General features: G+C 44.2%; 1 protein-coding gene across 1 annotated transcript; it reads right to left on the reverse strand.

Annotated features, from left to right (window-relative positions):
- Window positions 1-351: 351 nt before the first annotated feature.
- On the reverse strand, window positions 352-35,860 carry LOC138771777 (G protein-activated inward rectifier potassium channel 1-like). Its single transcript, XM_069951768.1, has 3 exons — window positions 34,990-35,860; window positions 7,412-7,628; window positions 352-1,084 (listed from the first exon to the last, which is right to left on the reverse strand). Exons 1-3 carry the CDS (start codon window positions 35,653-35,655, stop codon window positions 483-485), a joined length of 1,485 nt encoding a protein of 494 aa, XP_069807869.1. The 5' UTR covers window positions 35,656-35,860; the 3' UTR covers window positions 352-482.
- Between the last annotated feature and the right edge of the window lie 30,583 nt (window positions 35,861-66,443).

Here is a 66,443-nt window from a genome sequence, read left to right on the forward strand (position 1 = left end):
AACATACCTACCTCCTCTGCGTCTCCTGTGCAGTAGGGACATATCAGCAGGTTAGATTTGTCCAACCTGCTGATAGTTCCCCATTAAATATCAGAAAAATTGCTAAATGTACATGTTATACATGCAATACAGATAAATCTTATAAATGCAAACACCAAAGTGCCGGGAAGACTCGTGTTCACTTCCATTCAGTAAATATTAATTCACGGTGATGAGAAAAACTGTTTTTATTATTTTTTAGCAATTTTTTTTTTTTTTTTTTCCTGGAACAATAGGTTCCAAAACATATTGTATATTCTATGGGTCACTTCTCATGCATCAATGAAAAGACGAGACTTTTTCAATGCATGTTTTAATGTTGAAAACGATGTTTTATGACAAAAAAATGTAGAACAGTGAAAGTCTCTTCTTGTCACAAAGTTTAAGGCCATTTTTTTTTTCCCACTTAGGAACCAGCAAGTTCCCGGTCGGTTCCTATAGATTTAGCTGATGCAGCCAGAATTCATTTTCCTCAGCTTTGCGGGTAGGTTACTATCCAGCATTGTCCCCAAGGTTAGCATTCCCTGTGTCTTCTTCTGGAGCTGGAGGTTTCCGGTAGATTGCGTCATACACTCGGGTTTCACTTTGAAATATTTCAGTGGCGTGTTCTCCTCACTGTCTTCACACGTAGAGACTGTGATCCGCTGTATTTTTAATGGAAGATCCCCGGTGCTGCATGCTCTCTCTACACTATTGCTGCACATTCTTAGTAGTTTCCTCTGGGCATTGTCGCTGCCCCGACTAAGTTTTTGAAGCTTGGATGGAAGTAAACTGCTCCCGACTTCAAACACGTTGAGGTAGTCTAAAGAACAGACCCTCTCTCGGTGATATTTATCACTGCAGAGAGAGTTTAGAGGAGAACTGGGGGCTTGTTTCTCCTCCAGTTCCTTCACACTATAGTATGGGGTTGGGACTTCGAAGGTGGCATGGAACTGGGAGTAGTCCACTCGAAAGAAGCCTTCTTCTAGAGACATGACCGGAAGAAATCTATGACCCCAGAGCACTTCATCCTCTGTGTAAGATGTCCTTGCTTGGCAGGTCATTCCTGTAAGATAATCAATACCATGTTAGATCCATGGAATTGTATAAAGAGGGTACACGTACATACTGGCATACACAGAAGAAGGTAGATATGTGTTCATGTCATATCATGCGGAGAATATGCGAATGAATGGAAAGTAGAGACTGATCAAACAGGTGCCTGTAGGGCTCAGGTGTTAAAGAGGAAGTCATGGCAGGCAGGCAAGCGGGGGTGAGAGAAGAACAAACAAGGGAACCTGTCCCTGTGCTTCTGTTGCACCACTCTGGAGTCCTGTCAACCGCTCCCCCCCCCCCCCCCCCCCGCCTGTCAATTTTAGTGTTCATAGGACTTCTCCTTTAATTGAAAAAAACACAGCATGCAGAGGTCAAGTCCAGGCTGAGCACAACCGTGGCCGCTGTCCTCCCTTCTCCTGCGTGAGCGGTGCAAATGGCAAAAACTCGAACACTTTTCGACTACCAAACCCCATTAAAAAGACTTAAAGTGATACTGTCATCCCCCTTACTCTGACTTTATTTCATTGGTGGACAGTGTCATCTGGACGGGGCTTCATCTGGAAAGGGCCAAACTACTGTGGTGCCCCGCCTAGGTGACACCCATAAAATAAAGCAATTTTAGAGCAGAAATAAGACACAGATGCGCTTTATAGAGGTATGTATCGAATGTGCAGCATCTAAGCTTGTGTCTGGTGCTGCTAAAACAGCTAAAAACCTTTGCCTGTTCTTTCAGCTGTTTTTGCATTTTTTTTTTTTGCAAAGGTTCCAAATAGTGATAGATAAAAAATGGGATCTCCACTTAATTTAATGGCCGTAAACATCTGTATATGTTAGCCGTTGGAACAAAGGGACGTTAAATTACCATATTTTCCGGCGGATAAGGCGACTGGGCGTATAAGACGACCCCTGACTTTTAAGAAGTTTGTCAGGGTTTCGCCTTATACGCCAGAACATGTTAACCCCTGCCTGACCGCAGCCCTTCTAAATTAAAAAACAAACCGTTAACTCACCTGGGGCGCATTTCCGACCTCCGCGCCTCTCCTGTCCCGTTCCCGGCGCAGGCAGTGTGACTTACACTGCTTGCGCGGGGGTCCAGGGCCGGAGATTGAGATCTATCTAGGAAGCTCGGAGACGCTCGGCGGTCGGGAGAGCTTCGGGAGAATGACAGAGGCTTTGGGGACTTCCGGCGCCTCTGTCATTATCCCGGCAGCCAAGCATCTCCGAGCTTCTCCGATGAGACGCTCGGCTGCTTGGGAGAGCTTCGGGGATCTCCGGCGCAGGCACTGTACTTCACACTGCATGCGTCAGGATCAGGACAGGAGACGCACAGATGCCGGGAATGGGCCCCAGGTGAGTTAACTGTTTATTTTTTTTATAGTGGTTGCCCCACACAGTGGGGATGCCGCCATTTTTGAGCACCCCCACCATATGGGACGACCATAACCGACGCTGGAAAATACGGTACTCTTTTTGCCCATTTTGTGAGCTGTATACTTGCCATTGTATTGACATTTTACATCCCAAAAAAAAAACAGGCAAAGAGAACAATCCGGTATTGTAACTTACTTTGTTTCACCAGAATAGAGATAAGCTGCAATAACAGAGTCCATACAAAAAGAGTGATGATGTTTTGGGGAAAAACAAAAGCTAAACCCCTTTTTGTAATTCTTTTAATATTCAGATGGTACTGTAACCTATCTAGACTTCCAATGGTACACTTGTATAGAGCTGAATGGCTTATAATGTCTTCATAATGTCTCCTACTGTACAGACTTCAAAGTAGAATGGCAAATTATGTTGTCTGTACTAAATTATAAGAGAATGGGCTATCGGTGCGGCCTTTTAGAAAGATTACGGGGGAAGAATATTGAAGAATTGAAGAGTCAAATCACCTAGAATTAGTTCTATTACAATACGCTGCCCTATTTATCCATTCAGAGCAGCATAAGGGATGAGCGCAATTGGAACATGCTTAAAAATTTGCGAAAATTTTATTAAAGTATTGTATTGTCCCCCAAAATTTATACAAATCCCCAATATACACTTATTACGGGAAATGCTTATAAAGAGCTTTTTTCCCTGCACTTACTACTGCATCAAGGCTTCACTTCCTGGATAACATGGTGGTGTCACTTCCTGGATAACATGGTGACGTCACTTCCTGGATAACATGGTGACGTCACTTCCTGGATAACATGGTGACGTCACTTCCTGGATAACATGGTGACGTCACTTCCTGGATAACATGGTGACGTCACTTCCTGGATAACATGGTGACGTCACTTCCTGGATAACATGGTGACGTCACTTCCTGGATAACATGGTGATGTCCCTTCCTGGATGACATGGTGATGTCACTTCCTGGATATCATGGTGATGTCACTTCCTGGATAACATGGTGATGTCATGACCCGATTCCCAAAGCTGTGCGGGCTGTGGCTGCTAGAGAGGATGATGGCAGAGGGACACTGAGGGACACAGGGCACTGGAGGGACACTGAGCATCCCCCTGCCATCATCCTCTCCAGCAGCCACAGCCCGCACAGCTTTGGGAATCGGGTCATGACATCACAATGTTATCCAGGAAGTGACATCACCATGTTATCCAGGAAGTGACATCACCATGTTATCCAGGAAGTGACATCACCATGTTATCCAGGAAGTGACATCACCATGTTATCCAGGAAGTGAAGCCTTGATGCAGTAGTAAGTGCAGGAAAAAAAAGTACATTATAAGCATTTCCCGTAATAAGTGTATATTGGGGATTTGTATAACTTTTGGGGGACAATACAATACTTTAATAAAATATTAAGTCCGATAGTTCGGCATTTGAATACCGGTGGCTGAAGAAGTTGGATGCAGCCCTAGTGAGTTCAGGAAAACATGGATACAGCTGTATCCATAATTTCTTACGCTCCCAAGGGCTGCATCCAACTTCTTCAGTCACCGATAATGAAATCCTGAACAATCGGACTTGCGTATGCCCAATTTGTACTAATCTATAGGTGGCACTATAATTGAACATTATATGTACAGTATATGGCACTCTGTCGAGCTTAAAGGGGTTGTTCACAAAAAAAAATCTTTCAAATCAATGGTGCCAGAAAGTGCCAGAGATTTGTAATGTAGTTCTATTAAAAAATCTCAAGTCTTCCTGTACTTATCAGCTGCTGTATGTCTTGCAGAAAGTGGTGTATTCTTTCCAGTCTGACAGAGTGCTCTCTGCTGCCACCTCTGATCATGTCATGAACTGTCCAGAGCTGTAGCAAATCCCCATAGAAAACCTTTCCTGCTCTCCAGACTGGAAAAACTACACCACTGCCTGCAGGACATACAGCAGCTGATGGCTTGAGATTTTTTTTAAGAGAAGCAGTACTGGGAGGTTTAAGAGTTTTTTTTTTTAATAGAAGTAAATTACAAATCTCTGGCATTTTCTGGCATGCTGCAAATGTTAAGACATGTGGTTAGTACAGATATTAAAAATTTTAAACTACCCATAGAAAATAAATAGAAAAAAATAGGTTCTTCTGATATACAAGCTCTTGTCCACCAGACATATTACCATTTGATAAGCGTAGATCATCCGCAGAAGGGGCCAGTAATTAAGTATAAAAATGTATTAAAAAGTAAAAAAAAAGAAGACAACAAAGAGTTTCCAGGCCAGCCCAGCCTCTTCCTCAGGTGCATCCCTTTGAAGTTTGTTTTATGTTTTCAGTAAATTTTTATATTTACTTACTGGCCCCTTCTGCGGATGATCTGCGCCTATAAACCTGTGGTATGTCTGGTGGACGGGAGGTTGTATATCGCTGTATCTGACCCCGGTGTGGGTTGACAGGAAGGCTGCGGTCCGTTCATTCCCAATCACACTGTCAGAAATTTAGGCCTCAGTCTTACACAACATCGTCAGGCGAGGGAGTAATCGCTTTACATCCCTGTGTCATTGATTTCCCTGCACCATGGAGCGCTGTCTACATCTTTTTACCTTATCATGGCGGGATGGTACACACTATACTTTTTATTTTTTGTTTTCTTTAGCAGTTTTGCAATTCTAAATATGCCTATTAACCATATGTTTTAGTATTTTCTGTTGCACTTGTCTGTTTTTGTGTCTTTATTTCAGCCATGGCAGCATGCACTTGCATAGGGGAAATAGTTGTATTGCATCTGCTTGTCTGTGAGCGGTCTAAACTGTCCATAAAGCGCAAAATCTAAATCAGCAGGGTATGTGACATTATGTGATTTTTTTTTGTTGTTATTTAAAACAAATCTATACTTATTTGTATCCAGGTCCAGTCTCTTGAAGGAGGCTTTTTAGTCTTGTACTAGTTTAAAGGGGAACTATCAGTAGGATAGAGCAATTTAACCTTCTGATATGTCACTATTGCACAGGAGACGCCGAGGATGAAGGTGTGTCTCTTCCCTCGGCCGGCCTGCCTCTTCTAATAATAATCAATGGAGCGGGCCAGCCGGAGGTAAGAGACCGGGGGAGGATTGCCGCTATGGGGGTGGGGCAGTGCTCCAGTCTTACTGGGCCGAGGAGTATAAGACTAATTGCGCGTGAACGGCACCAAGGATGAAGGTAGGAGACATAGCTTCATGCTCAGGTTCTGATCTAAATCAACAACATACGAATAATTTTTTGATCGTTGCCTGCAATTACACAGAACGAGTATTGTTTAAATTTGAACGATATAACGATTTTCTTATAGGGCCCTATAGCCGTCTCTCTGATGCTGAATCTCCTAATTCTAGGCTAAGCTATCTCTGCTTCTCTCAGGCTTCCTCAGCACACCACAGCACAGTTTCTCTCAATGTATTGTCCCACTACATGTGGTTCTTCAGTCCTTACACACCCAGGTAAAACTAGTTCACTCAGGTGTCACAGCTAGTGCAGTAAGTTGCTGTACCCTAATCCAGCCACTAGGTGTCTCACTCTCTATGGGCACAATTTATGTAGAAAGGTTTAGCCTGTCTTACTGTCTCTCTCTCACATTTCCTAGTCAGTTAGTTGGAGTCCTAACTTCAGGACAGTCACCCCGTAGGAAAGAAAGGCAGAGGGACTGATCCGCAGTAGAGTACAGAATGCGAGTAAGCTGCTCTGGAGGATCTCTTCAAGATACACTTCGCAGGTAGAGGGGGGCAACTAGTCATCTGGGCAGGAAGCCGCCCGTGACTAGTCACAGCTCTCTGCCTATCAGCATGCAGTGCAAGGATGATTGACAGGCAGAGAGACCCTATATTGGCCTCTCTGTCTGTCAATCATCCCCGCAGAGTACGCTAACAGGCAGAGAGCCGTGACTAGTCAGATGACTAGTTGCCTCCCCAATGACAGCCTGCTTAGCCAATCACTGGCCGCAGCACTGTCCCGCTATAGTCAGAAAGACACGACAGGAGGACCCCCGGGGGAGCATGGTAGGTAAGAATAGGCTATTATTCTCTATACAACCCAAGCTATATAGTTAACAAACTGTATGTATGAATGCTCGGAGTACCCTTTTAAATAGGCAGATAAATGTTTGATATGAACATCAATTTAATTGGTGCTATTTAAAAGCGTCCTCTACGCGGTCCAATTCTTGTGACACGAGGGCCGCGCGGATGATGGCGGGATCATTTTTTCCACACTTTACTTACATCATTGTAAGCAGCGCACCTCCTGTTAGGGCCCTATTCCACAGGACGATTATCGTTAGCATAATCGTTGATGATAAACGATCTGAAACGACCACTATTGCGAACGGCCTGAAATCGTTCACCCATTTACACGTGACGATGATCGTTACTTATGATCGTTCTTGCGGTCGTCCTGTCGTCGCTACTGCGTTTGTTGCTAACGAACGACATCTTATTCCAATGCGAACGATCAACGATAAAAATAGGTTCAGGTCTTATTAAGCGATCAACAATTTCTCGTTCGTCATTTAATCGTTAACTTCTATTCAACTGAACGAGTATCGCTTCGTTCCGAACGATTTAACGATTATCCGAACGCTAATCGCATGTGGAATAGCGCCCTTACCATAGGGAGATGTCCAATCCCAATGATCAGTTGATGTTTGTCAGCTTGTCTCTGGGTCTTTTACATGGAGAAATAATTGGGGAATTCAGTCGGAAATTACCCCATCAATAAATCTAGCCCCCTTTCCTCTGCCTCACTCCCCCCTCTGACTGACACTCTGAATCCCTTCCTCTCCTCCTCTTCCCTCTCCTTATTTATATTCATATTCCTTGAATTAAATTCTAAATTATTGATCTGCGGGGTTATAATATGCTGAGCTCTTCTTTCCTCTAGAGGTGACTCCCGCTCACAGAAATATTATCATTCCCTAATTCTCACCTGTAGTTTCCACAATGCCTTCCAGAATGACGACTATCTCGAACTGCTCACTCCTCAGCGATTTCTGTGAGAGATCAAAGAACGGGCTCCGGCGATTGATCTCATGGCAGATAGTTAGAGGAGAGACGAGGAACAACTGATCAGCTCCGGTGCCGAATCCAACATCCAGCTCACGTTGGTCTAGCGGTAGGAATTCACCTTCCGGGGTCTGTCTGGACTGAGAAACAATGCAAATATTAAATACTGAATCATAGCAGAAATCCTGCATCTAATAGGGATGAAAGCAATGAGTAATGTCAATATTTGTTTCATCTTTTGCCCAATACCATTTACATTTCATTACAGTTAGAGGGAAATTTTTCTTTTACCAATTACAAAAACTTTGATTCTGTTTCTATTTTCTGACTGTAGCATTTTTATTAAAATTTTTGTATATTGTAATCTTGTTTTTAACAGCACTTAGTAACATGCTTTACGGCAATACTTATGGACATAGCCGACAATAGACAGAGTCTGTCCCCTTGAAATGAATGTAAATTACTGAGCGTGCTCTGTGACCTGGGAAAAGGTCATTCCACAGGGAGCCTCCTCTATCTACTCATGTCACATGTTGCTGCAATGCCGTACGGATCACTTGCTGTACAGCAGCCTCCTCTTATCACCACAGATACAACAGGAAGAAAGGTTGCAGTTGCCTGTACGTCTCTTCCTTAGGTCTCTCCAAGACAGCTGATGGATGAACTTATTTACACCGTTATGAGTCCAAGGGAAAGTACGCGTTACCGGCATGTGTTGTCTTGGCATTGTTTGCATGGCTGTACCAGTCACTTGTATACAGTACCCTGGCACCTCCAGGGGTGCACATTAGAGATGAGCAAACTTGCCAAAAGTACAGGTTTGAATGATTGGCCTTTGAATCCCACTGGAGTTCATTAACGGGAGACGGCCCGCACCTGCTCTTCGTGCTCCGGAACCCTGGGGAATTCAGCAGCACACACGCACTGCACCTGGTGAGCTGACTTTGCTCTAATTTGCTCAGTTTTGAATCCCATTGCCCAGAGGAGGTGGATGCAACTCGAGGACTGCCTGGAAACGTAAATCTGATTCCAATGTCAGTCGCTTTTGGCAAGTTCGCTCATCTCTAATGCACATCAATCACATCAACATATCTAAAGAGAGTGCTCCCTTTACTGCTGTCCATAGTCTCTGGGACCACCCAATCAGATGCAAGGCAATGGCCTCAACATAAAAATATACTCTCGTACAAATACATTCAGCATTATTACAAATAAAGGCACGAGGACTGCAAAGTGTTGGAACGTAATATAACTGGAGATGAAGGAATTGATATGGCAAAAGTCCACACATCTCCTACCCATCATGTCCCATCATGTGCTACTACGACTACTCTACACAGCTGAACGACAAGGTCAAGCATCATTTAAAAGGTGAAGCGGGATCGAGAGGCGTCAGTCCGACGGCGGAGAAGAACAACCCTCCCGCCTTTATTGTTATACTGGACTTTAATGCACCGTTTGTTGTTTTTGTCACAAAGTTTAACATGGGGGATGCTGGGAGGACTTAATAATGATGGTTTGTAGTATACAAATGTTATGCTTTCTTTCTGATTGGTTATTTTACTTACACAGACCCTACCTCTCCTGCCCTATCTATCATATTCCATACTCTACTACTACTACTACTACCACCACTACTACTACTACTACTACCTCTACACAGTCCCATATCTCCTGTCCTATCATATTTCATACTCTACTACCACTACTACTACTACTACTACTACTACTACCCTACACAGACCTTACATCTCCTGCCCTATCTATCATATTCCATACTCTACTACTACTACTACTACTACTACTACTACTACTACTACTACTACTACCACCACCACCACCACTACTACTACTACCACCTCTACACAGTCCCATATCTTCTTCCCTATCTATCATATTCCATACTCTACTACTACTACTACTACTACTACTACTACTACCACCACCACCAATACTACTAGAGATGAGCGAACCTGGAGCATGCTGGAGTCCATCCAAACCCGAACTTTCGGCATTTGATTAGCGGTGGCTGCTGAAGTTGGATAAAGCCCTAAGGCTATGTGGAAATCATGGATATAGTTATTGGCTGTATCCATGTTTTCCAGACAACCTTAGAGCTTTATACAACTTCAGCAGCCCCAGCTAATCAAATGCCGAAAGTTCGGGTTTGGATGGACTCGAACCTGAACCCGGTTCGCTCATCTCTAACTACTAACTCTACACAGTCCCATATCTCCTGTCCTATCATATTCTATACTTTACTACCCTACACAGTCGCACATATCCTGCCCTATCTATCATATTCCATACTCTACTACTACTACCCCTACACAGTCCTATATCTCCTGCCATATCTATCATATTCCATAGTATACTACTACTACTACTACTCAGCATAGATAGAAGGAATAATGGAGTGCACTCACCGGAATAATCTTCATGGCTTTATTTTCTCAAACTGAAAAACAGTTGTTCAGTTGTTTATACTCTCTTCTGCCCCTGTGGCAGGTTTTATATAGGTCAAACAAAAAGACGTTTATGTACCCGCGTTAGGGAACATTATTACTCTATAAGGACTGGAGTGGGGGCCCCCCGCCTTATCCAACATGTTATGGAACAGCATGGAGGTGATGCTTCCGTCCTAAGATTTGCAGGTATTGAAAGAGTGTACAACAAAAAAGGCGAAGATAAAAAACGCCTCCTGCTCAGGACGGAACTAAGTTGGATTATACGCACTGGCGCTGAGGGACCTGGAGGGTTAAATGAAAGGGTAGATCGTAGATTTTTAATCTGATGCTCCGCAGTTTGTACTGTTTTTAATACTGTATGTATTATATGTATTTGGGTTCACATTTTTTGTATTTTTGAGTTTTTACATTTCACAGGTGTTTTGCATGTCATTAAGTCTCTTGTCTATTTGTATAGCACATGACGTGTTGTAAGGGGAGGTCCGTAGAAGCGCGGTTACGCGCGAAACAGCCTGTCACCGCCCTGCTTGTCTCCTAGCGTTCACCCTGTCCGTGTATGCACTAGGTCCTATATGTTTTTCAGTTTGAGAAAATAAAGCCATGAAGATTATTCCGGTGAGTGCACTCCATTATTCCTTCTATCTATGCTGATACTATTGTGATTGCTCTATGCCTTTGGGAGTTTTCTTGCACCACCTTTTTGGAATATCGCAGCAGCAGATTGTTTCCATCTATTATATTTCCTGCAGGCCGTCTTTTCATTCAGTAAGTCTATAGTGCCGCCCGCTTCTGTTTTTGTTTCACTACTACTACTACTTCCACCCCTACACAGTCCCACACCACCACCACCACTACTACTACTACCTTTACACAGTCCCATATCTCCTGCCCTATCTATCGTATTCCATACTCTACTACTACTACCACCACCACTACTACCACTACTACTCATACCCCTACACAGTCCCACATCTCCTGCCCTATCTATCGTATTCCATACTCTACTACTACCACTACTACTACTACTACCACTACCACCACTACTACTACTACCTCTACACAGTCCCATATCTCCTGCCCTATCTATCGTATTCCATACTCTACTACTACTACTACTACTACCACCACCACCACCACCACCACCACCACCACCACCACTACTACTACTACTACTCATACCCCTACACAGTCCCACATCTCCTGGCCTATCATATTCCATACCCTACTACTACTACTATTACTACCTCTACACAGTCACACATCTCCTGCCCTATCATATTCCATACCCTACTACTACTACTACTACTACAACCACCCCTACACAGCCACACATCTCCTGCTTTATCCCTCATGTTCTATACTGTATTGCTGCTAGGAACCCTACCCTACATAGGGCAAATTGGGAACATTCAGTTCTGTGGGTCTGACTCTATGTGCTTGTAGATTACCCCCCTGACCAGTTGTTATTGAAATTTACTTGGAATGATGTATATGGCTTTATCTGTTTATATCAATTACCATTATTTTTTTTTATTTTTTTTGCATTTGGCTAATATTCCAAAAGCTTATGCTTTGGCCGCCATCTAACAATTACATTAAGGCAGGATGTGACAGTGTCATTATTTATAGGCTCTATATGCACTATAAAAGTGAAGCATTCATTTGTATAATGTTATTGATACACTAAGTGGGACTCCATTATAGCAAGCCTTTGCAATGGCCATTTATAATATCATAGTTCCCTTTGACAGGAGAGGTCTTTGGGCTGGCGCGGCCTCGGCCTTCTCTGTTACTACTATATTGTTTTTCTATAAGTCTTTCGGAGACGTACACCCCCATACTGGGGAGCGGTGGATAAAACCGGAAGGTATTAGTTAAATATTAAAGCTTTCTCCATTCTCCAAGGCTCAAATATATAAATGTTTAAATAGATAAAACATGTGATAAAGACGAACTGAAGACGGTTGTAGGATATTAAAAAAAAGGAAAAGTTTTCTTTTTTCCTACGAAAAAATGTTCACTTCAATTCTTGGGCAAAGTCTGGTATTGCAGCACAGCCACCTGAATGGGCTACGCTATAATACCAGACACTGCTTATAGGGTAGCAAGGATCTTGTCTAATCTCTGACATGGTCCGGACAGCGGTGTGTAATGAAGGTGTCTGGATGGTGGACAAGGAAGCTGTACAAGGAGACTATTCTATCCACTGGTTGTCGGTCTGGGCCACCTGTGCGGCAGACAATTGGTTGAGGCAACCGTCCTGCTTCTCTTGCTCTAATGATGCAACAAGAGGAGAATTAACCCATTCAGGACCAAGGGGTGTAACTGCACATCTGTTTTTGTAATGTGTCCCTGTTAGTAGATGTACAGTTGCATCAACGGGATGAAATGGGCAGTGCTTGTGCCACCCATGTCGGGTCCCGGCTGCCAGACAACCACCGCAACTGGCGGGACCGGAGCTGCAATCCTATCCCGACAGTTAACTCAATAGATGCTGCGGTCAGGGAGGCCTCCAATGTCCTGGCTACTGAAGCCAATCCCTGCTCTGTGTCAGTGAAAAGAGTCGAGCTCCATAGACTTTCATTGTGAGCCTGACTCATCACGTGACACAGAGTTGGGAGAGGACCACAAGCTCCAGGCTTGTTCTCACAATCGGTCAGGATCTGAACACCTGGACTGATCAAAACTTTGTCAAACATGTCAAAAAATAGCAACTGGGGAAACACTTTCAGGCCCTTTAGTTGCCAAACGTGGCTTGATCTTATGGGGGTAAGGGTGCGTTTACACAGAAAGATTTATCTGACAGATTTTGGAAGCCAAAGCCAGGAATGGATTTGAAAAGAGGAGACATTCCAGTCTTTCCTTTATGACCTGATCCCTATTTATAGTCTGTTCCTGGTTTTGGCTTCAAAGATCTGTCAGATAAATCTGTCTGCGTAAACGTACCATTAGGGCCCTATCGTTTGAATTTCAATGATAATCGTTCTGTGTAATTGCTGGCAACGATCGGAAAATCATATGTGGTTGATTGTTGATTAAGGGACCTATTATGGTGCGTTTACACAGGCAGATTTATCTGACAGATTTTCGAAGCCAAAGCCAGGACCAGACCATAAACACGGAACGGGTCATAAAGGAAAGACTGAGATTTCTCTTCTTTTCAAACCCATTCCTGGCTTTGGCTTCCAAAATCTGTCAGATAAATCTGCCTGTGTAAACGCACCATTACACGGAGCGATTTTTAACAATTAACAACTAATGCTGCTTTACACAGACAGATTTATCTGACAGATCTTTGAAGCCAAAACCAGGAACAGACTATAAACAGGGAACAGGTGGTAAAGGAAAGACTGGAATCCATCCTCTTTTTAAATCCATTCCTGGCTTTGGCTTCCAAAATCTGTCAGATAAATCTTTCTGTGTAAATGCACCCTAACGATAAATGATCACAAACGAGATTGTTTATCGTTAACCTGAAATCGTTCACCATATTACACAGAACGATGGTGGTTAGATACGTTATTGCGAGCGTTACTATGATCGTTTATTCCTTCTGATCCCAGCAAAACAATAGACAATGTGCAATTACACTGAACGATTAGTGAACAAATGCGGAACTACAGCGAACGAATGTGGAATTACAGCGAACGATTAACGATAATTTTAGGTTCAGATCTAAATCACCGATCAACGGCACACGAACGATTTTTCGATCGTTGCCTGCAATTACACAGAACGATTATCGTTTAAATTCGATCAATATAACGATTTTTAATCGTCCCGTGTAATAGGGCCCTATGTACAGAAGGGAAAAAACACAGTGCGGGGAGAGAAATTATGAGTCAGAGCTGGGTCCTTGTGAGATGGTAAAGCTGCCAATCTTATTAAAGACTAGGCTTACCATTGTTGTTCCCTGCTGCTTGTGAGATAGGTTAAAATACATAGGAGCAGCTTCATATTTGATTTACTCGACCATATATATCAAGGAATGACATAAGCAGACGTTTTTCTTATGTAAATTTGTTATTGGCATTGCTCCAATGATAAGTGGGAGGGATCCATTAATAATCTCCTCGGCCAGCAGAGAAAAACACAACACATTACCGAGAACTGGAAGACAAAATTAAAGTGTACCTGTCGTTAACATTTTTTTTATTTTTTTTTTGCAGAAATCAATAGTACAAGCGATTTTAAGAAACTTTGTAATTAGGTTTATGAGCTGAAAAATGCATTTTTATCACAAAAAAAGCAGTTTGAAGCTTTCCCCCCTGTCTTCACGGCTCTCCATGGAGAGGGGAGGGGTGAAGGGAGCTGAGGCAACGAAACAGGACAACAAAGAGGTAATTTACAGCTACATCACTCTGCTATCTCCTCTGACAGTCAGCACTGACCTCTGAATACCAGCTTTACACACTTCCACACTGTGTAATCCTTGGTTCTCTGCTCTCTGCTGGCGACTAATCTCCCCCCTCCCCTCTCCATAGGTTACACAGGGCCCGACTAATGTAAAAGAGTCGAGATTTCCTGATAATGTGCAGTGAGAGAGGAGGGAGGGGGAGGGGGAACCTGGGGAAAGTCTTTTTGAATGCAGATAATGGCATATGTGCCTAATAACCCCAATTACATCACTTTCATGCTGCCTGAACCACAAGTCTTCAGGGTGGCCCCCAGCAGCCTTGATTGATAGATCTCTCTCTGTATGGATATAAAGTAGACCAACCAAAAGATCAATACCAACAGGGCAGGCAGAGGCTAATAGGGACCACTCCTGTTGTTCAAGCAGCATGAAAGTGATGATAGGTTACCTTTAAAATGTTTCTTTTTCTGATCAACTGGTGTCAGAAAGTTATACGGATTTGATAAAAATATCAAACCTTCCAGTACTTATCAGCTGCTGTATGTCCTGCAGGAAGTGGTGTATTCTCTCCAGTCTCCAGTTCTCTCTGCTGCCACCTCTGTCCATGTCAGGAACTGTCCAGAGCAGCAGCAAATCCCCATAGAAATTGCTCCCACATTCTTCCAGCTCCCTGATGCACGAGTGATGTCACTGGGAGACGAGACAAGCTGGGAGAACACAGGAACTGCTGGGAACCGCGTTGGGCCAGGTGAGTATATGGGGTTGGGGAGGGGGGGGGGGGTAACAGGATTCAGGGGGCCCAAGAATCCTAACTATGCCACTGTAACACCACGGGTGTTGCTATTGGTTACACCCTTCGTAAAAGCCTGTGCATTAAGTGTAAAGTGGTAATGTAGCAGTACCAAAAGTTTGCCACTAGATGTCGTTGTTGTAAGTATGTATGCCTATATATTGCACAGCTGTAGGAACCAAAGGGTTATTGTTTTGTTTATGTACCACATGAGTCTGTACACTGATGAGAGTTCTTTCTTCTTACCTATCATCTCTCTCTTTACTTCTTCACACGCACTCCTCACCCACTCACAGTTCTCTTCAAGCAACCTCACGACACATTATGCAGTGTGAAGCTTCCACTAGAGAGGACAAGTCAGGGATCATCCTAACCCACGCCCTGGACCAGAGAAACACAGTGCAGAACAGTATCCACACAAAGGAAAGGAACTGATCCAGATAGAGCAAAGTTGCTAGAAGCCTATGCACTCTGTCTTGCAGCGCGGGTGTCATCAGAGAACTCTGACCACTCTGCTCATCCCAGGTAACAAGGTCTGGGGCTTGTGTCACCCTCTAAGACGAGTTACCCGACACTGGTGGGCAATAGGTGGTGTAAAGACCAAAAGAGTCAAAACACAGGCACAAGTTTTCTCTCTACTCTCAAGTATTCTACTTATTCACCTCTGAAGTTCCGGCAGAGCACAGTACTACTTGGGTTAGGACTCTCTCGACATCTTCCTCTCTACTCTTCTGATCCTCTTTTCTACCTCATCACGCAACTCAGTCAGTACAGCTGTATCATTCCTTCTACTCTCAGTACAGATCTGGACTCTAAAGTATCAAGTAACTTATCAAGTGTAAAGTATTGTATCAAGGCAAAGTTATATTATCTGCTGCCTATATCAAGTGTCTTCACAGTAAACCAGATTATATTTATGCTACAGGGACTCTGTGATTCTTCATTAAAGGGGTAGTGCGGTGCTAAAAAATTATTCACAGAGTAACACACATTACAAAGTTATACAACTTTGTAATGTATGTTATGTCTGTGAATCGCCCCCTTCCCGTGTCCCACCACCCCCACCCGTGTACCGGGAAGTGTGTGGTGCATTATACATTACCTGATCCGTGTCAAGGGCCGTCCGCCATTTTGTGCCAAACGTCATCTCCGCCGCGTTAGAAACTGTGCTCAGCCGCGATTGCCACAAAATGGCGGACGGCCCTCGACACGGATCAGGTAATGTATAATGCACCACACACTTCCGGGTACACGGGCGGGGGTGGTGGGACACGGGAAGGGGGCGTTTCACAGACATAACATACATTACAAAGTTGTATAACTTTGTAATGTGTGTTATTCTGTGAATAATTATTTAGCGTCGCACTACCCCTTTAAGCACCGACACAGCAAAACACATTCCTTGTGTCATCTCCCCTTTCTGTGCTTGGCAGTACCAATAGTCCGGGTGGGTCAATACTCCACTCTGGACCACCGTGATAATTGCCCAAGGGACCCACACGCAACCCGGCAGGTCACTGTTCACAGGGAAACAAGGTATAGCCAGCCCACTAAAACAAAAGCAGATGTGCCACCTTACCTGTGTGCCCAACTGCCAAACTACCACCGGGCAAGGCTATATCTCGGCCAACCACCACAGAACTGGAGTCATACCTCACCATCTGACAAGTGACCGTCCGCTTCTCCACACAGGGGGTCACCACATAGCCATACAATGCTTTGTTTGCCATGTGGTGGCACGGTTCCCAATAGATTTTATAAATAGACAACCCCCTTTAAAGGGATTATACAAGATTAGAAAAAACACAGCTAATTTTTTGCAAAAAAAAGGCGCCACCCCTGTCCTCAGGTTGTACTGAGGACAGGAGTGGTGCTGCTTCTGGAAGAAAGCGGACATGTTTTCTAAGCCTGGATAACCCCTTAATCCCATTCTCATATCAACAGAATATTATTTACTTTGTGAACCTTATAGTTCTAATTCGGAACCTTTTATCAGAAGGAAATGACCTTTTAATCCTGGCACCTGCGCACACATACACACATCCACCCACACACACACACCTTCAGGTTTACCATAGACTATACTGTAACCAGGAAATGAAAGTCTTCTCTCGCTTGCAGATGGTTGATACCAGGATCTAATAAAAGGAACGCTCTTTTAGATCTTAATATCAAAATATACAGGTTTGATACCGAAAAACTAATCAAAATGCTGAAATAAAATAGAAAAGCCAGAAACGCAGAGCATGTTATTAAAGTTGCTGCACTATCCCCCGGGCCCCCCTCTGGGGTGTACGTCATCCATACTGAAGAGCCTTTTTATTTTCTGTAATGTAGGTGGTTATGAATAGATGTTCATAGTTTAGCGAATGTACCACTTTGATTAGTAAAAAAACTATTTCATGTGAGTACATCCCAGTGACGCTATCCATTTTTTAAACCCCCACTCGGTTGCCGCTGTCTGCGCCAGTTTCTGATATGCAAGTTGGGCCGCTTTATGCACTGGAGGAGGGCCCAGTGTACAGATATCCCCTCCATCACAATCCAGTCTGACCACATAAAATTAGTTTAAAACAAATTAAAGTTAGTAAAAAAAAAAAAAATGTCATACCACTTTGTTGGCGCCAGCACATATATCCCCGTTGCACATTCCTTTTTTTAAACCGCCGCCCAGTTCCCTCCATCTGAGACAGTTTTTGATATGCAAATCAGGCTCCTCTATGTACTGGAGGTGGGCCAGGCGCCCCTGGTGTACGGATGTCCCCTCTGTGACACAGGATTCTGATAGAGGCGCATCACGGAGAAAAGGGGATATCAGTACACTGGGGGCACCGGGCCCTTCTCCAGTGCATACAGCCGAATTTGCATATCAGAAACTAGCGCAGATGGCGGGAACCCAACGGTGGTTTAAAAAATGGACTGTTGCGCTGGAATATATGTGCCGGCGCCAACAAGTAGTATGAAAATTACTTTTTTTTTTTTTTTTTTACTAGTCAATGTGGTATAATTGCTTTAAAAGTATATAGTGTGCAGAAGACTTTACGCTGCGACGGTCTGCAGGCCATTGCTCTGTGTAATAGGGCTCCTCCCCCCCCCCCCCCGCTCCTCCCCACTCGATGTCTGTGCGTGCAATCTACATGCATACCCCCTTACAAAAATTTTGTGTTTTTACTTTGAGTATATAGATGTGGTTTTGTCATGTTTATAACTAGATATAATATGATTATACCGTCTAGATACCTAGGTCCACCAGTGGAACTGATCCTGGGTGGCCACCAATGAAGAGCCTAAGGGTCCTATTCCATGGGCCACGGAGGGCCCGATCAACGATGTAAACTGGGCCTATTCCACGGCCCGATGATCGTTGAGCGAGGGCTGCAGGGACATCATACATTACCTGTCCAGGCTTCTTCTCCGCGCTGTCTTCATCCCCGGGTCCCGCGCTCTATCTTCAGAATGGCCGGTCAGCTGACAGGCCACACTCAGCCAATCACAGGCCGCGGCGGTCCCAGCCTGTGATTGGCTGAGCGCTCCGTCAGCTGACCGGCCATTCTGAAGATAGAGAGCGCGGGACCCGGGGATGAAGACAGCGCGGAGAAGAAGCCTGGACAGGTAATGTATGCTGCTGCTGCTTGTCAAATCGTTGGTTGCCCGCCGCGCACCGCTATTCAACCGTAGCGATGCACGGTGGGGGAACAATGATTTTAGGTCTGGCCCTAAATGAACAATCAGCCAATGACACGATCATCGGCTGATCGTTCTCTCTATTTCACCGAACGATAATTGGCCGAATCGGGCCAAATGGGGCCGATCCGGCCGATTATCGTTACTGTGGAATAGGGCCCTAAGGTTCCCCATCCCTGTAATAGGCCAAGTTAGATCAGCTATGAAAGCAGCGGACTGGGACTGGTAGACAGTGGAAGAGTATGGTGTCTTATAGTAGGGTCCACCATATGCAATGCTATTTTTGGCATCAAAACCATTGAAACTTCAACAGAATTCCAATGGGCAGAACCTTGTGATTAGGGGCAGTCCATTGATTGTATACCAAAAATCCTTTTAAAATGAACCTAATTAAATAATTCTTATGATAATGGACATTTGCTAGAGTTGAGCGTGCATAAATCCAATAGTTCGCCATTTGATTAATGATGGCTGAGGTTGGAAGCAGCCCTAAGGGTCCATTTACACAGAAAGATTATCTGACAGATTATCTGCCAATGATTTAAAGCCACAGCCAGGAACAGACTATAAACAGAGATCAGGTCATAAAGCAAAGCCTGAGATTCCTCCTCTTTTCAAATCCATTCCTGGCTTTGGCTTCAAATCTTTGGCAGATAATCTGTCAGATAATCTTTCTGTGTAAATGGGCCCTAAGGGTCCTATTCGACTAAGTGATTTTTCTTCGATTAACGATAAATGACCGTTTTGGCAAACAACCTGAAGTCATTCACCCAGTTACATGGAACGATTATTGTTACTTGTGATCATTCTTGTGGTCATCCTGTCCTCGCTGATCATTCGTTTCAGAGCTATTACACCTACAGAACCTATGGGAACGACCAAACGATGTGTTATTACACTGAACGATTTGTGAACGATCTAGTTTCAGGTCCAAACAAGCGATCAACCATTTCTCATTAGTCATTTAATTGTTGCCTACAATTACACTAAATAATTATTGTTTAAATACGAACGATTTTTTGAACGATAATTGTTCCAGTGTAATAGGACCCTAAGGCTGCCTGGAAAACATGGATACAGGCGTAGACCATAGGTTGTATCCATGTTTCCCTGATTCCCTAGGGCGGCATCCAACTTCTTCAGCCACCGGTAATCAAATGCCAAATGATCAGACTCTAATAAGTTCATCTCTAATATTAGCTTCATATCTGGCAGCCCACCAAAACCATCCATGTACCCTCCGACCAGTTTCTCTATAACCAACCTCCTTTGAGGAGTTTTATGGTTCTTACATTGGTTTAGTGGGTCGGACATATCACTTAAATATTTAACCCCTTCCCGTCAGTAATACATATATATACGTTCCTACTGCACATACCCCGTGCAGTAGGAATGTATATATACACTCCTGACTTCAGGGACTTACTGATGCGTGCGGGACCGTTGTACTGGACATCAGTGTGTCCGGGGCCGGAGGTAATGACAGGCAGCTGCGGTACCGCAGCTGCGTCTCATTAACCCCTTAATCTATATCGATCGCGGCGTGTAAGGTACTCAGTGACAGAACAAGCTTTTGTCACTAAGTGACAAAAGCTGCAGGGGTCCCAATCGCATGTACTGACGGGTGGGGGTAATCCTCTTACCTCGGTTCGGCGTTCTATGCATAGAGTCTGCTCTCAGGCAGGCTCTATGCATAGATTGACGATAACACTGATCTATGCTATACTATGGCATAGCATAAATCAGTACAATGATTGCATGTTTTACAGTGAAAAAAAGTGTGTACATTTTTTTTTTTAAAGTATTAAAAAAAACCTTATAAACCCCCTCCCAATAAAAGTTTAACATACCCATTATTAAATATTATATAAATAAAAAAAATATTAAAAATAAATAAACATATTACATATCATAGCCTACGGAATTTTCCCATGTATTAAAATATAACATCATTGTTCCCGCACGATGAAACGAAAAAAAAAAAAAAACCCACCAGGATTGCTAATTTAATTAAAATATATATTAAGAAAATAATTAATAAAAAGCAATCAATCACTAACATCACCAATATGATATTAATAAAAACTAGAGATCATGACGCAAAAAATGACATCTCATACAGCCCTGTAGGTGGAAAATAAAAGCGCTACGGCTCTTAGAAGGTGGGGAGGAACATTGCACTAATTTGACCTGGACATCCGGGCATCAAAGAGTGCTGTCTTGAAGGGGTTAACAAGCACATTCCCAAGGAAGATAAAGGAAAAATGTAGATTTGGGGGATCCGTCTCACATTCCGTCTTGTTTTCTGAATTTTTTTATAGTAGTATCCTATGGACCTCAATGTGTAATCCACACCAGCTGTTCTCTCTAGAGGCTGGAGATAAATAGGTAATGCATGGAAATAAATGATGTATATTGAGAAACATTGTGATATTTCAGGCACTATATATATGGACTCGTACGGGATGAAACATTTACAGAGCCGTCACTGGCGTTATCGCTGTATTGGAGGAGATTTGGGCTGTCAGGAGGAGCAGTGATCCTGTTGCTGCCGCTGAGAAACGATGTACAGTGAATGTAAAGTAGGGCAATATTTTTCATAAAAATAAATCAAAGCTGACAACCCAGGAGGGAAATAGATATCATACTATACTATAGCGCGGTAATAACACGTTCTTCTCAGATGCCCACGTTACCACTGCTTTACAGGGGCTGGGGATTCCAATGAAAAATTACCTAGAGACATAGAGATGAGGTTATAGGGCTTTAGGGGCAAATATAAATATATTGGTAAAATAGTAGTATGAAGCCATAGCTGGCCTTAAAAGGGTCTTTCCATCCGATTTAGTTATCTCCTGATTTGGTAGGGGTCCAACTGCTCAGACACCCACTAATCTTGAGATTACGGACAAAATAGCCCCAGGAACGAACATAGACAGCACGTCATGGGCAGGGGTGTAGCTAAAGGTCCTGAACCTCTATGGGTTCTGGTGCAAAAATTCAACCCCCCCCCCCCCCCCCCCCCTTAGGGTTAAGTTTCTGACCTGCCGCACAAACTGAATCTTTGGGGCAGGCGGAGACGACAAGTAAAATAAGTATTTGCATCTGTGAGCTATATAGATATTGAATGGACAGCAAGGCTCACACTCAATGTACCTTTATCCAATTGCCTTCTTGCTGGATCTGGGGGCTCAGAACCACTTTTCTATGGTGCCTTATGCCTCCTGTTTACTGTGCCTCTCATATACTGTGCCTCCCATGTAATATGCTTCTCATGGGATAACTAATAGCTGCATATAGCACCCATCACACCACAGCAACATCAGACCATGGAGTCTGTCCTACAGATATATGCATATGAAATTATTGTCTACATTGGAGACATGAGGCTTTCATATGTCTGCAGGACAGATCTCATAGTCTGTTTTGTGATTCTATGGGGGCTGTATGTAGCTATACGAAAGCCAATGAGAAGCACAGTATATGGGATACACAATATATGAGAGGCACAGTACATGTGAGACACAATATATGAGAGGTACAGTACATGGGAGGCACAATATATGAGAGGCACAGTACATGGGAGGCACAATATATGAGAGGCACAGTACATGGGAGGCACAATATATGAGAAGCACAATATATGAGAAGCACAGTACATGTGAGACACAACATATGAGAGGCACAGTACATGTGAGACACAGTACATGGGAGGCACAATATATGAGAGGCACAGTACATGTGAGACACAACATATGAGAGGCACAGTACATGTAAAACAATACATAAGAGGCACAGTACATGGGAGACACAATATATGAGAGGTACAGTACATGTGAGACACAATATATGAGGCACAGTACATGTGAGACACAATATATGAGAGGCACAGTACATGTGAGACACAATATATGAGAGGCACAGTACATGTGATACACAATATATGAGAGGCACAGTACATGTGAGACACAATATATGAGAGGCACAGTACATGTGAGACACAATATATGAGAGGCACAGTACATGTGAGACACAATATATGAGAGGTACAGTATATGGGAGGCACAATATATGAGAGGCACAGTACATGTGAGACACAATATATGAGAGGCACAGTACATGTGAGACAATATATGAGAGGTACAGTATATGGGAGGCACAATATATGAGAGGCACAGTATATAGGAGGCACAATATATGAGAGGCAAAGCACATGTGAGACACAATATATGAGAGGTACAGTACATGGGAGGCACAATATATGAGAGGCACAGTACATGGGAGGCACAATATATGAAAGGCACAGTACATAAGGAGGCATAACTAATATGCAGCTACAGCCACAACATGTCAGGTCTCAGGCCGGGTTGGAGCACACTGAGCTGAGGGGAGGAGAAAGAGACTGTTCTCCTCCTCTCCGTCTACAGACACAATGGGAAGTCGCTGGTTGGCGGGTAAGTATGCTGTGTATTCCCTTGCCCCTTACCTCCTGTCCTCACACTGTTTCTCCTTCTTTCCCCTGCTCCTAACAGCCAGCAGGCTGCTAGCTGGATCACTGGATCTGTGTGACAGACCCAGCTGCATGTAATAATGCGGTGATGGGGTGGGGGATGTTGCCTGTGGGCATCCCTTGCTGAGGAGCTCTTTTGATTCCTATAGCTATGCCTATGGGGCCATTACTGACCAATGTTTGGCAGTGTTTCCTAAGTTAACCTGAATGCTCTGCTTTTCATTACCCGTGGCTGAAGAAGTTGGATGCAGACCTAAAGCTGCCTGAAAAACATGGATAGAGCCATAGGCCGGGTTCACACATTGTATGACACCGGCCGTTCTGTGACCTGGCTGGTGTCAGTGAAGTTCATCCTGGCCGGTACTGCAGTACTGGCCGGATGAACTTCATTTGTGCTGAATTGAGATGCCGACGCATCTGTGTGCACCCGCAGACCAATTCACCATAGCACACAATGAAGAGCCGCACTCTACATTGAGTGATTTGACATGTCTGTGCGGTTGCTATTCAAAGAATAGTGGCCACACAAAACTGACATGTCAGTTTTCCGTGCGGCTGGTTGGCATCCTGGCCGGAGCGTATACTATGGGGGATCCTGCGCCGGACTTAAAAATGTCCCCGTAGCTCCAGCACTACAGAGATTTATGTACATAAATCTCGTGCACGCCGGTGTGCACGACAGGAAACCTACGCCAGCTGAGAGCTGGAGTAGGTTTTCTGCGTATCTTTGCGCGAAAACAATGATAAATCGCGCATTCCCGGCGGAAAGTGCCCATTTGCAAATATTTTATTTGCAAATCGCCCATTTGCAAATAAAATCCTTCGCAAATGGCCACTTTCCACCGAAAAAACGCATTTCGCCGCTTGATACATGTCCCCCTACGTTTATACGCTCCGGCCGGGATTCCATTTATTCAATAAAACAATTAATCACGGCCGTTGTTGCACATTGCAACAACGGCCCTGATTTATGCAAAAGATACTCTGTGTGAACATGGCCATAGCCTGTTTTCCAGGACTCCCCAGCGCTATATTCAACTTCTTCAGTCATCAGTAATGAAATGCAGAGGGTTTGGATGGACCTGAGCGTGCTTGAGGTTCACACATCTCTAGCGATGAGTGTTATTGATGAGAAGACTCCTTTAAGACTCCACATTCCTGTTATAACTTCTTTCATCAAAATTGGAATGGATCTCTGCAAAAATGGAGAAGCATTCCCAATGGAAATAACAATGTTCCAATTGTGGACAAACAAATATATTGTATTTACTGTCACACGGTGATAGCGGTTCTATACATCCTGCACATACAATTGTCGCTGTTCAATCAACCTTACCATTCAATTTTCTATGCATGAATAACAAAATGACAAATGTCTTAGCCAAGGTCACAAGGATATAGCAACTGGGTCTTCAGAGTCTCCGGCAAATCCCTGTCTGGAAGCACAGATACAATTAAGATATTCTCAGGAATGAATGTTTTACCATAATTCTCTCCTCTCTTGTTAGGCTGTATTTAGCCAAGGGGAAGATATATGACTGTATATTTTATATACATCATACTGTTGATCATTATTGTTTAAACCTGCTTAAAAATCATCGTCTGATGGTCGAGAATCGCAACGTGTAATCGTGAGTGACCGGCAGCTAAGGACACTGTAGAAATAATAAATTGTATACTTACCTATTCTCCCCCGTTGTCCTGCAACCTTTCGCCCCATGTTCCCTGCTCACCTCTGTTGCTTCTGCCTTAATCTCTTCAATGACAGGCTGCTCAGCCAATCACTGCCTGCGGCGCAGTCCCGTCTCGGTCAGTGATTGGCTGAGCCGCCTCTCAAAGAAGATACTGGGCCAGAAACATCAGAGGTGAGAGGAGAACAGTGGAGAAAGGCTGCAGGACAACAGGGGAGAATAGGTAAGTATACAGTTTATTATTTTTCATGTAAAAAGCAATGGAGCTTTTTGTAGACTCGATAAGGGAGCGCCTATATAGCAGATCGCAGTTCACTTACATTGGCAGCCAAAAAGTGGCAGCCATTTTAATGAGCCAACCCTGTACCACACCTTAAAACGATACCATAATAGTTCCCCGTGGAGCTCATATAGTATAGTATAGTATGTTACATCATGGTGATCACATATTTATTTCCACTGTGTCCTCAATGACGGTAAGAGCATACGTTTATGCGCATGAGACCTAAAACTGATCAGGTAATATTTTCATGTACAGTAGCTGGGGTAGGCCCAATTCCACTGGTGGGCCCTTGGCACCCCTACTCAGATCCTGCACATATCTTTTATATTAGGCAAAAATATGAATATTTTACTTACAGGCTATATTATTCTTTTACTAGCATGCACTGACACCTTAGAATCAGCTGACTGAGACTGAGCTTAAAGGACAACTCCCACAAAAATTTTTTTTTGCTCATTTAACACACATTACAAAGTTATATAACTTTGTAATGTGGTTAAATACCCGGCCTGGCCCCCTTCCCCCACTTTCGGACCCCCGACCCCCCACCCCGGAAGTTAAGGAATGTATACATTACCTATTACGATCGTCACGGTCCTCTTCTCCGGGGCGGCATCTGGTGACGACGACGTCAGAGCCGAGGGGCGGTCCGGGTCTTCTTCCTCCTCGGCGTCTTCATGCAAAGTGAATGGGAATGAAAAGGCTGCTGGTGCACATGCGCACCAGCAGCCTTTTCATTGGCTGGAGCGCATCACATGGCTTCCAGCTTGCTCAGCCCTGATTGGCTGAGCTTGCTGGAAGCCATGTGATGCGCTCCAGCCAATGAAAAGGCTGCCGGTGCGCAAGCGCACTGGCAGCCTTTTCCATCCCCTGGACCCGGAAGTTGGAGACATCGCTGGATGGCGGACGGCGGCGACGGAGAGGCGGACGGCGGGCGAATCGAGTGGCGATCGTCACCGGAGAGATGGTGAGTATGGTGTCTGTGTGTGTCTGTGTTTTTTTTTTTTGGGGTCCCGCGGGAGTTGTCCTTTAAAGGGGCACTCCAGCGAAAATCTTTTTCTTTCAAATCAACTGGTTTCAGAAAGTTATATAGATGTGTAAAATACTTCTATTTAAAAACCTTAAATATTTCAGTACTTATCCTCTGCTGTATGTCCTGCAGGAATGTCCTGGTGTTATGTCCTGCAGGTATGTCCTGGTGTTTTCTTTCCAGTCTGACACAGTGCTCTCTGCTGCCACCTCTGTCCATGTCAGGAACTGTCCAGAGCAGGAGAGGTTTTCTATGGGGATTTGCTCCAGTTCCTGACATGGACAGAGGTGGCAGCAGAGAGCACTGTGTCAGACTGAAACTAAAACACCACTTCCTGCAGGACATACAACAGCTGATAAGTATGGGAAGACTTAAGATTTTTAAATAGAAGTAAATTACAAATGTATATAACTTTCGGAAACCAAAATATTTTCCGGGGAGGGGTTTGAAAATGAAATAACATGCACTCACCTCCCTCGCTCCTATGCTGCCACTGGTATAATTTAACTCCATTCCCTATGTGCACTTGCTTCTGGGTTGAGAGTTGTGACATGGCAGTCCTGCTCAGCCAATCAGTGGATAAAGGGGGACACTGCTGCAAACCCTAATTGGCTGACAGGGGCTGCAACGCCTGACTTCAAAACACGGACACACTCACACAGCTGGGGATACAGCACAAGAGTCAGAGAGGTGAGTACTTGTTATTGTTTATCACCTCCTCCATTATATCTACCCTAAAATAATGATATAGAAATTAACATGGACCAGGTGGTCTCCCTCCGACAATCTGTCTGGACAACCCCTTTAACCTCAGACTTGGAAGGTCTCGTCATTAAAGACTAGTAAACCTTGAGCACTCTCGGGGTCGGTCTGAACCCGATTGTGCAGCATTTGATTACCGGTAGCCAAAGAAGTTGGATGTAGCCCTAGTATGTCCGGGAAAACAGGGATACTATTACACGGGCCCTATTACACGGGACGATTATCATGCGAAAAATCGTTATATCGTTCAAATTTAAACTATTATTCTTCTGTGTAATTGCAGGCAACGGTCGAAAAATCGTTCGTATGTCGTTGATCGTTGATTTAGATCTGAACCTAAAACCATCGTTAATCATTCGCTGTAATTCCACGTTCGTTCTCTTAAGTTCCCCATTTGTTCACTAATCGTTCAGTGTAATTGCGCATTGTTCATTGTCTTGCTGGAATCAGAAGGAATAAACGATCATAGTAACGATCGCAAAAACGATCATAACTAACGACCATCGTTCTGTGTAATATGGTGAACGGTTTCAGGTTAACGATAAACAATCCCGTTTGCGGTCGTTTATCGCTAGTCGCTCATCGTTAAAAATCGCTCCGTGTAATAGGATCCTAAGAATCTCCCCGACATATTTCTAAGACACTGTTCTCTTCTTCATCATGACTTCAACCTCATGGATCACATTAACTCATAATGATGTTATTCTATTGAGGCTTCCATCTTAGTGCTGCTATATACTTGACGTTCCAAAGCGAAGAAAACCTTGAAAGAATCTGTGAACGCTATCGTAAACGTAACCTGACATTTGTCAGGACAGGTTGCTAAATATTTGCCTCCTCCTAAGCCCATATCGATACACATCACCTAGGAATATTTGGGTGAAGTGCAAAGTCAAAATCCTCCTGTCAGGAGCCTGCTCCCGGCCCCGATGTGACCGCATCTCTAATCATCTTACACATTGGGAGGTTGTCTGGGAGCATCTCAAGCTGAGCGCAGACAGTCTCTGCACCGGAGGAATCAACCGGCGACAGGAAATGAATAGCTGAGTGAACACAAGACAAGACTGACAGATATACACATCCCTAACTCCGGCTGATGTGATGGGGAGCGATTGGAAGAACTCTACTCTCAGGTCTGCGGTGCTGCTGGATTAACCCAAAAAAAAAAGCAAGATTTGTGCTTTATTGGTCTGCACATATTCTTATATAATGGCGCGTTCCCATTTTATCCCAGATTGCAGACAATCTGGGGAACTCAGGCAATGCACTATGCTTGTAAAAAAAAAAAAGCAAATGTGACAAGAGAATATATTGCATATTTAATCTGGTGCTGCATTAAAAATCTGTGAAGTTCTAACACATTTCCTTCCCTGTATCCGGCTCTATTCCTGCTCGCGATATAGTCGGGTTTATGTAAACATCGAGTGTAGGTTATTGTCGAAATGGATGGGTCTGTTGCATTGTGGGTGAAGATTCATTTTGGACTTGGACTCTTGTATAGGCTAAATGATCAAATACATGTAAGGAAAATAAAAAATAAAAAAATTCCATGGGGGGGATTTATATGTGCTGGAAATCAAGGACTCTATAAGTGGGATGGATTGTTGATGCTATGAGTTATACTTATTGTAGTACAGGTTACATTGTGAAACATTTGTGAGAGAAGAAAGAATCTGTATTGGAGCATAATATATCCATGGAGTCCAATATCACAATATGGAATAGAGCCTCACACCATCTCCATCTTTAGAATATGGAAAGCTCAAAGGTATTTTGGTCTTCAGTCCTATGCCTGTGTGTTATCCTAATGTATACACATAGGGATGCCACAATACACTGACAATGCATACAGCTAATTCTCAGTATGCAGGTAATGCACATAGTCATGTCAAAGCATAAAGATAGTGTACACAGTCAAGGGATAATTAAGTTACAGTACTTAAATTAGTCATAAGGTATCATAGTATTGGGATAATGCACACAGTAATGTCACAGTACAGGGATAATACACAGTGATGTCACAGTAGTGGAATAATGCACACAGTGATGTCACAGTACAGGGATAATACACAGTGATGTCACAGTAGTGGAATAATGCACACAGTGATGTCACAGTACAGGGATAATACACAGTGATGTCACAGTAGTGGAATAATGTACACAGTGATGTCACAGTACAGGGATAATACACAGTGATGTCACAGTAGTGGAATAATGCACACAGTGATGTCACAGTAGATATATAATGCACCCAGTGATGTCACAGTAGTGGAATAATGCACACAGTGATGTCACAGTACAGGGATAATACACAGCGATGTCACAATAGTGGAATAATGCACACAGTGATGTCACAGTAGATAGATAATGTACACAGTGATGTCACAGTAGTGGAATAATGCACACAGCGATGTCACAGTAGATAGATAATGCACCCAGTGATGTCACAGTAGTGGAATAATGCACACAGTGATGTCACAGTAGATATATAATGCACACAGTGATGTCACAGTAGATAGATAATGCACCCTGTGATTTCACAGTAGATATATAATGCACCCTGTGATGTTACAGTAGATAGATAATGCACACAGTGATATCACAGTAGATAGATAATGTACATAGTGATGTCACAGTAGATAGATAATGCACCCAGTGATGTCACAGTAGTGGAATAATGCACACAGTGATGTCACAGTAGATATATAATGCACACAGTGATGTCACAGTAGATAGATAATGCACCCTGTGATTTCACAGTAGATATATAATGCACCCTGTGATGTCACAGTAGATAGATAATGCACACAATGATGTCACAGTAGATAGATAATGCACCCAGTGATGTCACAGAAGTGGAATAATACACACAGTGATGTCACAGAAGTGGAATAATACACACAGTGATGTCACAGTAGATATATAATGCACACAGTGATATCACAGTAGATAGATAATGCACACAATGATGTCACAGTAGATATATAATGCACACAGTGATATCACAGTAGATAGATAATGCACACAATGATGTCACAGTAGATATATAATGCACACAGTGATGTCACAGTAGATAGATAATGCACCCTGTGATGTCACAGTAGATAGATAATGCACACAGTGGTGTCACAGTACAAGGATAATACATACTGATGTCACAGTAGTGGAATAATTCACACAGTGATGTGACAGTACAGCCATAATGATAGCATGAGCACTGGAGTAAGATATATAAACTGCCTTTATGTAGGTGGTTGTAATAGAGGAAAGCCATAAAAAATATGCCAAATTATAGATATACAAAATTATGTTAAAGTACATGGATGATGCACACGGTGATGTCACATTACAGGGAGAATGATGATACGTATGAGTGTAGGACATACACTATGCAGATGGTGTATTAGAGGAAAGAGAAAAAAAATGTAGGCAAGGATATACACAATGATGTCAGAATGCACACAGCAATGTCACATTACATGGATTACAGACAAGATCATACCGGCCGAATCATCTTCATTTCCTCTAAGTCTGGATGCGAGCGCATCCGTGTGCGCCCACATCCGAATTTGCCACTGCACACAATGGAGCGTGCGGCCGGAGTCGCACGCTCCATTGTGTGAACTGACAGGTTTTCTGCGTCCGCTGTTCACTGGATAGTGGCCACAAAAAACTGACATGTCAGTTTCTCGCGGCGCCACTAGGGATCCCAATCGGAGTATATACTATGTATATACACTCCGGACAGAATTCCATAGACGGCAGCACTACGTAAGTTGTAAATCGTCAACAACGGCTGTGATTACTACGGAACTTACGTAGTGTGAATATAGCCTGATAATGCACACAGCAATGTCAGATTACAGGGACAATGCCTAGAGTAATATCATGGAGGGTATTTGTCAAAGTCTAAGAAAAATAGACCAAAACGGTTTGACTGTATCTTTATGTAAATGAGTAAAGCGGTAAGTGCAGAATGGGCATCTTGGGAACGGATGAATGGTGAAAGCCCAGACAACTGGGGGGATTTCTACTCCTCTCATAAACCCTTTATGAAGTAGTGTTTGGGGGCTTTTCACTCGAGAACTCCCCTGCTGTTTTCTGACCCATTTTGGTCTTTTGAGTCGACGCGCTATTTAAATTTACTGTCAAAAATGCCGGTATATTACTGATTCTGCTAGAAGTAGCAGCGTTCTCTATGCAGGTGCAACTTTATATGAGCAATCTAAATGAATGTAATGTTTTTCCATTAAAGCATGTGTACTGGAGGGAACTTTTTTAAAGGGAACTAGTTAAAGGGAACCCGTCACCATGAAACTGCTACCTAAGCTATTGGCATCATGTTATAGAGCAGAAGGAGCTGAGCGGATTGATATATATATATATATATTTATGGGAAAAGATTCATTATAACTTATAATTGAGTCCATTGAGTGACACCGCCCACTGGACTCCTTAGCACAGTCCATTTCAATTAACATTTTACAAGTTATACTGAATCTTTTCCCATAAAGATATATATGTATCTGCTCAGCTCCTTCTGCTCTATAACATGATGGCCATAGATAAGATAGAATTGTCTTGGTGACAGGCTCCCTTTAAATGGAGATGACATCCGTAAAGGGTTTGAGGCTATGTGACCCTTAGGGTGGTATTACACAGAACCATTATCGTTCGAAAAATTGTTAAATCGTTCTGATTTGAATAATAATCGTTTAGTGTAATAGCAGACGACAATTAAATGACCAAGGAGAAGTCGTTGGTCGTTTAATAGAATTTGGACCTATTTTTATCGTTGATCTTTGCAAATCATTTGCATGTAATAAGACGCCGTTTGGTCGTTCGCAGAAGTGATGACAGGACGACTGCAAAGGTAACGATCATCGCTCCGTGTAATTGGGTGAACGATTTCAGGTCGTTCGCCATAGCGGTCGTTTAAGATTGTTTATCTTTAATTGTTGGTCATTTCAGAATGTGATACTGGTTGCTGAAGAAGTTGGATGCAGCCCTAGGGAGTCCTGGAAAACATGGATACAGCCATAGGCCATAGACTGTATCCATGGTTACCAGGACTCCCTAGGGCTGCATCCAACTTCTCCAGCCACCGGTAATCAAATGCCGATTGGTCGGATGCGAGCACGCTGGAGTTATGCTCATCTCTAGTGGTTTGTAACCAATATAGAACAAGGTACTGTAGGAAGAAATCTTGGTAACATGAACCTTACTACTATGGTTTAAAGTGTCACTGTCGTGAATTTTTTTTTTGCAGAAATCAATAGTCCAGGCGATTTTAAGAAACTTTGTAATTGGGTTTATTATCCGAAAAATGCATTTTTATCATGAAAAAGCAGTTTGAAGCTCTCCCCCCTGTCTTCATGGTTCTCTATGGAGAGAGCTAAAGAAAAGACCAAAACAGGACAACAAAGAGTTAATCTACAAATCCCTCACCTGATATCTCTTGGGACCATCACCAGTGACCTGTCTGACCTCGGATTACAGCTGTCACCCAGCTCCCTGCCTGTAATCCTCTGTTATCTGCTTTCTGCTGCCGGCTAACTCCCTCCTTCCTCCTCCCCCCTCCCCTCTCCCTAGAGCAGACAGGGGACGTCTCCTGCAACAAGTCACAGTTTTCAGATTTTTCAGAGTGGATGAAAAAGAGGAAGGAGGGGGGGACCTGGGAAAAGGCTTTTTACATGCAGATAATGGCAGATTTGGCTAATAAACCCAATTACAAAGTTTCTTAAAATCGCCTGGACTATTGATTTCTGCAAAAAAAAAAAAAATACGACAGTGACTCTTTAAGGTTGTCTGCTAAGCATATGTTTCTGTAAGTGATGCTCCACAGTCTAGAGCATGAACTTCATGATACTGCTCCTCAAAAACTTTGAGAACAAGTAATAGGGGGAGATTTATCAAACATGGTGTAAAGTGAAACTGGCTCAGTTGCCCCTAGCAACCAATCAGATTCCACCTTTCATTCCTCACAGACTCTTTGGAAAATGAAAGGTGGAATCTGATTGGTTGCTAGGGGCAACTGAGCCAGTTTCACTTTACACCATGTTGGATAAATCTCCCTCTAAATATCTGGTATTTATACTTACAGTGAAGTCCTGCAAAACCCTTTTAAAAGGGGTTGTTTTACAGCAGATGAGTCGAAGTCGCAGCCCTCCAGCTGTTGCAAAACTACAATTCCCATCATGCCTGAACAGCCAAAGTCAAACCACAATTCCCACCAAAGCTTTAGTTTTGCAACAGCTGGAGGGCTGGAAGTTATTAGAGTCAGGTCTTTTAGAGCTCTGCACCCACCTGGCACTATAAGTCCCTGTTCACACAGAGCAGTCCTACCCTTACACCTGACTAAATGTTTGGATGGCCCATCTTCCAGCTAAATGGTATATTGGTTTGAGTTATGGTGCGTTTACACGGGCAGATTTATCTGACAGCTTTTTGAAGCCAAAGCCAGGAACAGACCATAAACAGGGAATGGGTCATAAAGGAAGGATTGAGATTTCTCCTCTTTTCAAATCCATTCCTGGTTTTTGCTTCCAAAATCTGTCAGATAAATCTGCCAGTGTAAACGCACCATGACACTGCAACATGTATAATCAAGCCTGGGGGCTAATGTATACCTCCTATTCTGTAAACAATATCAGGTTGTGATATACAATCATGTAGAATATATATATATATATATATATATATATATATATATATATATATATGTATATATAATATGTATGTAGTTTATGTTTATATATATATATATATATATATATATATATATATATATATAGTTATATAATATGCATGTAGTGTATATATATATATATATATATATATATATTTTAATTGTATATGTTATTTAACATATAATATACAATATCCATATTATATGCGATGCATAATACAATATATCTATATACATAGGGGCTTCATTGATAAGACTTTATATTCAAGATGGTTCCACTGGAGGAGCAGATCATAATATATATATATATATATATATATATATATATATATATATATATAAATAATGGGTATGTGATAGCTGTATGTATGATGCAGATGGGACAGAAGAAGGATAGATAAGTTATATACTACTTTGCACTATACCTGCATTTAATTCCTTCATTTATATAGCACCAGCTTATTCATTGGGTCCCTGTCCCCATTAGGACTCACAACCTGAATCCACCTATCTGTATGTTATAGGAGTAAAGCCCAGACAAACATAGGGGGGAGAACATACAAACTCTTTGCAGATTTTGCCCTTGGTGGGATGTAACACTCAGGACGCCATCGCTGCAAGGTAACAGTTCTAACCACTGAGCCGCCGTGCTGATACGACATCAGGGAACTGCATTGCTAGCAATTCTATTAGTAATGGTAATGCAACCATGGAGGAGGGCATTTTTCCGTCCGCAGGCTGCTCCCCCTGTTTCGCTTTAGTCTTGATCCTTTTGTAGGTTGCCAACTACTTTCTCATATATAGTAGTAGTAGATACTTGGAACAGACTTCCAGCAGATGTGGTAGTTAACTCTACAATAACTGAATTGCAGGGTCCTGAGACTCATCCACTCTTGGGCTAGGTTCACACTATGTAACAATGACGGACGTTATTTGCACAATGACGTCCATCGTTATGAAAGATGGCCGTCATTTTTACCTAGACCTGTACTATAGTCCATGTTGGTGGCATGATATAGCTTCTACTATAGCTCGGACACCTTTTTCTGTGCACTACAATGCAATCTCATAAACTTTTATTAAAGTTAGTAAAAACTATGACGCAACGTAACAATGGCGGCACTTTATCACCTGAATGAGTTACCTGCTGGATAGCATAGAAGCAGATGATATGTATGGAGGAAGCTACGTAGCCTGTCTATATAGGAGTCCTATAGTGACAATACATGGGCTCTTACCTTGATAAGCTTGCATCTTATCTGAGCAGAGACCATATGGCTATTCCTTAAGTTGCCCACTCTGAACATCAAACACAGTTTGCCGTCACGTTGGGAAATGACAGCGTTCTGGCTGAACATCAGAGTCTCGGCTCTCTTCTTTGGCTGTGACATCTTTATAAACATACAGCCTATAAGGAAAGCATCCACGATAGATCCCAGCAAAGACTGAAACAAAAAGAGGATGATCCCTTCGGGGCATTTCTCGGTGATGTACCTAAAACCGTACCCAATGGTAGCTTCTGTCTCTATAAAGAAGAGGAAGGCTGAGGGGAAGTTGTAGACATTGGCCACACATGGAGTATAGTTGTCATCGTGCGGTCTATTAATGTCCCCTCGGATATAGGCGATAATCCACCACATGGAAGCCATGACCAACCAAGCCACCGTGTACGTCAAAATGAATATGAGCAGGTTCCATCTCCATTTCAGGTCCACCAAGGTGGTGAAGAGGTCCGACAGGTAGCGACTGGTCTCGCCGCCCAGGTTCCCGTGTTGAACGTTGCATCGTCCATTCTTGTCCACAAACCTCTGTCTTTTTCTTTTGACAGAAGGAAAGAATCCCCCTCCCACCGTGGTCGTTACCACATGGTATTCTTCACCAAATTTCCTCCTCAGCGCTGACATCTTTTATTACGAACCGATAGTAACGTCCGCCGAAAAAAGTTTCTTTTTTTTTTTCCTTTCGTCAACCCTGGAGGCAATTCCTACTCGTCTTCATCTCTAGAACTGGTGGTGCAGTAGTGGGTTACCGGGCATAGACTTTGGGAGCAATCTGTCGATGAATCGCCCCGTTTAGTCTGGCTGGTTGCTTATCCCTTTAGCTGAATGCTCTGACTGTGTGCATGGAATAGAAAGATACCGTTCACAGCCTGTTCAAGAGAGCGCAATGTGGACGTGTTCTGTGTGCTCGCCTGAAGCCAATCATTGGAATCCTATTACAAAAAGTAATCATTCGCTGTGGCAGCTGCTGGCCACTAGGTGGTGCTCTAGATAAAGCTATCTTCAAGGGACTGCGCTCACAAAGAAAGCAATGGCTAAAGCCTTTAAAAAAATCATACTAAACAATGGAGACGTAAAGAATCTATCGGAGCCTTGCACAAGTTTAATTTTTTTTTAACATAAAAAAATTCCAATAGTATGCACATACATTAGATAAGGGATAGGGAACCTTGGCTTTCCAGCTTTTGCAAAACTACAACCCCCATCATGCTTTACCCCTGCAATAGATGAACGTTGGCTAAGCCCCCAATTTCAAGAACAGTCTATGTAGAGGCAGCCTGACAGTATCAAAAAGTATCATGCATGTTAGAGTTCAGCCTACCCAATGCTTCATACCCCAGAGGAGAGAGGAGTCCTGCAGCTGCTTACCCCCACTCCCTGCTGGAATAAGCGTGTACTGTATGCTCATGCTATCCAGTCGTGCATGTTCGGGGGAGATGTCTGACACCTATCTCGTGTATACGGTTAGCATTAGTTATCCACATAATACATGATCAAATGAGTTCGCATTTTGTTTGTTTACAAAGATTTGTTACATATTGTATCAAAATGCCGCTTTTCCCTGAAAATATATTACTATATCAATATATATTTTTGCTCCCAAATATGCGCTAGGTCTTATTTTCAGGGGATGTCTTATTTTTCCATTTAGAAGAATTCACGTCACATGCACAGCAGGGAAAGAGTACGGTATGGCAGCTTCCGGCCACCAGAGGGAGCTCACCACAGCACACTTGTACAGCACAGCATGGACAGAGTACAGTATGGTGGTTTCCAACCACCAGGGGGACCTCACCAGAGCACACTTCTACAGCACAGCAGGGACAGTGTATGGTATGGAGGCTTCCGGCCACCTAGGGGAGCTCACCACAGCACTGTTGTACAGTACAGCAGGGACAGCGTACAGTACGACAGCTTCTGACCACCAGGGGGACCTCACCAGAGCACACTTCTACAGCACAGCAGGGACAGCGTATGGTATGGAGGCTTCCGGCCACTAGGGGGAGCTCACCACAGCACACTTGTTCAGCACAGCAAGGACACAGTGTACGGTATGGTAGCTTCTGACCACCAGAGGGAGCTCACCACAGCACATTCATACAGCACAGCAGGGACAGTATACGGTATGGTGACTGTGTGCAGCTCTACATCTGGCGGTAGGGGACATCAGGGTTGGTGGCAGGAGACGGGAATCTTGTTGCCTTCCCTGCACATTTACAAGTGAAGGAAACATCGGGGTTGTAGACAGGTGACATTCTTCATATCCTGCATGCAGCTGCTCTGCAACAGCTAGAAAGAATCACAGCTGCATGCCCTGGTGTTCCGTTCGGCGGGAATGCTTCCCAACAAAAGCTTTGCTAGGTCTTCGTTTCGGGGGAGGCCTTATATTTAACAATTAGCAAAACATCTACTAGGTCTTATTTTTGAGGAAACTGGGTATTATGGCCAAGGAAGAGCCCCCCTTCATCTACACACTTGTGCCTGGATTCATAGGGTTAGGCGAGGTTCACAACAGCATTTTACCCTCCGCTACAATTCAGTTTTGATAACAGAAACCAGCGGATACGTCCAACTCCTCCTTCATTTCAATGGGTTTTTATTGCAATAATAATGCTTTTATTTGTATGGCGCCAACTCGATGTTTGTCCCAATGTAAATTTTTCTATCTTTTCTTTATGTTTTGAGTGTGGGAGCAAACCAACACAACCAGAGAGAGGACAGACAACCTCTTTATAGACACTATTCTATGCACGGGCGGATTCCGCATTCCACCGAAAGAATTGACATGTCCGGGTGCAAGCGACGGAACCCGCTGCGGGTCATGCGCAGGAATTCCATAGTGTGCACACACCCTTACATGGAAGGATAATCGTCCTGTGTAATAGAAGGCAACGGACAGCCGACATGAATGATGTCGGCTGATCGTTGCAGTCGTTTTTCTTTCAACACGTTGAAAGACAAACGACTGTGATAGCAGCGATCTGCTGCCGTAGCTCTGTGGAATAGGAGTGGCGGCTGCAGACCACCACTATCCTCTATGGGCTGCCGATCTAGGGATCACTAGGGATCCGTTTTTTTTTCTATAAAACGTATGGGGGGAAAACGCATTCTGAACCCAGCCTTGTCTGTCATCATCAGTTATTGTCACTGAGCATATGAAGAAGAAGTGAGAAACCAGGAAGGAATATAAACTGATATGCAAACAGTTGCCAACTGAAGCAGAAAACTTTTTTAAAAGCCACAATGCAAATGGACCATTAAAAAAAATCCAACGACTAGAAATGATATTGACTCTACCAACAGTATCTGATTGCAGGAGTCTGAATGTCCGATACCTGCTGGAATATCCCAAAAGTTTCAGTGTTGCGACCACGAGTGATCAATAGAAGCTTCTCTACCTGAGGTCTAGGTGGCCATACAGACTTACAGTCAGAGCCTATTTAGGTCACATGACACAGAGCAGGGCTAAGCACCTGGGGTCCAATTAGACGGCCCGATCAATAAAGTAAACGAGCGCCAATCTGCTAAATCGGCGCTTGTTTACTGAGCCTATTACACAGCCCAGTAATCGTTTAGCAAGGGCTGTATATATGTTGCAGTGAAATGATAGAATCAAAGATTTGATCAAATCCCGGGAAATGATGAAATGGCCGAGCCCTTCCATCATTTCTCTAAAGAAAGTCAGGGATTTGATAGAATCCCTGACCCCCTTCAGGGAAATGATAGAATCGAATTCTATCATCACCTTCCCCGCCCTGCAACCAGGGCCACTTTAACCAGAGGGCACATCGTGCACGTGCACCAGGCCCACTGGTTAAAGGGGCCCCCGAGCAGGCCGGCCGTTGCTATGTGCGACCAGTGCGGTCGCACAGGGCTCCGGCCACCAGCCTGTCAGGGGGGAGCGCCATGGATGGTGCGGCCACAAGAGGGAAGAGAAGAGGAACGCGAGGACCTAGGTGAGTAAAAGTGTTTGTTTTTTCAATGTTATATGGGAGGGGGAGCTATATACTATTGGGGAGCACAGGGGAGCTATATACTATTGGGGAGCACAGGGGAGCTATATACTATGGAGGAGCACAGGGGAGCTATATACTATTGGGGAGCACAGGGGAGCTATATACTATTGGGGAGCATAGGGGAGCTATATACTATGGGGGAGCACAGGGGAGCTATATACTATGGGGGAGCACAGGGGAGCTATATACTATTGGGGAGCACAGGGGGCTATATACTATTGGGGAGCACAGGGGGCTATATACTATGGGGGAGCACAGGGGGCTATATACTATTGGAGAGCACAGGGGAGCTATATACTATTGGGGAACACAGGGGAGCTATATACTATTGGGGAGCACAGGGGAGCTATATACTAAGGGGGAGCACAGGGGAGCTATATACTAAGGGGGAGCACATTGAAGCTATATACTATTGGGGAGCACAGGGGAGCTATATACTATTGGGGAGCACAGGGGTCTATATACCATTGGGGAGCACAGGGGTCTATATACTATTGGGGAGAGCACAGGGGGGCTATATACTATTGGGGAGAGCACAGGGGGGCTATATACTATTGGGGGAGAGCACAGGGGGGCTATATACTATTGTGGGAGAGCATAGGAGGGCTATATACTATTGGAGAGCACAGGGGGCTATATACTATTGGAGAGCACAGGGGGGCTATATACTATTGGGGAGAGCACATGGGGGGCTGTAGACTATTGGGGGAGAGCACAGGGGGGCTATATACTACTGGGGGAACGCACAGGAGGGCTGTATATAACTGGAGGAGCACATGAGGGTCTATATACTACAGGGACACCTTAAAACTATGGAGGCACAGAGGGGTGTAACTATGTAGGGGTACAGAGGGGTGTAACTACTGTATAGGGGTACAAGGGACCTAACTACTGTATGTGTTGGAGCCTAAAATATTTGTCTGGCAGATTCTGGAGAGAAGATTCACAGCCAGGAGAAGACTTCAAGGTGGCCCAGGCTGGATGGAGAGAAAAAGAAAAGGTGACAGACTCTGATCAGAGAAGACGTCCCCGGTGAGTCACTGGATGTAACTGCACTCTGTTATAGGGTTGTAGTGTTAGGGGTCATGCTGTGGCGGTATTATGTAATGGTATCATTGGTGATATCTTTCTGTTTTGTTTAGTGTAGTTTTTATGTAATCACTGTATGGTGCAAATAGTGATATAAGGTAACTACTGTATGTATTGGGGCTCTTGATACAGTGTGGGGGCAAATTCAGTACATTATACAATGTGCCGAAAGGGAAGGGGGGGGGGGTCCACTCTTGAGGGCTGTGCACTGGGCCCACCAATGTATTAAAACGGCCCTGCCTGCAACATGCAAGTTCCTTAGGGTATGTGCACACTGAGTAATTTAGACGGAAAGTCCATCGCATAATCCGTCGCTCGCGCCCGCTGGTGGACTGCGGCGGGTGCGCGGCTCTCCGTCCGTGTCATAGACTCCATTCTATGCATGAGCAGATACAATCCTCCGTCCAAAAAATTAACTTGATCATTCTTTGGACAGAGGAAGGAATCCGCCCGTGCATAGAATGGAGTCTATGACACGGGCGGAGAGCCGTGCACCCACCGCTGTCTGCCAGCGGATATGAGCGATGGGTTGTGCGACGGACTTTCCGTCTTAGGCTATGTTCACACAATCGGCCGGGTGATCTTTCCGGCCGCGGAGCTCTGATGCGGACGCAGCAGCGCGCACCCGCATCAGAGCTTCCCATAGCCTACAGTGAAGCAAGCGCCCGGAGCCGCTCGCTTCACTGTGTGAACTGACGTGGCTTTCTGTGGCCGGAATTCACTTAATTACGGCCGCAAAAAACTGACATATCAGTTTTTTCCGGCGCCGCATGAAATCCCGGCCGGAGCGTATACGATGTGTGTACGCTCCAGCCGGGATCCCATTGAAAAAAAGGTTATGTTCCACCCCTCAAAACTACGGCCGTAGTTCTACGGTGGGAACTATGGCCGTAGTTTTACGTAGTGTGAACATAGCCTAAATTACTCAGTGTGCACATACCCTCACTGCCTGTCAGGAGGTCCTGTGCAGAAGGTCCTGGACGTGGAGCAGAGAGGTGGCAGCGGAGGCAGACGGGCGGACAGGGAGCAGAGTGGCGGCTTACATGCACGGCAGTGAGCGGCACTGGAAGGCAGAAGGTCATTCCTGGATCTCCCGGCAGGGCATATAGACGGGGAGCAGAGAGAAGGCGGACGGGCGGATAGGGAGCAGAGCGGCGGCTTGCAGGCAAGGCAGTTCACGACCTCCCTGGACCTCCCGGCAGGCAGAGCGGCACGCACCAGACCTCCCTTTTATCCTCTTTAAGTCTCTACTTATGCAAAGGCCAATAAGTTATTTTAGCCAAGTTAAAACATGGCTTATTATTGTTATTAATAATTATTATTTGTACCAGGAAAAAAAAGTAAAAGAGGAGTAGAGAGAAGGAGGGGAGGAGTGAGGAGAAATATCCTTTTCTCACGCTCCTCAAACTAACAAATCGAGAGTTCCATGTAGAAGTACAACTTGTACTCAAAGAAAAAACACCCAGTTTTTCCATGTATTAAAGGGTTACTGGTGTCAGAAAGTTATATAGATTTCTAAATTATTTCTAGTTAAAAATCACAAGTCTTCCAGTACTTATCAGTTGCTGTATGTCCTGCAGTAAGGGGTGTATTCTCTCCAATCTGACACAGTGCTCTCTGCTGCCACCTCTGTCCATGTCAGCAAATCCTTATAGAAAACCTTTCCTGCTCTGGACAGTTCCCCTTTAATACTAAAAAGAAAAATAAATAAATTAAAAAAAAAAAAAAGCCATAGTACATGGATGGGCATGGTGTGTGTTCCACCCTGGTAGTGATGCTATATTCTTTTTATGGTAGTATAAGCTGATGTTCTGTATACCTGATGGGATGTATCTGATCTGTACCTGTAGAAATGCAAGCTGTATCTTCTGAGAAAAAAATGATAAAGGCAACTGAGGCAGAGGATAAAAATATAAAACAAAGAGAGCGAGAGAACAGCAAAAGACAAGTAGCGAGTGCTTGACAGATGGATGTGCATGAATCAAATGCTCGGGTAAACAGATGAATGCTAAGTCTGCTATTTTGTAAGTATTTCCAGTGAGGAGCCTCTCGGACTGTAGAGAAGAGGAAGACGCAGAGGATGCCGGAGAGCAAAGGCTTCGCTACCAATGAAAGAACTCATTTTAATTGCAGGGATCATTTATATTTCATGAGCGATGTATCTAGTAACACTGCTGCGGAGTTACATACTGTGCAGTCTTAGTAAATCTCAGTGGTAAATATTTGGATTAGGTCAAATGCAAATACAGGAGTTCATAAAACTTACATAGTATTGCAGGATGTTCTCTTATGTTGGTTGTGTGGACTAGACTTTTTTTCAGAATGTTTTGCTGCTCTGTGTTCAACTATATCAGTCAGACGTATCACACTGATCGGCATGGATTGAGGAAGTCACTATGGGGGGGGCTGATTTTTATTTGAGGTGCTATTGAGGGGGGATGACTACTATATGGGACACCATTGAGGGGGGCTGACTACTATATGGGGCACTATTGAGGGGGATGGCTACTATATGGGGCACTATTGGGGGATGGCTACTATATGGGACACTATTAAAGGGACAACTACTATATGGGGCACTATTGAAAGGGGCTGACAACTATATGGGGCACTATTGAAGAGGGCTGACTATTATATGGGGCACTATTGAGGGGGATGACTACTATATGGGGCACTATTGGGGGGGCTGGCTACTATATGGGGCACTACTGAGGAGGGCTGACAACTATATGGGGCACTTTTGGGAGGCTGGCTACTATATGGGGCACTACTGAGGAGGGCTGACAACTATATGAGGCACTATTGTGGGGTAATTATTACTATATGGGGCACTATTGATGGAGGCTGACTACAATATGGGCCCCAATTGAGGGGGATTGACTACCATACAGGGTACTTTTGAGGGGCGCTGACTACAATATGGGGCAGTATTGGAGGATAATGATTATTATATGGGGTACTATTGAGGGAGGATAACTTCTATATGGGGCACTATTGGGAGGGGCTGGCTACTATATGGGGCACTATTGAAGGGGCTGGCTACTATATGGGGCACTATTGAGGGGGGCTGACAACGATATGGGGCACTATTGAGGGGGGCTGAAAACTATATGGGGCACTATTGAGGAGGATGACTACTATATGGGGCACTATTTAGGGGGCTGGCTACTATATTGGACACTATTGAAGAGGGCTGACAACTATATGGGGAACTATTGGGGGCAATGATTACTAAATGGAGCACTATTAAGGGGGGGGGGTGAGCACTGTATGTGCCCCAATTGAAGGGGGCTGACTACTATATGAGGCATTATTGGGGGGTAATGATTACTATATGGGGTACTATTGATGGAGGCTGACTGCAATATGGGCCCCATTTGAGGGGGGCTGACTACTAAACAGGGTACTATTGAGGGGGACTGACTACAATACGGGGCAGTATTGGAGGATAAAGATTATTATATGGGGTACTATTGAGGGAGGCTAACTACTATATGGTGCACTATTGAGGGAGGCTAACTACTATATGGTGCACTATTGAGGGAGGCTAACTACTATATGGTGCACTATTGAGGGGGCTAACTACTATATGTTGCACTATTGAGGGGGCTAACTACTATATGTTGCACTATTGAGAGGGCTAACTACTATATGGTGCACTATTGAGGGGGCTAACTACTATATGGTGCACTATTGAGGGGGCTAACTACTATATGGGGCACTATTATGGGATTATGTATTGCATGTGAGAAATAATGGGGTAGCTACTGTGTAAGGGAAACTACTTTATGGGGCAGTATTAGGGGGTACTATTAACTGAGCTAATACCGCATGGACTATGGAAGGGGACATTTTTAAAAGTGTGGTCCTTCTGAATGGGGAGCTGGTATATACAGTAGGTGGGTAGGAGGTGTTATAAAAAAATTTTTTGATTATTTTTGACTCCCAGTCATGTTCCAAGCTGTGGCTATACATCTACCTTGCCATTGGCTAATACTATCAATACTATTAATTGAAGTCTATCCTGGGGTTGCTACCTGTGGAGCACCTTAAAGCAAAGTCTGTGAAAGCCAAGGGTGAAGTAAATGGCTCCCTTAATCTACACCCCAGGATAAGCTGCACTAAACTAATCGTAGTATAAAGGATTCACTACCGGTCTTTATAGTAATATGGATGATTCAGCAAATCTTAGTTAAAGGGGTGCTCCTTTAAAAAAAAAAGTTCTCAAATCAACTTGTTGTCAGAAAGTTCTATAGATTTGTAAATTACCTCTATTTAAAAATCTCAAGTCTTCCAGTACTTATCAGCTGCTGTATGTCCTGCAGGAAGTGGTGTATTCTTTCCAGTCTGACACAGTGCTCTCTGCTGCCACCTCTGTCCATGTCAGGAACTGTCCAGAGCAGTAGCAAATCCCTATAGAAAATCTCTTCTGCTCTAGACAGTTCCTGACATGGACAGAGGTGGCAGCAGAGAGCACTGTGTCAGACTGAAAAGAATACATCACTTCCTGCAGGACATACAGCAGCTGATAAGTACTGAAAGACTTGAGATTTTAAACAGAAGTAATTTATAACTTTTGGACATCAATTGATATGAAAACATTTTTTTCCTCCGGAGTGTCTCTTTAAGGTCCTAATAAGAGCCTTCCTATTTCTCTATATATTCTGTCATCCAGTACAATGTCTGCAGCTTGAATCCTAACATTGTCCGTCAGTATGGAACTATCCATGGTCCTGAATCTTAAAAAGTAGGATGCCAGGAAAACGTAGGAAAGCACATACTGTATGTCTGTGTAGGCGTATATTACTCTTTTCTCTAAGCTGGTCTCACTCATAGAGCAAGGTACTGAGTAGGGAACCCCTCTATGGTGTCTATGTGACCCTATAGAACATAGGTTGCCTAAGGTTGATGAGGTTTATTTTGACCAATTAATACAAATAAATCCTATTCTCTGTCATGATCTGCTCATTGTTGCTCCAGTGTGGATCTACCCCCACCCCACGTAGGCAATAGGGTGCCCATACACCTTAGATCAAAATTGAAGAAAGTGGGCGATTTCAATGGCAGACTGTTATCACCTGAAAAGAAATCGGCTGTGTTGGATATTTTTAGTTGGACGAAAGATCTTTCTTTCAAGAAAAATCATTGATCATGTACAGTATGGCCAGTTTGATCACCTTTACTGGCTAATATGGAATAGAATGTGTATGGCTGTGTTCTTGAAAAGATTGTTTATCAGAGGATTGTTTGTTCAACCAGCAACCTAATTCAATGGGTATGACCACCTTTAGTAAAAGTGAACGGCAAAGATACACTTAAAGCGACTCTGTACCCACAATCTGACCCCCCCCCCAAACCACTTGTACCTTCGGATAGCTGCTTTTAATCCAAAATCTGTCCTGGGGTCCGTTTGGCAGGTGATGCAGTTATTCTCCTAAAAACAACTTTTAATCCTGCAGCGCTGTGTCTAACGGCCGGGGCTTACATTTGTCTATGGATTAGGCTGGCACCACCTCTATGTCCTTCCTCCCCACCCTCCTCATCATTAGGAATGCTCCAGGCAGATTGCTTCCTATTCCCCACCTGTGTGTATAATGAACATAGGCTAGATCGTTAATACACCTGTGCAAAGCTTAAACAGCGGTAAATGTTCCTGGATCATTCCTAATGATGAGGAGGGTGAGGAGGAGGGACAGAGAGGTGGTGCCAGCCTAATGCATATACAAATGTAAGCCCCGGCCGTTAGACACAGCGCTGCCGGATTAAAAGTTGTTTTTAGGAGAATAACTGCATCCTCTGCCGCACGGACCCCAGAACAGATCTTGGATTAAAAGCAGCTATCTGAAGGTACAAGTGGTTTGGGGGGGGACAGATTGTGGGTACAGAGTCACTTTAAAGGGTTTCTCTGTCAATAAACAAAAAAAATCTTTCAAATCAACTGGCATCAAAAAGTTATATAGATTTGTAATGTTTACTTCTGTTTAAAAATCTGAAGTCTTCTCTTACTTATCATCTGTTGTATGTCCTGCAGGAAGTGGTATATTCTTTCCAGTCTGACACAGTGCTCTCTGTTGACACCTCTGTCCATGTCAGGAACTGTCCAGAGCAGGAGAGGTTTTCTATTGGGGGATTTGCTCCTGCTCTGGACAGTTCCTGACATGGACAGAGGTGGCAGCAGAGAGCACTGTGTCAGACTGGAGAGAATACACCACTTCCTGTGGGACATACAGCAGCTGATAAGTTCTGGAAGACTGGAGATTTTTACATAGAAGTAAATTACAAATCTATATAACTTTCTGAAACCAGTTGATTTGAAAGATTTTTTTTATTTTTTATTTTTTTGCTGAAGTACCACTTGAAGGGATCTAAGTAAGTGGTTTCCAGGATTGAATAAAAAAGAACAATAAATGGAAACAATAAAGAGCTGGAAATCCAAGGTGATGATGGAGAGAAATCTATGGAGACAATATCTCTTCTAGCATTGAACAAAATAGGTCAAACCGCAGACCCGGGGACTTTTAGTATTGGAGGTATAACCTTTTATCTGCACCTACATCCCCATCCTATACAAAATGAAAGTATTTATAGCTGTTTTTGCTGTATAAAAAAATATCCTGAAAATGTGATAAAAGACGTTGAGAATCGCAGGTATCTATATTTAATGTGCCAGAGATCTGAGCTCCTCCATCTGCCTGTGTGTTTGGAGCAGATTATAGAATGTCACTGGTGTTCCGCAGTTCACCCGGTAGGAAGGAATAATGCAATATGTGGCGGCTCCGACTGCCGCTGTGTAGGTTGTTATAATAGCAGAAGTGTCGGGATATGATTACTGTGCATATAAGTTTCCTACAATGCACATAAAGGAAATACACATCTCCTCTATTCTTTGTTCTGCTTTCTATCTGCCGCGGCCTCTTGCTGTTAGCGGTGGCCAGGACCAGCGGTCAAGTCCAATCTTCTTTGTAGGAGACTCTGATGAACACTAGAGATCTGTTACACTGGATGCATAGAAAACATTCGTAAAGTAGGTAACCCATACAGCGTTACTTAAAGGGAACATCACAGCAGAGCCCCACTTGGCGTCACTTATGTCAGTGCAGGTGTGCTTTCTGTGAATACACTGTTACTTCTCCCCATTGTAGAACTTTTCTAACTTTGAGAAAAAGGAATGATTTAATAGTGTCAATGATACTCACCTCTGGCGACGCCATCCTGGTCCTGTACCTGCTCACAACCATCCTCCTGTCTGTTCTTCTACCATATTCCATGCTCGTACTGGGGCTGCTCGTGTCTCCCGGCGTTTTCTTCCTTCTTCTGATCTCTGCTGCAATGACACCTCTAGCCACTAGGGTGCGCATTCAGCCACTTACTATGTATGTCTAGGAGCAGCTTGTCTGCACCTATTTAAACTAGCTCCATCTGCTCGGCCCTGCCTAAGCATTGTTACATTTCTGCATTCTAAGTGAAGGTGCACTTTTGTGATACTGCTGTGTATTCTGACCTGTGCCGGTTCTTCAGATTACACTTTCTGCCTGACCCCTAATGGTACTGTGTGCCTCTCCTGTTGCTGACCTGCCTCTGAAGTTGCATGACCCTTCACCTGCCTTACTACCAACCCAGGTACTGTGCTGACTCTCATGCTGACGACCCAGCTTGCTGACCATGAATAGTCGCCCGGTTCTTCTGTGCCTCTCACCTACTCTGTCAGAACGGGACCACACTTGTGAAGCGACCTGGTGCGCTCTAGCTACAGAAGTCCAGCTGCCGCATCCTAGAATGGTAAAAAGGGTGAAGACCTAGAGGACATGAACTCCACTCCGCAGTGTGGCCCAACGCCAAGCTAGTTTAGTCGCACAGCAGGTCCACACTGGCTGTCTGTTACACATGGTCATATATACAAAGTTATTTACGTGCTCTACAGCATTGTGCGTATGGTTTAAAGAAGTTCCGCAAATCTTTTTATTAAAGTATTGTATTGCCCCCAACAGTTATACAAATTACCAATATACACTTATTACGGGAAATGCTTATAAAGGGCTTTTTTCCCTGCACTTACTGCTGCATCAAGGCTTCACTTCCTGGATAACATGGTGATGTCACTTTCTGGATAACATGGTGATGTCACTTCCTGGATAAACATGGTGATGTCACTTCCTGGATAACATGGTGATGTCACTTCCTGGATAACATGGTGATGTCACTTCCTGGATAACATGGTGATGTCACTTCCTGGATAACATGATGATGTCACTTCCTGGATAAAATAGTGATGTCACGATCCAACTCCCAGAGCTGTGCGGGCTGTGGCTGCTGGAGAGGATGATGGCAGGGGGATGCTCAGTGTCTCTCCAGTGCCCTGTGTCCCTCAATGTCCCCCTGCCATCATCCTCTCCAGCAGCCACAGCCCACACAAATCTGGAAGTCAGATCCTGACATCACCACGTTATCCAGGAAGTGACATCACCATGTTATGCAGGAAGTGACATCACCATGTTATCCAGGAAGTGACATCACCATGTTATCCAGGAAGTGAAGCCTTGATGCAGTAGTAAGTGCAGGGGAAAAAGCACTTTATAAGCATTTTCCATATTTAGTGTATATTGGTAATTTGTATAACTTTTGGCGGGCAATACAATAATTTAATAAAAAGTTTTGCCGGACTTCTCCTTTAACCTTTCCAGCATTACAAAGAAGCTAAAAAGAAGTTGCAGATAAAGCCAGTCAGGTACTTGTTTACATCAACCATCTCAGAAGGGACGGGGGGATGGAGAGAAAAGCTCACACACAGATTTTTGTGTCTTCAGCAGAAAACAGCAGCTCAGAACTGGGGGAAGGAGACTGAATAGATAATAAGTATAGAAGGAATTTTTAGTCCCATCTTCTATGGATTATTATTAACAATGTTTTTCTTTTTAGTATTCTCTAAACTGGAATATGAAGCGTTATGTACTGTACACCATACTTAGTGCTTGTTCATTTGTATGAAAAGTTACCGTCCTTCCCCTGTCATTCATTAGCGTGATTTACACCGAGCACTCGGAGCACTAAATGGGCATCTCCTTTTCTCTCCAAATTGAGATAATGAATAGGCCTCTTTATTGTCCGCATGGTATGACAATATTGTACGGTAATTACAACATGCGGGCTGATCATCTGTATTCTGGCTGCCACAGACCGTCCTTTAATGTTGTATTATGAGATGGTAAGTCTCGTCAATATCGAGGTTAATCACATAAGAGAAGAGCTCGGTCAGATGGTTTCGTGGTAACTGTTTGTGCCTGTGTGAATTATAAGAGTCATTACCCATAGTCAAGGCTAATAATTTACTGCGGACCACCTACAGGCTAGTGTACAGCCCTATAGTGCCTTATAAAAGGGAGCTCATCCCATACTGCATAGTCAGACATGCAGATGCTGATTTATTCTCCACCCCCACAGTAACGCAGAAGAGGTCAGTGCCTCATTGGATCACCATGCCGATGGGAAAATTCACTTACGTTGTTTCTTAAAGGGAAACTATGAGCAGGTTAGAAGCATCTGCTGATATAAAGCACTGGAAGCTGGGGATAAAGGCACTTTTCTCTCTCTTTTTATGTAGTTCAGTGATGGGGAACCTTTGGCCCTCCGGTTGTTGCAAAACTGTAATTCCCATCATGCCTGGACAGCCAAAGCTTCGCTTTGGCTGTCCAGGCATGATGGGAATTGTAGTTTTGTAACAGCCGGAGGGCCGAAGGTTGCCCATCCCTGATGTAGTTTAATTCATATGCTAATGTACCATGTTTACCAGGGCTGCATCCAACTTCTTCAGCCGCTGGTAATCAAATGGCGCACGTGCTCAAGGTTCACTTATCTCTAAAGATTGAGTGAAAAAGCAATTTCCTTATTATAAAAACGCACAACGCATTTCGAGGAAGATGCTCTCATCTTCATCAGGTCCACATATGGAGGGAATCGCAGTGGTCTCTCTATATAAATCCCACTCCCAGGGTCGTGGTGATTGCCGTTCGCATTATGTGATCACTCCATGAAAGCCATCAATGGTTTTGTGCTCATACATCTGCAGATGAACACACACCTACAAACACTGTGGACGTCACATTGTCTCACAGAACGTCCCAAAATGAGCCAATAATTCCCATACACAGAAGGAGGGTTACAGCTGCTCTGGTTCTATCTCTAAGAGCCCTTTCCTACTGGACCCTCCTCATTACACTTATGTAGACTGAACCCATCAGGCCATAACATATAAAATAACATAAAAACTTGCTTTGTGAGATGGCACAGCGACACTGTATCTCTATGCAAAGTCCACATCTGTATTGCTCCACACAGCAGTACCCACTTTGTGCCCCAGGGGTCACAGAACGGCCTGTGTCTGAGAAGATCATGCACTAACGGCCGGATAATCTTTACTGCCACTGAATTTGAATGTGCGCACATCCGTGTGCGCCCGCATCTGAATTCCCCACTGCACACAATGGAGCGTGTGGCCGGACCTGCACGCTCCATTGTGTGAACTGACAGGGTTTTCTGCGGCTGCTATTCATTGAATAGCGGACGCAGAAAAATGTCAGTTTCTTGCGGCACCGCTAGGGATCCCGGCCAGAGTGTATACTATGGGTCGCATTTATTAAGTCCGGCGTTTTTTACGCCGGACTTATAAATGCCCCCGCAGCCCCGCAACTGCCTCTACATAAATCCCATGCACGCCGGTGCGCACCGCCGAAAACCTACGCCAGCTGAGGACTGGAGTAGGTTTTCGGCGTACATTTGGCGGAACGGATGGTAAATCGCGCGGACTCTGAGTCCGCGCCCTCCGTTCCGCCCACTACACGCCCCCTTTCCGCCTCCCTGGCGTACTCGGCGGAAAGTGCCAATTTGCGAATATTTTATTCGCAAATCGGCCATTTGTGAATAAAAAAATACGCAAATCAGCACTTTCCGCCGAAAATCATCCGTTCGTCGGATGATACATGTGGCCCTATGTGTATACACTCCGGCCAGGATTCCCTCAGCACTACGTAAATACCGTAGTAATCACGGCTGTGATCAACAACTGTGGCGATCACTACGGTACATCATAATGTGAACATAGCCTCAAACAGTACTTAGGCCCCCTCGGTGTCCTCAGATATTAGAAAAGCTCCATATGTGCCTTCATATAGTAGATGTGCCCCCATATAGTAATTAGGCCGTCTGTGCTTCCCATATAGTAGGAACATGGGCGGATTAACTTTACCATAGGCCCCGGGCTGTTCACCAAGCCTGGGCCCCCCCACCCCACTGTAACTATGGCAGCACTAGCCTGGCGTTCATAGTACAGGATAGATAATGTCATGATGTCCTGATTTGTGCAAAATTGCCATAAAAAAACCTGTGATTTTTTGCAAATCATGGCGGAAGTGTAGCCAGGAGACAGTACACCGCTGAAAGTATAAGTCTTTTTGGGTGATCATGGGCCCCCCAGGAGCTCAGGGCCCCGGGCTGCCGCCCGAAACGTCCCTATTATTATCCACTACTGAGTAGGAAAATAACAAAATCCCGGCACTCACGTAATTGCACTGAAGGAAGTGTGTTTATTCATACAAGTGGTTCGCACAAACCACTTCTGTGAATAAACACACTTCCTGGGACAAATTGGGACCGTCCCGCTGGATCTGGAATAGTTGGATGGTATACTGTATGTGATAAGTTGAGAAGCGCTATCCTTATCCTGTAGTATCTGAGCTATAAGCTACATAAAAAGCTGGGCTTTCCCATAAGCCTGGCACTATGTCTATTGGACCTAACCAGAAGTAGTGACGATAGTACTCGTGGTTGGAGCATGCATTAGAAGTAGAGTTGAGTGAACTTTGAGCCCGCTCAGGTTCGTATGAATCAGAGTGTGCGGCATATGATTAGCAGTGGCTGAAGAACTTGGATGCAGCCCTAGGGCTGTCTGGGAAAATATGGATACACCCATGGGATCATCCAAACGCGAACATGCTCGAAGTTCACTCAACTCTAATCACAAGCTCCACTCCCCTTACGTAGGGCCCTTACCATTATGTCTTCCGCAGCTAATCCATCAAGGCCAACAACCTACTTTGCCAAATACAGAGAATTATATGTTCCGTACTGAAGTATCCTACCCCGCTGAATTACAGCTGATGAGAGAAGGAACAGATCGGGATCCATCCACAGTAGCTGTCACTCTTAGATAGGATCACAGCTTTTCGCTGAATTCATTACGCATATCCTGAAGGTACGGAGAACGCTCCTCTAGAGCTGATTTTCCAGTGTATTTTTGTTTTTCTCTCTTTGCCTTCCAAATTTTCATGCTTTGAAACATTGCCACTGTGAAACTCGGCTAGGAGGGTGCCAGCTTTCCCCTTCACAAGAGATGCACAATGAGCAGGAAATACACGGCCTCCTATATTATCTATATTACCAGGCAATGAGACGATGAGATAATCCGTCTTGTATTAATTGTAGTGTCACATTGGATTACACCACGGCTACATAGGCACCTGCACACTGAGGGCAATACTCTTTCTCTAGATAGAATCAAAAGCGCCTGCTTACAAGGTTATAAATTACAATGTGTATTGAACGTGAATCTAAAATTGATGACTTAAAGGGGTACTCCAGCAATTCCTTTTTTTCATTCAAATCCACTGGTGTCAGAAAGTTATATAGATTTGTAAATTACATCTACTTAAAAAACTCCAGTCTTCTGGTACTTATCATCTGCTGTATGCCCTGCAGGAAGTGGTGTATTCTTTCCAGTCTGACACAGTGCTCTCTGCTGCCACCTCTGTCCATGTCAGGAGAAGTGTTCTATAGGGTTTTACTACTGCTCTGGACAGTTCTGGCCATGGACAGAGGTGGCAGCAGAGAACACTGTGTTAGACTGGAAAGAATACACCATTTTCTGCAGGACATACAGCAGATGATAAGTATTTAAGGACTGGAATTAAAAAAATAAATAAATAAAAGTAAATCACAAATCTGTATAACTTTTTGACCCCAAAGGAGTTCCCCTTAAATTGACTAATATATCTTTATGGGGTTCTGTGCACCATTTGATCCTCAGTTTTCCTTTACATTCCTATGAACCATCATATTCGTGTTGCCACCATTATCTCATATCACGTATTCAGCCGATATTGTCCGTTCCAGACGATAATCGCCCCGTGGAATAGAAGGCAACGATCAGCCGACGTTGTTCATGTCGGCTGATCGTTGCGTCGTTTGTCTTTCAAACATGTTAAAAGACAAACGACTGATCTGCTGCCGTCACCCCGCGGAATAGGAGCGGCGGCAGCAGACCACTGCTGTATACTATGGGCTGTCCAGACGATATAGCGTTCACCCGGGCAGCCCCCCTGCAGCTCCATGCGGCTCCTCCCTGTACTCATCCGCTCGCTGCTGCTGTGCAGAATAGCGGCGGCAGCGAGCGGGGAACGAGGAGCAAACGAACGCTAATAGCGCTTCTAAGGGCCCTATTACACTGAACGATTATCGTGCAAAAAATCGTAATATCGTTCAAATTTAAATGATAATCGTTCCGTGTAATTGCAGGCAACGATCGGAAAATCATTCGTATGTCGTTGATCGTTGATTTAGATCTGAACCCCAAATTATCGTTAATCGTTCGCTGTAATTCCACATTCGTTCGCTCAAGTTCCGCATTTGTTCACTAATCGTTCAGTGTAATTGCGCATTGTCCATTGTTTTACTGGGATCAGAAGGAATAAACGATCATAGTAACAATTGCAATAACGACCGTAGTAACGATCATAACTAACGATCATCGTTCTGTGTAATATGGTGAACGATTTCAGGTTAACGATAAACAATCTAGTTTGCGATCGTTTATCGTTAGTCGTTAAAAATCGCTCAATGTAATAGGACCCTAAGTGACATCCTCAGCTCTGCTATATCTCAACCATCTAATATTAATCAAACTGTCGACTAGCCAGCCTAATACCACCGAATCTTGGAGTTTTCCTATAACTTCTCAGCATGCTGACACTGGCACCCAAACTTCAGAAATTCAGTAAGTAAGTATGACTAATATGTGACATTACCAAACTCCATCTGCATCCTCTAATGAGCAACTAAGTATTCCTAGAAACCATAGATCCCAGATAATTACAGTCACTAATCAATGCATTAATCATCCCTGGAAGAATTCTCTATGCTTCTATATGTTCCAGGCTGCAGGGGGTTAATAACATTATCAGCAGAGCAGGGAGAGTACAGCATGAGATGCCTAACCAGAGACACCAGAATGGACCAGTATTATGCTGCTGTTGCCTTACAGAGTATGCCAGGGTACTAGATTTTGGCGGGAGCAAGGAATCATCCATCTCCACATAAGGTGATTGGCTTCCTGGATACGGCCAGTCGGCTGCATATAATAGAGAGCAGGTTGCAGCAGGGAGGGAAACACAGAGAGATAGGGACAGAGAGGAGAGAGGATTGTGGGTGGTTTTCTGTGGGAGCAGTGAAGCCATTCTCAAGTATAACAAGTAACTGGGTGACTGTTGTGCATTGTACCAAGTCACTGGGTGCGGGGTGTGCATTATAGGAAGTCACAGTGAACACAAGGGGAGATTTATCAAACATGGTGTAAAGTGAAACAGGCCCAGTTGCCCCTAGCAACCAATCAGATTCCACCTTTCATTCCTCACAGACTCTTTGGAAAATGAAAGGTGGAATCTGATTGGTTGCTAGGGGCGACTGAGCCAGTTTCACTTTACACCATGTTTGATAAATCTCCCCCACTGTCTCTCTCCTGTGATTCTGCAGCAATAGCACAAACCACAACCAATTAAGATGGCCGTTTTTTTCCTTCGCGTCCAGCAGTCTTTTAATCCTAACAGTGATAATAGTGTAGACGAATACATTAAGAACACATGCAAACAGCTGGAGGCTACTGTGTAATAACAAGGGTGTTTTAGACGCCACGGCTGAGTTAACACTAGCGCTTTTCCCCCTGTGTTTAGTGTTATGTGTCGGGAAGGCCACCAATGTACACGCTAAATGGGGTCCAATAGTCAGGGTGTATATATTAGTCTACTGTGAAAAGGAGGTGTAGAATATTATAGTAGACTGTGCTATTTCCATAGGAAACGTATATGTAAAAATGGCTCAACATTGACAAGATCCATTTTATTGCACGTGTGCAATAAGTTTCCTTTATGCATTGTGCACATGGCAGAATTATTTGCATAGAAACGTATGAGAGTCCCTATAGCTCATAATTCCTTTTCCGCTAATGTTATCAATGATTGTTTCCCAAAAAACTTATTTTTATTGCCCCCCCCCCCATCCCACTGTGGGGAAAATAGGCATAGGTATCTACCCCCCAGTACATAGTGCCCCCCATGGTAGGCATCTCCAGTGGTATTCCCCGAATAGATAGTGCCCCTATGGTAGACATCTCCCCTCCAGTACATATTGTCCTCCATGGTAGGAATCTCCCTTGGTATTATAATGACAGCTCAGAAGGCCCAGGGTATTGCAGGGATTGGCCCCTCTGATGCAGCAGGCCCTGTAGCAGCCGCTATGGTGGTAGTTACTCCTCTAGTGATAAGCAAACAGTTCGTAAGTCTGAGTTTGGCCACGTTTTTCCGAACCCAATCACTCGGCATTGGACTACCTGCATCTGGAAAAGTTGGTTGCCACCCTAGGGCATCTAGAAAAACATGGATACAGCCATCCATGTCTTCTTCAGATGCTGGTAGTCAAATTCGAGAAAGGCAGTTACGCCGATAACTCGTCCTGCTGTATATGCATGCATCCCGTCATGAGATAAATTCACATTTGCAAGCAAGGGTGAGTGCCGGGAAATTCTGTTGGAGTGGATTGTTTCCTGAGATTGGACTAAAAGACCGGACTAAATATGGACCTCTACCCGCTTGTTCTTCTGATCAAATGCAGTCTGAACACTCAGTCCTGACTGATAAAAACTTTTCTCTATGACATATCCAAGGTTTTATTGGTGACAATGGCCATATAGGTCTGATGACCCAACCTGTCCAACGCAGTCAGGCTGTGACATATGGTTATAGTCAGTGTTGAGCGGGCATGCTCAGTCCAGCATCGTGGTGCTCGGGTAAAGGTGGACATGCACCTTCAATAACTTCAGTTATACCTATTACATTGTTTCGTTCTAATTTTTGTATATTTCGTCCCTTTAAAAGGATATTTATATCAAAAATACAATAACTAGAATGAAAAAATGCACAAGATTTGTGCAAGACACATTTAAACTCCAGCAGTATGCCTTCAATAGCTGGCATACCACCGGAGTTCTAATGTGTCTTGCAGAAACCTATTGCATATTTGCGTTCTAATTTTTGAATATTTCATTTAAACATCCCTTCAAGGGACTAAATATACAAAAATTAGAATGAAACAATGTAATAGGTGAACCAGGCACTGTCCACTCTCTCGAGCAGGGGGCACCTGGTTAAATGCTGGTCTCCTATTGAGTTGAGCAATCAAGCATTTAAATGCTCGCTCAAAACTAGTGGTCGCATAGATGGAAAAATACATCTGTAATACTGGGAAACCAGTCAATGGCCCCATGCTGCTATAAGGAGATATCAGCCTGATATTGCATACAATGGTGTCTACTGTATATAACAGCTACCGCATCCCCCTATAACTACAGCGGTGAAAGAGATTTTCCTTTAAGAACATTGGGGGAGATTTATCAAACATGGTGTAAAGTGAAACCGGCCCAGTTGCCCCTAGCAACCAATCAGATTCCAATTTTCATTTTCCAAAGAGTCTGTGAGGAATGAAAGGTGGAATCTGATTGGTTGCTAGGGGCAACTGAGCCAGTTTCACTTTACACCATGTTTGATAAATCTCTCCCATTGTGATGTGTAGGCAGGCGCGGGCGATAGCTCTTCTGCCGGTGTGATTTATTGAAGAGGACAAGAGAACCCTGAAGATGTTTGTTTTCAAGTGGAAAGGAAGATTAGTGGGTAGATGTACAGGAACCAAGTGTAAAATGGGAGAGATACTGTCAGTGTTAAAGAGTGCACATCTCGTAATGGCCTCTTTTTCCTGATTGCTAGTTTCCCTGTTTGTGATATGTAAGGGCCCGCTCACACTGAGCAAAATAGACGGAAATTCCGAGCGGAACCCACCCTACGGAATCCGCTCAGAATCCCGTATGCCTATCTCAATATCCGAGCAGATGCCGCGGCAAGGGTTCCGCTCAGGATTTCCACCTGTTTTGCTCAGTGTGAACGGGCCCTAAAAATCTATGGGGTACATTTATCAAGAAAAGTGTACTCGGGTGTCCGCATTGTGCAAAAATCTACACCTGCTGGTGTGGATTTCTGCCAGGTTTACTGCCTCTTCCAGGTGTAAATCTTAATAAATCAGGCGTGGGTGGAAGCCACACCTCCTCCTTGACTTGCCGTGTTCCCCCACCCTGCATAGGAAATGGCGAGAAGAAAGGTATGTCTCTTACCCTCCTCCTTGGTGGCGTTCCGGAACAGTTAGTAGTTTTTCGTTAGAAAGACCGTTAGGAGCACTGCCCACCCTCATAGTGCCAATCTTCCCCCGACCAGCCTGCCCCTCTCTAATGCTAATGAATAGAGCGGGTGGGCCAGGGGCAGGTAAGATTTCTCGCTATGGGGTCGGGTAGTGATCATAACAACTTTACCTGACTGTGGAGCACACGATTAACTGCACCGGAACGGCGCCGAGGATGAAGGTGAGAGGAATACATTCCTCCTCGGCGTCTCCTGTGCAATAGGGACACATCAGTTAGTTTGTCTAACCTGCTCATAGCTCCAGTCATTCTCATGGGCATCGGACTCATCTCTGGTAAGCGCGCACACGCCTTCCGAAGGGGATTTCTCCGTGGCAGGCGGGACTTCGAGAGGGTGGTAAGTATAAGGGGCTCCACCTGGGGGTCGGGCGGGCTTCACTCCGGCAGCCGGGGTAACAGGTTTCCTTTTGAATCCGCTGCAAACTCGTTACATGTGAATCTACCCTAAATCTTCACGGTAGGGTACTGACACAGCCACGTACAGTATGGTAAGTTTACATCTTACCAACCAGACACAGAGCCCAGAAGAGTTTATAGCCCATGGTGGTGGGTTATAACCTATAACATGTTCACAATGTCTGAACCTACAGTGCTAGGATATAGTTCAAAGTAAGATGACATCTAAAGCTGACGCCTGTTTCTCGGCGCTGAGCTCTCATCTCGTTGTATCGGCATTTGACATCTTTGACACCGCAGGATGAAAGCAGGATAAAGGCAAAGTAAAGGAAAAAAACTTGTTTTTTTAGTAAATGTTGTTGGAGCTCTTTGTTCAAGATATTTATATCTTTGAGGTATTCTTTCCCTCATTTTAAATGGTTTACAAAAAAAATTCGAAATTCAAATTGTACCAGCGATTTTTTTTTTTTGTCTTTCAAATCAACTGGTGTCAGAAAGTTATATAGATTTCTATATTACTTCTATTTACAATCTCCAGTCTTCCAGTACTTATCAGCTGCCGCATGTCCTGCAGGAGGCAGTGTATTCATTCCAGTCTGACATAGTACTCTCTGCTGCCACCTCTGTCCATGTCAGGAACTGTCCAGAGCAGGAGAGGTTTTCTCTGAGGATTGGCTACTGCTCTGGACAGTTCCTGACATGGACAGAGGTGGCAGCAGGCAGAGAGCACTGTGTCAGACTGGAGAGAATACACTACTTCCTGCAGGACGTCCTGGCAGGTTCGAATTCCCATTGACATGGGAAGATGTACTGGTGAATAGCAGCAATTATTTAAATACCCGCATATAAGATGATTTCTCATTTGTCAGCTGATTGCTGGTCATTTTACAGGGGGTAAATTGGCTTCCAGTATTTATCAGCTGTTGTATGTCCTGCAGGATTTAGTGTATTCTTTCCAGTCTGACACAGTGCTCTCTGCTGCCACCTCTGTCCATGTCAGGAACTGTCCAGAGCAGCAGCAAGTCCCCACAGTGGCCTTGGGCTGTCCCGTCTCGGTCAGTGATTGACTGACCGGACTATCACTGCCAGACGATTTCATCACGGAAGTAGAATACCCCTTTAAGCTAAAGAATATTCAATGATATTCAATAATGGAATTTGGAATGTAAGGTAGTCCTTACCCTTTCTTATTCTAAGGGTCCTATTCTACAGAGCTATAATCAGCCGATTCGGCCGATTACGCTCCGTGGAATCGAGACAACAATCAGCCGATGATCGTGTTATCGGCTGATAATTTATTTAGGTTCAAACCTAAAATCATCGGGCACCGACCGTGCATTGCTGGTGACCGACGATTTCACAAGCACCATGCTTTGCCTAAGCATGTTGCAGGGCTTCTCCTGCGATCCTTCTTTCTCCCTGTCCCGCGCGCATCAGATTCGAAGCGGCCTGTCTGAGCTGACAGACTGCTCAGCCAATCACTGGCCAGGACCGCCGCGGCCAGTGATTGGCTGAGCGGTCTGTCAGCTCGGACCGGGAGGGATCGGGATGAAGAAGGAGCGCAGGAGAAGACCTGCAACATGTTTAGGTAATGTATGGTGTTTAAACAAGGGCTGCAAGGACATCGGTAACAATTATCGGGACGTGTAATAGGAGATCTAGCAGATCGGCGCTCGTTTACATTATTGATCGGGCCCCCATTGGCCTGTGGAATAGGACCCAAAGCTAGGCCAGACTAGACTACCTATCGGCCTGAGGTGCTAAGCTAGACTGAACTGGTTTTCCTCCCTCTAGAGTCTGATCTATGGAAGCACCTCCTACCGTTCAGAATGTAGTATAATGTGCTAGTGTAAATGTATGGGCTTATGTATTACAGTACACAGGACACTACATATCCTGTTAAAATCTGATGGTCAGCACTGATCCCCCATAAAGCAGAGACCCCCTCAACATGTTGTATTATAAAATCATAAAAACTCTTTGCAATATTTGGATGAACCATAGCAATAACACACTTAGCTCTGCTGCATCTATATTACAGAAATGACTGTCAATGATTCGGCTTTACCGTGTATTCTGACCTCAGTACAAGGATGCATAGTAGGTTTTCCCTTTGCTGTTGTCTGGACGTTCTGTAGCATCTTACATGGTTTACGCAGCATACGGTAGGTGTCACTGTTGAACTCCCTTGAACAAATAGATTAGAACATAAAGTATACAATTTCATCAGACACAAGCCGCCAGTGTATGTGCTAAGTGATAGATAAGGCGCACTGGCAAGTGCAGACATGTTCTCCGGAACAGCATAAAAAGGAAAAAAAATAAAATAAATAAACTCGTAAACATTACTTAGAGACTGAATCCCACGACTCCATTCGTCACTTATTCCTATCGCTGTTCTGTGTGTGTTTAACCGTGTAGTTAAAGCCCAGAGGCAAAGTGAGGGGAATAACTATTTTAACAGAGTGTCACGTCAATGGCAATTTAGGAACCAATTTATAGTTATATTTAATGATAATATAGTTAAAAAAAAAATTGCAGACTGGAAACAAAAACCTACAGTCCATATGGTTTTAGTGTTGGACTAGTGGATAGAGATGAGCGAATCCTGAGCCCACTTGGGTCCGTCCGACACTGAGTGTGCGGTTTTTGATTACTGGTGACTGAAGAAGTTGGATGAAGCCCTAGGGAGTCCTGGAAAACATGGATACAGCCTATGGTCTATATGGCCTATGGTCTATGGCCGTATCTATGTTTTCCAGGCAGCCTTAGGGCTGCCAAGTTCTGGGGCCATCAGTAATCAAATGCTGCACGCTTGGGCTCGGATTGACATAAGTGTGTTCAGGATTCGCTCATCTCTACTGGTGAATATGATCTTGAGGATGACCATTAGTCTATACAGAACATGAGCATGGTGACACACAGGACATGTCATCCAAGGTCGAATACAGAGGTACTCAACAACTTTTGGTAAAGATCCACTTACTGGGGTCTATTGTCAGGTGAAGGTCTGAGCTGAACATCATTAGTAAACGTGTTGCGCTCCCTCAGTAGTATAAAGCCCCCCTGTGTGCTCCCCTAGTAGTATATAGCCCCCCTGTGCGCTCCCCCAGTAGTATATAGCTCCCCTGTGCGCTCCCCCAGTAGTATATAGACCCCTGCTTTGTGCTCCCCAGTAGTATATAGACCCCCTGTGGGCTTCCCCAGTAGTATATAGACCCCGCTTTGTGCTCCCCAGTAGTATATAGACCCCCTGTGTGCTCCCCCTCCCATATAGCCCCCCTGTGTGCTCCCCAGTAGTATATAGCCACCTGCTGTGTGCTCCCCAGTAGTATATAGCCCCCCTGTACACTCCCCCAGTAGTATATAGACCCCTGCTTTGTGCTCCCCAGTAGTATATAGACCCCCTGTGCTCCCCCTCCGATATAGCATATAACATAAAAAAAACACTTATACTCACCTGGGTCCGGGCGTCTCCTCTTCTCTTCCCCTCTTGTGGCCGCACTGCAGTGGTCAGAAGAGGCTGCTCTCCCCTTGTCCTGGCGCCGGCGCTCCAATGATGTCATTTAAGCGTCGAAACCAAAGACAGAACAGAGCGGCCTCTTGTGACCGCTGCGGCCACAAGAGTGACTGTCAGTGCTGCTCCTGCACGGTAACTATGAGCGCTCGTTACAAGCGATCATAGTTATTGTGCAGAGGGGACCAGCGCAGCTCAGTATACAGGTATACTGAGCTGCAGCAGGGGTCCGGACAGCTGGCCTCTTTGTGGGACCATATGATGTCAGAGCCTGGATTTACTGGACAATCAATTGGTCTTCTTGACCCAGTTTGACCCTGTTTGGATGGTTGGGTGGTAGTAGATGGAGGACAAGAATTACAGAAGATGGGTAAAGTCTTGGGATCGGATTGGGATCAGAGGTCACTTATAGGGTGATATTTAGGAAGATATTGAGTAGTGTTGAGTTACTCAATGCTCAAATGCTCGACTCGCGTAATGAACCCCATTGAAATCAATAAGAGACTTGAACATTTAGCCAGGTTCCCCGCCACTTGGCAGGGCAGAAAGTGCCAGGTTAACCTAATGGGCGACACACTCCACAGCTCTGGACAGTTCCTGACATGGACAGATGTGGCAGCAGAGAGCACTGTGTCAGACTGGAAAAAATACACCACTTCCTGCAGGACATACAGCAGCTGATCAGTTCTGGAAGATTTGGGATTTTTTTTTTTTAAATAGAAGTACATTACAAATCTCTGGCACTTGCTGGGACCAGTAAATTTGGAAGATTTCGTTTCAGCTGATTATCACCCCTTGTCAAAAAGTCTTCACACAGTACAGCACCTTGTAAAGGGATTTAAAGGGGAGAAAGCTCTCTGATAAATTCTTTTACTATTGCAGGGATATAACCTATAACAGTTGGCCGCCTCTTTGCTGCTTATGTTTTATATTGCTCAGGTTTGATTTTCCTTATTTAACCTATTGTTTAGCTCTGCGAGGCATAGTGCTGATTTGTTAATTCTTCCTAGCAGGTAGTAAGAGGCGCACTGCTGCTTCCCAATCACCAGACGTGTACAGGGTATAGTAAGGGCTGGTAGGGCTGCCTGTGCCCTATGGATGACATCTGCGGTTGAGTGGCAGCACAGAATCAGTAAAGGGATTTGTCACTGTTCTATTTGCGCTAATCCATTCCCGCAGCCCTAAGAGCCACCTCAGCTCTGCAGTAAGTAGAAAGTTTAATGGCGCTGATGTGATGATGTGCAGAAAGTAATTGCTGGTCATATTAAAAACAGTTACTAGTCTAGTTTTAATAGAGGGAACTTTGTTTAAAGGGGAACTCGACTGGTGCCAGAAATTTGTAATTTACTTCTATTAAAAAATAGTACTTATCAGCTGCTGTATGTCCTGCAGGAAGTGGTGTATTCTTTCCAGTCTGGAGAGCAGGAGAGGTTTTCTAGGGGGATTTGCTACTGCTCTGGACTGTTAGTGATAGTTTCTCTTAAAGGTTTTTGAGACAGTCTCTGGTTTGAGGGTGACGTAGAGGATGTTTTAAAGCGAATGTACCACTGGGTACAGCGATTTTTTTTTTTTAACATAAAAAGACTGGTGCCGGCGTGAGGATGCCGGTGCTGTGGTCCTTTTTCTCATTCGCCGCTTCATTCCCACGCACGGCGGCTGTTACCAAGCACTGGCCAGGCCCACCGGCCCCCAGTGTGATGATCTCCCCTCCCCTCTGTGATGCAGCTCAGTTGATTCTAATGGAGTCGCATCACGGGGGGGGGGGGGGGCGATTCATCACACTAGGGGCCGGCGGGCCTGCCTCTGGTGCTTGGTTACTGGCGCCGTGTGAGGGAATCAATCGGTGGTTCAAAAAAAGGTCCATGGCACCAGTATCCCTGCACCGATGCGGGCCTGTGCACGTAAAAAACAAAAAAGCTATGTACCCAGTGGTACATTCGCTTTAAGTAGTTGTGGCAGGCCGACTACATGAGGGGCTTGGTTACAGTTACAGAGTAAAGAGCGGAAAACCAGTATTAAGAGTACTATTACACTGAACCATAATCAGCCGACTTGGCGGATTACCAGCCGTTCCGGACGATAATTGTTGAGTGTAATAGGTAATGTAATGGCAGATTATCTGAATATAGACTGAATATACAATTCACTTCTAATTCTATTCCATGCCGCCATAAATGTAACCAGTTCCTGGGATATTTGCATATTTATACAGCCATGTTCACACTACATCTTTTTAGGTAAAATAATGGCTGTTATTTTATAATGGCGGCTGAAAATAATGATCATTATCAAAAAAAGATGTTGTGGGAACATAGCCTTGATAGATTCAGGTATTAACACCTGACGTAGGTATACTTGAGTGCAGTCAAATTATTAAGCTGAGGTAGCTGCAGTCGGCCTAATATCAGAAAGGACACATGAAACAATTCTGTGTTCAAGCTGAAAAGCTTCTGTTTTGGGGTGTGAGTGCATTGTTATAAGCATAGATAAGGAAAAAGAAACAATTACAAAATACACACCTTCTGCCAGCAGTTACATAGCCTGTGTCTTAGAAACTGATTTTCTTGGCTATACACCCAGACTTAGATGCTACTTTCTCAAGGTTTATAGGGAGACTGAGGGGGCTCTCCTGCTGCAGACTATCATCACTACAGAGCGTTGCTTCTACTTGCTGAATATATGTTTTTCCTTTTACAGAATAACCTTCAATCCCACAGCCTAAACCTAAGTTCTGTTACATATAGGGTTGTAATTCTGAAACCACCAAAGACCAACATGTCAGGCCCATGTATCCAGTTATGGAGTCTAGATATCTCTTAGCTGTCATGCCGGCTCTTGTTTAAACCAGATGTCTGAAGTGCTCTGCATTGTAAGTAGTCTGAGAAAATCTGGACTGAAAAGCTATTTCTCAGTTCAACAAAACGTGCAAACTGTAAATGACGTCTACCCAAGATAACCCTTACTCCTTCATGAATTCTCTAAGGAGTCATAAGCAGAAGATAAAAGATAAAAAAGAGAAGAATCTCAATATTTTTCATTGGGAATGATGTCTCATGCTGAATCCTTCATGCGTAGTTTGGATGCTGATAGGAAAAACTGAAGTGTACAGCACTTGGCACGTCTTGAGCATTCGGAGCATGAGAAGAATAGATGAACGTCTGGAGCTGATGACCGAAAATGCATGGCTGGCTCGAGGTCAACAAAAAGGAATTCAGTGACAATACTTTTTATTCTAGTAACAAAAAAAAACCAATTTTTATCCATAGAACAGACCCAGGCATCGTAGGGCCCGGGCCATATATGCGGCCTGCCAACTAATTCAGCCTGGCCTGTGTCCACTTTCAGCATCCCCAGGAGCTGTAGCTGTGCAGGGGGCATTATTACTATAGGGGTGCACAGCAGGGGACATTATTACTATGGGGGTGCACAGCAGGGGGATTATTACTATAGGGGGTGCACAGCAGGGAGCATTATTACTATGGGGACATAGCAGGTGGAATTATTACTATTAGGGCATAGCAGGGGACATTTTTACTATGGGGGAACGTCAGGGGACATTATTACTATGGGCATATATCAGGGGCATTATAACTATATGGAAGGCACAGCAAGGGGCATTATTACTGTGTGAGGTGCACTCCATGGATAATTATTACTACATGGAGGGTACAGCAGGGGCCATTATAACTATGGGGGCAAAGCAGGGGCATAATTACTATATGGGGCCACAGCAGGAGGCATTATTACTATATGGAGGGCACAGAAGGGGGCATTATTACTATATGGGGGCAGAGTAGGGGGTATTGTTACTATATGGAGGGCACAGAAGGGGGCATTATTACTATATGGAGGGCACAGAAGGGGGCATTATTACTATATGGAGGGCACAGAAGGGAGCATTATTACTATATGGGGGCACAGTAGGGGGCATTATTGCTTTATGGAGGGCACAGCAGGAGATATTATTACAATATGGATGGCACAGCAGGGGACATTATTACTATATGGAGGGGACAGCAGGGGGCATTATTACAGTGTGGGGGGTGCACAGCAGGAGCATTATAAGTATGTGGGGGTGCACAGTAGGAGGCAGTATTACTATGAAGGCACAGCTGGGGGCATTAGTACTATGTAGGGGTGCACAGCTAAGGGGAATTTTAACTACATGGGGCACTGCTGGGGAAATTATTACAATATGGGGGTCATAGAGGGGGATATTTTTACCATATGGGGGATCCTACTTACGGGGGCAGGTTTGTCTGGCAGGTTCTAAAGAGATGAATTGTTGCTGGTCAAAATCACGGAGGCAGAGGGGGGTCGGCATGAGGGACGGCTGGAACGGTTCCGGCCGGCCTCTCGAAGATGACGTTGTCGACCCAAGATGGCGGCTGGGGTCGACAGCAATTGAGTAACTATACTGCACCACACTTCCCGGTGGGGGGAACACAGGGAAGGGGGCCATTCACCTAAATAACACACATTACAAAGTTGTATAACTTTGTAATGTGTGTTATTTAGTGAATAAATGTTAAACGTCGCACTACCCTTGTAACTGCCCACCCCTGCCATAGAAACTGTATACAGTAGCCTTCCTATAAAGGTATAAACAAGTAAATGCAAACAAGCTGAGTGCTTCTGCCTCCTATATGGTTATAAAGAACAGGCCGGCAATGAAGGCACTCACTGTACCTTATTATAAAGAGACTGTAAAGGTGGCCAACCCCTTTAAGAACCATATTACTTACACTTGGCTTCAAGGTCAGGATCTTGTCCCTTATTATACCGTCGGCACTTGCCGTTTTCACACAGAAATTTCCTTTAGATCACCTCG

The sequence above is a fragment of the Dendropsophus ebraccatus genome, chromosome 14, assembly GCF_027789765.1.
Source record: "Dendropsophus ebraccatus isolate aDenEbr1 chromosome 14, aDenEbr1.pat, whole genome shotgun sequence".
Classification (NCBI taxonomy): domain Eukaryota; kingdom Metazoa; phylum Chordata; class Amphibia; order Anura; family Hylidae; genus Dendropsophus; species Dendropsophus ebraccatus.

What these genes read in the sequence shown, in the direction of transcription:
- LOC138771777 (XM_069951768.1), bottom strand. Translation starts at nt 35,655, where the DNA reads ATGTCAGCGCTGAGGAGGAAATTTGGTGAAGAATACCATGTGGTAACG. An exon ending in TAAGATGCAAGCTTATCAAG is followed by an intron (nt 7,629 to 34,989) that starts GTAAGAGCCCAT and finishes ATTGTTTCTCAG; the next exon opens with TCCAGACAGACCCCGGAAGG. An exon ending in AGGCATTGTGGAAACTACAG is followed by an intron (nt 1,085 to 7,411) that starts GTGAGAATTAGG and finishes ATTATCTTACAG; the next exon opens with GAATGACCTGCCAAGCAAGG.